This window comes from Tauraco erythrolophus, chromosome 18 (genome assembly GCF_009769465.1).
Source record: "Tauraco erythrolophus isolate bTauEry1 chromosome 18, bTauEry1.pri, whole genome shotgun sequence".
Classification (NCBI taxonomy): domain Eukaryota; kingdom Metazoa; phylum Chordata; class Aves; order Musophagiformes; family Musophagidae; genus Tauraco; species Tauraco erythrolophus.
In genome coordinates, this window is record NC_141482.1 from 1,297,569 (window position 1) to 1,349,809 (window position 52,241).

At 59.8% G+C, this 52,241-nt stretch overlaps 4 protein-coding genes across 4 annotated transcripts in view; 2 read left to right on the plus strand and 2 right to left on the minus strand.

Annotated features, from left to right (window-relative positions):
- Positions 1–10,499, minus strand: part of GGT7 (gamma-glutamyltransferase 7) — a 19,451-nt gene extending 8,952 nt beyond the window's left edge. Inside the window, exons 1-7 of the mRNA XM_086622886.1 lie at positions 10,313–10,499; positions 6,982–7,208; positions 5,130–5,281; positions 4,179–4,293; positions 3,572–3,639; positions 2,827–2,900; positions 2,163–2,356 (exon numbers count right to left, since the gene is read on the minus strand). Of these exons, the coding sequence (XP_086479012.1) occupies positions 2,163–2,356; positions 2,827–2,900; positions 3,572–3,639; positions 4,179–4,293; positions 5,130–5,281; positions 6,982–7,208; positions 10,313–10,499 (1,017 nt within the window). The remainder of the gene's footprint in view (positions 1–2,162; positions 2,357–2,826; positions 2,901–3,571; positions 3,640–4,178; positions 4,294–5,129; positions 5,282–6,981; positions 7,209–10,312) is intronic.
- Positions 10,500–13,962: 3,463 nt separating this feature from the next.
- Positions 13,963–21,121, minus strand: RAB5IF (RAB5 interacting factor). The gene is made up of 4 exons (XM_086622805.1): positions 20,990–21,121; positions 17,959–18,062; positions 16,352–16,481; positions 13,963–15,697 (listed from the first exon to the last, which is right to left on the minus strand). The coding sequence occupies exons 1-4, from the start codon at positions 21,119–21,121 to the stop codon at positions 15,656–15,658; spliced, it is 408 nt and encodes a 135-aa protein (XP_086478931.1). The 3' UTR covers positions 13,963–15,655.
- Positions 21,122–26,417: 5,296 nt separating this feature from the next.
- Positions 26,418–34,912, plus strand: MYL9 (myosin light chain 9). Its single transcript, XM_086622690.1, has 5 exons — positions 26,418–26,450; positions 27,566–27,639; positions 33,206–33,409; positions 34,416–34,577; positions 34,739–34,912. The coding sequence occupies exons 3-5, from the start codon at positions 33,226–33,228 to the stop codon at positions 34,909–34,911; spliced, it is 519 nt and encodes a 172-aa protein (XP_086478816.1). The 5' UTR covers positions 26,418–26,450; positions 27,566–27,639; positions 33,206–33,225; the 3' UTR covers position 34,912.
- A 7,347-nt stretch (positions 34,913–42,259) lies between these two features.
- Positions 42,260–47,664, plus strand: TGIF2 (TGFB induced factor homeobox 2). Its single transcript, XM_086623008.1, has 3 exons — positions 42,260–42,296; positions 43,268–43,506; positions 47,080–47,664. Exons 1-3 carry the CDS (start codon positions 42,260–42,262, stop codon positions 47,662–47,664), a joined length of 861 nt encoding a protein of 286 aa, XP_086479134.1.
- Positions 47,665–52,241: the final 4,577 nt, after the last annotated feature.

Genomic DNA, 52,241 nt, shown 5'->3' on the forward strand with positions numbered 1-52,241 from the left:
TAAAGAATTTCTTCCTTATATCTAATCTAAATATGAAAGAGGGGAGATTTCAATTAGATATAAGGAAGAAATTGTTGACTCTGAGTGTGGTGAGGCCCTGGAACAGGTTGTCCAGAGGAGTTGTGGCTGCCCCATCCCTGGAAGTGTTCAAGACCAGGTTGGATGAGGCTTTGAGCAACCTGGTGTAGTGGAAGGTGTCCCTGCCCATGGCAGGGGGGCTAGAACTAGATGATCTTGAAGGTCCCTTCCAACCCAAACCCTTCTATATTTCTATTCTATGAATTGACATCCTATTTTTAATTATTTCAGGTGACAGTGGGTCTGCTGTACCCTTGGTCTTTCTGTAAGACTCTCCTAGAGGTACAATTTACTGGGCTTGGTAATTTGAATGAACACAGTAAAGATGGATAATTCCCTCCATTGGAGGTCTTCTGTGGTTGAGTCATGATGAACATGAGGTAGGACCATCGTAACTGCACTCAGCTCATCTTAAAATCCCCTGAAGTAGGTAACTCTCTCAGTCAGCGTACAGGTCCTACTGCACTCAAGGGCCAACTCTTTCCTTCCACCCAGGAGAAGCCACACAACCTGGTGAGAGTTTCTACTGGGGTGACTTGCTGCTATGAGTCCTCTGGATTTCCACATTTTTCTTGCCCATCCAAAAACGGGCAAGAACAAATAACCCGTGCCTGCTCTGATTTCTCAACTAGCCAGCTAGCTTGGCAAGAACACCCTCCTCTGGCAGAAATGGATGAATCACTGGAGCAGGAATGCTAATGCGGGGCACGTTGTGGGGGCAGCATGTCAAACCACCCCAAAGCTGCAAAAGATGTATCCCCTACTTGGGATCCCTGCCCCCTTCCCAAAGCAGTCGCGGAGAGCAGGCCGGGCTGCACCCAATGGCTGAGATGAGCAGGCAGGTGCCCGTGCCCGCAGCTGGCTCCCTGGAGCTTGGCAGCGCGGAGCGGGGCCAGGAGCAGCCTGATGGCACAGAAAAGGGAGAAGCCCTGGTCAGCCACACACTGCAGACACCATCTCAAATTCCCCAGACAGCGCTTTTTGGCACCTGTGCCTTCCTGCCACAGGCTGGAAACAAAGGGAAGGGTGTTTTGGAGCTTTACTTGATTTCACCACCGTAATGCCCTCCCTTCGCTGGAACAATAACCGCCGCGGGACGCCAGATCTTTGCTCTGCTCTGCAACCAAAGCTGGAATTGCACACTCGATCCCAGGGCCTGCCAGGGTCTTCAGTGTTGCAACCCTGGGCCTTGCTCCTCCATGGAGAGTTTGGGCTTCCCTGCGGCAGCCCCCGCATCAGGGGAACGGGGTGACAAAGCAGGGTTAGCTGTGGGGATGCACCACGGCCCTGGGACCTGTCCTGTTCCTCGTTCTCCACCTCTGCTGCGGTCCAGGTGAACCACAGGAGAAGATTTCCAAAGACAGAGCTCACAAATGTGTAAGTCTTGAGCCGAGTGAACCCATTCCACATTACTGATGACACGTTGAAGGTGCATCACTTGAACCATGGTGGTAGGGAAAAATGGTGCCACCAAGAGCCCTGCTACCAGCTACACAGATCTAAAAATTGTTTGGGTTTTTTTTTACCTGAATAATTGCTTAGTTTGCTGTTGCCATTTTTTCCACAGCACCTCTAACAACAGGAGATAAACTAGGGCAACCCTAAGCGGGACCCAGACTGCCTGATCCTCTGCTCACAAGGCTCACAGTTTTATTTTTAAACCATCTTTCTGGACTCTGTATCTCACAGTCCCGTTAACAACAAAAATCTGCTTTTCAACAACGGGGCACCTCTCGTGACAGGGAAAAAGGGGTTGTCACTAATACTAACACAGCCCACAGAGGGTCTGGAAATTGAGATTATTTTTTTTCCTTCGGAAAAACAGTCTGTCCTGCTTATAGAGGAAATGGAGGTCTCACTTCTCCAGGCTGTGGAAGCGACCCGTGGGTCACTTACACCACTGCAGTGACAGGGACAGGAAACAAAACGGAGGCTCCACGTGTGTCCCCATCGTTGCACTGACACTTGGCTATGGCTTATCTCCACGTTGTCACCTTAAGCAGGTGACATGGCTGGTGGCACCCCCAGCCCAGGCTGTGCCATGCAATCTGGAGGAGAGACAGGGACTGACAGACATGGCTCACCTCGGAGATTATCTCCTGGGTCAAGTTTCCGCTGTAGAAAGCTGACGGCCCTTCTGCCCCCACCAGCTCCAGGACGGCCGCGAGGTCCAGGCGCCTGACGAACATGCCAGGCAGCAAGGGCTGGCTGTCTGGCAGGAAGATCTCCCGAAATTTGTCAGAGTAGTTCAGGTCCTTCAGTTCACTTACGGCTTTGGCTGCGGGCGAGAAGGAGAAGGACATGGAGAAAAGCCTGGGTGCAGGACCGTGCAGGGGACCTGGAGTCACTGGGTGCCTGACGGGGATGTTGGAGATTTGCTGCTGCCTCTTGCCTTATTGCAAAACTAGAGAGAGGCTGGATCATGCATCCGTTAGAGCTGGGAAGGAAACCTAAAAAAACCCCAGTGCTCTTCCCTGGCTAGCCCTGGGCAGCTGCCCAGCGTGGGCTTCTCTGACCCGTCCCTGACCAGCCCTGGGAAAGGGCTCCAGTTTTGCTGCCACCACGCTCTCCCCTCGCAGACTGAGGCTCATGCATTGCCCAGCTCCCAATACCACCCATCTCCAGGTCCAAAGAGCCTTAATTTCCCCCAAATAACCATCTCCATCCCCAGCTGCCTCACAGCCGAGCAGTGGCCAGTGTGCTGCTCCGTGCTGAGCAGCCCCCCTGGCCTCCCCATCAGGTACTCACCCAAATCGTGGGTGACGTTAAACCCAGCCCGGGCGACACCGGCCGCGAGGCCCAGCAGCTGGGACCACGGGAGTCTGCGAAGGAGAAAGGACAAGGAGAAACGTGCCTTGGAGGGGTGCAGCAGGGCAGGGTGGTGGGGAGCAAGCGAAGGGCTCCGCTCCGCGGTCAGGGGGCTCCTGAAAGACCAGGCTGTGGGGCCAGTGGTGGCCAAAAGGAGCACTGAGCTTCCAGTGGGTTGTTTCTTTTTAGCAGGATGATCTCAATGCTCTACAACGTGCACCAGAGAGGAATGTCCATGCAAGGACAGGGGAAGGGGCATCTCTGGAGCAAAATCTCAAGCCAGGCTCCAGCCCTGAGTAAGGCATTCAGATCCCTCCCTCCCTGTCCCAACTGGGCATCAAGGGCAGCCACGCTTCTTAGGGTCCAGCTAAAGCGAGAATGAAAATCCACAGACATGCACGGAAATGTTCTGTGCCTATTTCTAAGAGAACATTTCTTGTTCATCTTGTTGGCCAAAATTTCGTGACCGAGCTGAGTTCTTTCTTTTGTTCAATGCAGTACCAAAAAACGAACACATATTTCGACACGAGTCTCCAAGTACCCCTTAGCTAATGGTTTTGACTGGTGGCTGAGAACGTGGTCTGACAGTGAGGGCTCATGTGCTCCCCCAGGACCCCCGTGGGGACCCCAGGGCACAGCCTGTGCAGCACGAGGACAGCCCGCCCGTGCCAGCCTCACGTCTTACCTCCCATGCAACTGGTGTGCCTGGTGCATTCCTTGTATCGTGCCTGGCACCCCCACGAGCAAACCTGGCTGTAAAACAGGAAGGACAAAAAGGAAGAGTAGTCTCTTTCCCATGAGGATATGGGACACGGTCCCCAGTTGCAAGTCAAGGAGATGCAAGTCATGTTCACATGGGAAGTGTCTGCATGGTCTTTAGGAGAGGGGAAGAAGTCTGTAGCAACACATTAAATTAGGGAATAAAAGTTTTTGGAAGGAAAGAGGCAAATTCAATCCTGGTCTCAACCCAGTTTGGTCAGGACTAAACTCAGCAGAACGACACAGGATCGTGCTCCTTCCTGGGCCTCTTGTTCTCCTGGCTCCCCACTGCTGGAGGGACATCCCTCTTTACTCCCTGGGCCCTGCAGCTACCAGATGTTTTGGGGCTGCCACAGAAGTATTTTCCCTAGACTTCCCACGTCTGTAGGGCCCGGGATCTCCCATGGTGGGAGAGACCTCCTGTTGCTTCCCCGGGCTTCTGCCCCTCGGCCCGAGACTTGTGGGGAGAGGAGAGCTGGAGACATCAGCCAGCTACAGCCCGGGAGGGGTTGGCATGGGACACCAGTCCTCACCTTGGTGTCCTTCTGCAGGTCCTCCTCCAGTGGGATGCCCAGGGGAGCCACCTCGCCGAAGTCGATCACCCAGCTCCTGTTCTTCCGGATGTCGTGGACCAGCATCACCCCACCCCTGCAGCGAGACGGGGGTCACAGCACGGCACCGGCTGTCCCTGCAACAGCCGCTGCCCTACAGCCAAAACGGAGAGCGCGGGTGCCACTGGGGCTGGGACCAGTCCCGGCATGAGGGGGCCACTGTAGCTGGTCACCAGCCTCAGCAGTGACCCAGAGCAGTTCAGGACAAGGACGCAGGCAGCCCTTGTGCTGAGCCTGCAGCGAGGCTGGATCAGCCCCTGCCAGCCTGGCCAGAGGGCCACTGGCTCTACTTCACTGCCAGGCTGGGACTATCTGGGATTTTCTTTCTAATCCGAGCAGTTTTGCAACAAAACAGGGTTTTTCCTTACAACAGCAATCCGTGGCACAGCCTGCAGAAGCTATCAGGTGGCGGAGGTTTATGCAACGCTCCCAAGACCTCCTGCAGAGCCGAGAGTGCCCGGCTCACGTGGATGCCACCCTGGGGATGAGGTCTGGGAGGAGGGAAACAATCTCCAAAAGCTTTGGGACTGAGCCCAGGGTGCTGTGAGCTCCTGGCATGCTTACAGAGGGGCTGGGCAGCCTGTGGTCACTTTTTCAACCCTCTCGAGCCTGAGACTTGTACCTTCCTGGCAGCCACTATGGCAGAAGCAGCTTGTCCCTCCTTGGGGTTCTCCGCCCCTCACTGTCAGCTTGGTGCAGAGGAAGAGTCCTCGTCCCTGTGCAGACGCGGACACGTCCACTGCTTGATGTCAGAGACCCAGTACCACACTCTGGGACTCAGGCTGCCATGAAACCACGTCTCAGCTGGTGGGGAAACCACCCGCTTGAGGACAACTGCAGATGACAGCCCAGGGGTGAGCGACCAACACTCACCCGCCGATGCCCGACGTGTGGGGGTTGACGATTCCCGCGCAGAGGGCCGAGGCGATGGCCGCGTCTACCGAGGAGCCCTGCTTGTTGAGCACCTCTATGCCCAGCGCCGTGCAGCGGGCAGCGTCCGTGACCACGGCGCCGCGGTGAAAGATCTGCCGGAAGAAGAGAGCAGTTGTGCCCAGGGTGGGGTGCTGGAGCCACCCAGATCTTCGCCCAGCTCCATGGGACCTGAAGCCTGAGGCCAGCGCCAAGGCTGTGGCCAATTTGCATTTTCAGGTGCTTCCAAATGCCGGTGGGAGAGGTATGGCCCTTGGCATGTCCCTGCACCAGGGCAGCTGTGGCTGCTCTGCATGTAGCTGCGGCCATCAGCTCTGCTGGCTGTCAACAGTAGACATGCTAAGCTGGTGGGCCACGTCTCACCCTGTCCTCCACAAACCCAGAGTAGGGTCAGACTAATCCTCAAGAGCGATGGGTGATGGTGTGCTGTCACCACGCTGCCGCAATGCGGTCACTGGAAATGGGAATACAGCTGCAAAGAATGCAGCATCCCCCCAGTACCACGGCTTGTGTCACAGAATCATGGAATAGTTTGAGTTGGAAGGGACCTCAAAGATCATCCAGTTCCAACCCCCTTGCCATGGGCAGGGATACCTCTACACCAGGTTGCCCAAAGCCCCATCCAACCTGGCCTTGAACACTGCCAGGGATGGGGCAGCCACAGCTTCTCTGGGCAACCTGTGCCAGTGCCTCACCACCCTCACAGTGAATATTTTCTTTCTTATATCCAATCGAAATCTCCCCTCTTTCAGGTTAAAGCCATTGTCCCTTGTCCTGCCACTACACGCCCTTGTCCAAAGTCCCTCTCCAGCTTTCTTGTAGCCCCTTTAGGTACTGGAAGGCACCAGCACCAGTGCCAGCGCAGTCACAGGAAGTTTTAAAAGGTTCATTTTAACCCTGTGGTACAAATTGCAGCACCTCAGCATGAGCCAGGGTGGCCTTGGGAAGTGCGAAGACAGAAGGGGCACGGCAGGCTGGTGGGCAGGACTGACCCTTGTCGCGTCGCTCCGGCGCTGCGCCCCAGCCAGCCGCGGGGCCGAGCCGCTCCGCTCCCAACGGCAGCGATTTGCACGCCAGTGAGAGAGCAATATATTTAAAAAAAGCAAATCTCTTTCACATGGGCTTGCAGGCAGCTCTGTCCTGCTGGGCAGCATCTCGAGAAGATGACGATGACTACCGGCTGCCCCTCGGTCCTGCTCAGGCTGCAGCACTTGGCAGGAGATGTTCTGCAGGAAGGTATGACCCCACGGCCATGCTGCCTTTGCTCTGCAATTTCACACTGGTCTGTGGGACAGAGGAGCAGGAGGCTCAGCTCTGTTTTCAGCTACTCCCCTGCTTGGTCCTGGATGGATCCTTCCAGAGGTGAGCCTGGGCATACAGATCCATAAAACTCTCTCCAAGTGGAGATGTACAAAAGATGCCTACTGCTTAAGGAAGGATTGCTCTCTGAAAGCATTCACCCCTGGCTCAAACCACACCTGGAGACACAGCAGCGGGGCTGCCCGTCTCCCCCTGGCAGCACCCCCAAACCCACCAGGCACAGCAACCCATGCCTCCGCCACGGGGCGGGCACCAAGAGCCCAGCTCACCTCTCCGAGCACAACCCTCAGCCACAGGAAAATGCTTTCGAGACAAATTTGGGGTGGAATCACAGAGAGAGACTCAGCACCCAGGGTCTCACTGGCTGGGACTCACCAGCACCTACCCTGCTGAACTGCTGGCAAGGAGGAAAGTTGGGGAGCTTCTCCTGTTCTCGGAGCCAAAGCCTGACTGCAAAGCCACTGTTTTGTCTTACCTGAGGGTCCCCAAAATAGATCTGCATGATGAGGGCCACCGTGACCCCCGTGGCGAAGGTCAGGCAGGCGGTGATGATGACAGTCAGCCCATCCTGCCGGCAGCTGCAGTCTCCAGAAAAAGGGTCCTTGCTGGTCTCCTGGAGAGGGGACGCGTCCTGGCTTCCCATCTCCGATGAGGACGAGGGCAGGCGCTGGAGACGCGCCGACTTCAGGAAGGAGTCTGGGTCTTTGTGGGCAGCAGGGAGAAAACAGGTGTTAGTTATTGAGCAACGCGGGGCTCTTATTGCAGTGTTTACCCAGCGCTAACGTTACACCTGCCCCTTCCAGCAAGGCTATTACCTTCCCGATTGATCCCAGCTCTCAAGAGACCTTCTGGCTCAGACACTGCCTTAGGTCATTTTACTGATCCCTGCCTTTAGCTCTAGATATTCCAAACTGACTTCCTTGGAGATTAAGAGGAGCAGAAAAACCTGAATTTTGCTCCATTTCAGTCACTTCATCAGCCTTCAGCGATGGGCCCACAGCTACTGCGCCGTTTGGAGGGGGTCCTAACACAGCACCGACTCGCAAACGGGTCTCTGAAATGCAGCAGGACTGAAGAAGAGGAAATTAAGATCTAGAAAAGAAAAATCCAGCAGGCGTATTTGGAGCTACGCTTGAGCTAAAGCACCTGAGCGAAACAGAGGTGAAGCAAAACGCGTGGCGTGGGCCCAGGAAACAGCTCTACGGAAGCATGGCAAAGCCAGGGCAGAGAGCAGCAAACCTGCAAACCGGAGGGCCTCGGGGTGTCCACCTGCTCTGACGGCAGGAAAGGCTCCACTTTAATTTCTTGCTTCTTAATTTCGGCTCCCTCCGACACTGGCCACCGTGAAGTCAAGCCGCTCGCCGAACGCCCGGCTCCGAGATGGCAAATGCAACGGGGCAGGGTTTAGCCGGGCAAACAACGCTCAGCAGGATGAAAAAGTCTCTTTCGCTCTGAAAGATGCCTTGAGTGTCTGCCTGCTGCAGGGCAGACGCCAGCGGAGCGTGCCCAGCCTGTGCCTGGGCGCTGCTGGTGCAGCCGTGGGGATGTGCCCATCCCTGCTGGGCACCGGATGGGACCACGCGGCTCAGGGCATCATCCACGGCTCCTGGATGAATTTTTTTCGGGGGCTGCCGAGAGCCCGCAGGGGCTGGAGTGCCCTGTGCATCTGTGGTGGGAAGAAGAGGAGCACCAAGTGGAAAAGACACGGTGAGCAGCTTGTCCCTCCGCACAGGGGATGTTTGCCAGGTTTGGGGTAAGGGAGAAGGGAGCGAGCAGGAAATCCTGCATCCCCCATCACCCCGCCATGCCCCTCTGCCTGCTGTGGCAGGCAGCATCTCCCTGGGACTGCCACCTCTGTCCTCCTCATGACATTAAAAAGCCCCCCGGGGTGCAGCTCTCCTGGGGCCGGGCAGGGAGTTGGCTTTAATTTCAGTGATGTTGCAACCAGGAGTAACCCCCTGCAGCCAGGGAATCCCCTTCGGGTGAACATCTCATTCATACTGCGGTGATTTCGGAGCACGACTGGGAAAGGCCCAGCTCTCCCAGCCTGCGCCTCTGAGCACGCGCAGAGCCCCTCACCAGTGCGTCCAGGCTGAGGGAGCCAGGCCTGCTGCCCGCGGGCAGAGGGGCACGCCTGGCTGGGGGGCCATGGGCTGGGGTGCCTCCAGTAGTGCCACGACTGGCCTGGCAGGGGATGCCATTGGGGAGGGATGTCACATACAGCCCCTGGCACCAGTCCCACCAGTGGGGAAATGGTGAGGAGGGCGCTGGGCTCCTCTGCCCAACCCCTCCACGCTGCTGTCCCTCTGCTCTGCTCCTGTGGTGCTGGTGACAGGCCAGCCCAGCACGAGGGGACATGAGCATCCAGGGAGCAACCACGGGAGAGGACAGGCCATGGCCCTCCAGAGTGGCCTCTCGCACCCACGCAGAAGTCCCTTCATTCTCCGTCACAGACATCCCACACGGCCTTGGGCACGTCACTTAGTCTCTGTGACACTGGTGCTGCATGGGGACAGCAGGGCCCTGGTTTGGGGATGGGAGCAGCTGGAAAAGGGGTCAGTTGAGGGCACAGGGAGCAAGGAGCAGCCTGTGAGGCCATCACACAGGTGCCAGTCCCACCACCAATGTCCTTGCTTGAAAGAGAAGCCACCAAACCCTACTTGGCTTCCATGGGGGCCATGAAGGAGACGTGGCTTCACGGGGGAACCAGTGCTTTGGGGACCCAGGGCCACCTCGGCTCTGGAGCTGCTGCAGAGGTGACAGCAGAGGCTGGAGCTGCTCATGGGCTCCGGCAGGTGCTGCAACATGGGACCGTTCAGTCCTTTGGGGGGGTCTCTCCCCAGCACCGACACCACAACAGGAGCTTCTCCTTTTCGTGAGATCTTCTGGGCAGTACAAACCAAAGGCCTGCGTTCCTTCCCTCCCTGCCAGTCCGGCACACGTGGCATGGAGAAGCACAGTTGGCTTTTGCAACACGAACGCACCGTTGGATGAGAGCAACCTTCCACGTGGCAGGAGAGCAGCAGCTCCTCCAGCCACCCCATGCGCGGGCACCTGGGCACACCGCGATCCCGCGCCTGGCACAGACCCAGCACAGCCAAAACCGCCCCAAACTCCGCTCGTGCTCCATGCGTGATGAGGGGCCTCGTGCTTTGGGAAGACCTCTTTCCGCAAACCTGCGCACGGCAGCGTCGCCCCGATAGCGCAGGATGGCGCGGGATGAGAACGGGTAATGGGAACTTCACCCGGCGGTCGCAGCGGGACAGGGCGGAGGACGAGGGGCACGTGGGGCTGCTCAAATATGGGTTTCGGCGTCCATGGGGCAGACCTGCCCGCGGGATATGAAGCAGCCCCTGGGGTGAAGGGCATTTCTTGGAGAAACATGGCATGGGGCAGAAAAAACGTTCCTCTGAACTACTGAGAAGCAATCAATCAAAACCAGGCGAAGGGTTTGCTTAAGGATCAAGGACCACCTGACTTTATTTCAGCCGCGCCCTCGGCAGGAGGGATCGCCAGCATCCCTGGGCCAAACCCCTGGCATCTCTGGCTGCCTTCCGTGCCCGCGCCTCCCGGCACGGCCCCGCACGGCAACCGAGGGGCCGCGGAACCGTGGGAGCCCGGCGAGCCCCTGCTCCCTGCGCGGGGGCCGGGGAGAAGGAGCCCCTCGGCGCGGCCCGGGGCGGGCGGGCGGGGGCTGCGCTCGGAGCCCGGGGGCCGCGGGCGGAGCCGGGGCCCGGGTGGCGCTGGGGGTCGGCGGGGGCCGGGGGCACGCGGGGCCGCGGGCGGGCTCGGCCGCCGCCCCTCACCCGTGTCCTGCTCGCCCAGGAACGCGTCCTCCTCCTTCCGGGCGCGGAGGCCGCCCTCGGCCGCGCCGCCCGCCTCCTCCTCGGGCAGCCGCGGGAAGCTGGTGATGCTCATGTAGTCCACGGGCGAGCCGGCGGCCAGGGCCCGCTGCCGGCCGCCCCCCGCCTCCGCCGGCACCGGCACCGCCATCGCCGCCGCCGCCGGAAGGGGCCGGGCCCGCCGGGGCGGCCTCGCGGCTCCGCCCCGCGGAGGGGGAGCGGTCGGGGGGGCCGTGGCGGGGCCCGGCGGAGCGCGGCGGCGGGGGGGGGAGGCGGGCCGGGTCAGAGCTGGGCGGGGGGCTCAGCCCGGCCCCCTCCCACCAGCGGCGTCTGCTTTGCGGGCCGTGGCCCCGGGGCGGCTGGACCGGGGATTTCGTCCTTCCCGGAGCCTGGAAGAGTTTTCCAAGGGACGTGCCTGTGCTCCGCGTCGCCGCTTGCTCCAGCCAACCCCCAGCAGGGCGGCTCGCGCGCCGCCGTTCATCCGTTACCATGGCAGCACGGGGGGTCCAGCACCCGGCGGGACACCATCAGCGAGAGACACCGTGATACTGGGCAGAGCAGCCCGGCGTGTTCTCCCACAGCCTTCCGGCGTGGACCGCCCGGGCGCGGCTGGATGGAGATGAGCTGAAGATCGTGGTCCTTCCCGCAGCGCGACAGGCTTCCGCTGGCGTTTGCAGGTGCAGCTGGCCAGGCTCAGCCCTGGCACCAGCAGCACCTGCACCTGTGCCAGGACGGGCTGAGGGTGCCAGACTGGGCTGAGGGTGCCAGGCAGCACAGCCGGCCAGCACGGAGCCCGGTGGGTGCGGGCAGAGCCCGATCAGGGGCCACAGAACCAGCCGTGCCTGGAGCAAACCTGAGCTACGGTTACCAACAGCTCCCGTTTGGCAGAGAGGTTTGATTGAACCGTTCCAGCCAGTTTGATTTCAGAAATGTCCGTGCACACTCAGCCTCTCCCACTGCAGGTATTTCATTTTTTCCCCCCCTGTGCTTCCTTCAGAGGTTGAGCTAAACACCACCAGTAAAATAACTGGAAGATGGAAGAGGTTGTCTCATGCTAGGCTAAACAAAACGCTTCAGGTTTGTGCAAAATACTTCCTCCCACAACAACACCGGCTTCTCCCTCTCAGCTTGGCACACACGCTTGGCTGTTCAGCTGCCAGATCTGAAAAATGCATCCCCTGCCCTGATCTATCCTGGACATCTGTTGTGTCAGGAGACAGAGCGTGTTGAGCGCTGGCCTCTTTGGCTCTGGGGAAGTCACCCGAGAGGTTCGTGTCCTACTTTCTCATCCTCCAACGAGCCAGCTGATGTCCCTGGCTCTTCCCTGCGCGGGCAGCTCCACTAGCTCACTCGCTGCTTCTTAACTCGGGGAGATGGCCACCTTCCTCTGTTGTGGCAGGGGCAAGTTTCACTAGTGCCCTCCAGCAGCCTGAAGGCTTAATGGGCACTGCCAGTTATTACCTAAATACTCGTGGCAGGATAGTTCAGCTTTTGCAAGCCAGTCTCAGCCCGCTCCATTTTCAGACATCTCTCCAGCTTTCCCATCCCCAGCAGTTGGAGGTGGTCCCTTCCCCACCACGGCGGCTCCTCCAAGGCCGGGAGCTTTGTGCGTGCTGCATCCTCCTCCACCCGTTTGCCCGGCAGAGTATTAACAGACATCCTTGAAACGAAACACCTTGGGAAGTGTCGGCAGGGACGCTGCTGTCCCAGGAGGTCTCAGCAAACGCCATCCCCAGTGTCAGATAGACGTGTGACTTCACAGTGCTTGAAGACAAGGCTCTGCTTCCCACTCCTAGGGGTTTTTGAGATGCTGCTTGCCCTAGACCAACCCAGCCCGTTGCCTGCGGGCAGCTCAATCCCAGCAAGCCTGAGCGCGGCCTTTGCAAGCTTGGAAATCAAGCTGGGGAAACGCTGAGATGATGACACCTCCACAGAGGGGACAGAGGCTCCTCAGTGGTGGTCTCCCAGCCCCAACAGGCACTCCTCACTTGAAGGACATCCCAAACACTGTTAAAGTGACGTCAGCAACATTCCCTTGCTGGACCGAAAGCACAGGTAGCAAATTTACACCATGCTGCGTGCTCAGCCGCAGAGCTACGCTGCGGCGGGCAGCCAGCTGCTGTTGATGAGGCCTGAGATGCCCAGCCACCTCTCAGCACATCTTTGCACCCGCGCTGTTCTTCCCTTTAACACCAAAAATCACTTGCAAGTTTTAACAGACAGTATGCTTAAAGCCCAAGAAAGACGGCAAGAAATTTCTCTGCCAGTTCCACACCAGAACGCACTTGCTCCTCTCCTCACAACAAGGTTAGGTCAGGGAATATCTCCCTCTCCTTCCTGTCAGGGACTGGCTTCTTTTTGCTGAAAGCCAAAGTCAGGTTCCTGCAGGTCTGCAGCTGGCAGTGAGCTTCACAGAGCCTCTTCTCTGCACCACCCTGTAGACCCCACAAGGATGCAGTCTCCTGGTGGAACCGTATGACAACAGCTGTGGCTCCCACAGCTCAGCTCTCCAGTACAGGAAAGACCTTTTTCTCCCCAAGTCACTGCTCCACAGTAGCACAGACCCCCACCAGCCGTTGGCTCAGTCCCCTGCCCTTCATGGAGAGGAGGGCGCAGAGCAAGCATGCTTGTCGTGCCAATACCAAAACTGCTGAGGACAGAGGTGCCACCCAAGTCCCTGTTCCTCCACTGCAGTCCCTACTTCTGTCAGCTCCTGCTCTTCCGTCCTCCTAGCACTCAACTTCATGCTCTCTGCTAGACCATCCCTGTGGTTTCTCTCTCAAGTTCCTGCAAAACCCCCTTGTTTTTACAGCACTCATCATTGTAAAACGCTCAGCTCCATTCTACAGGCTGCCACATGCCCTTGAGCTTCTCAAAATTAACTTTGTTTCTTCAGGGGCAGATACCACAGCTTTAGTTCTCTTGGTGATCAGCACTGGGCACACCTGCTTCTAGCCAATGAGGCACCCCTTAAAACAGAAACCTTGAGAGATTAAAAGCTTGCAGCTGAGCAACTGCAATCACTAACTTATTTACCAGGAGCCTTCAGGAGATTCAGAGACCAATGTCTCTTCCAGCATGGTCATGATCCTCCTCAACAGAGGATCTTCCTCAACTCACATTCTGCCTCAGCTTCCAGCCACTAGAACTGCGAAGACCAAGAAACTCAGCTGGTGGGACTGCAGGCAAGCAAGGAATAAAGCAAAGGGGCAGGGACGCAGCTCTCCAGCTCTGCACGTCTCACAGCAGTGCTTGAAGTCCTGCTCTGGACCAGACTTGGGCACTCTGCTCCACAGCAGTGGCCCTGCCATGATCGCATGTCACGGGGCAGGAGCAGCTGCTGAAGGAGCAGAACAGCTTACGCAGAGGCAACGCTTGGCTTAACCTGCTTAATCACCCACTAAAGCCTGGATCTAAGCATTAGCTACTACTTCCACTACAAATGCTTTTGGCCCCTTCTAGATGTGCAGGACTCAGGCCTGCAGCACAAGAGACCTGAGAATCCCAAAGATATTTACCAAAAAGCCAAACTCTTAAAGGAATCCCACACTCCCACTGTTTTACAAAACTTCAAAAAACAAAGGACACAGAAGCTGCACAGTGGATTACCCAGGTGACATTTATTAGAGCATTTCAAACATACAATGATTTTACTGATGGCTGTGAGCAGCTAAGATGGAAACAGATGCCAGTAGGAAAGGGTGACCTAGAACTAGCAGGCTATGCAATTCTTGTGGGAAATTAATGCTTTCAGCTGAAAGAAGAGGAAAAGAAAGTATCAGACTAAAAGATTGAGCAAGGTTGGGGTTGGGGAGGAGAAAATATAGAAGTTTTTATTTGAGATCACTTACTTAAATTGGCAACTCACAAGTAGCAGAAGCTGTCTGCTATTGCACTCTTCCCTTGGCATCCCAAGGATCTAAAATAGCCTGGTGTGTTTTTTCCACCAAGAACAGACAGCATTTTCCCTGGTAAGAATGGAGGCCTGCACCGGTGGGCAATTCCGGAGCCCTAGCTCAGCACTTAGAGATTTAGATCCCTGGCTTTGCATACTCCACGTGTGAGAACCAGGCTGTGGGACTTCCATCGGCGAGGAAGCAATGCAGACTTTCAGCAAGAGCACACTAAAACTATCAGCTCCTCACTGTAAGGCAGCGTTAGGTCAGGACTCTTTTTGGGTGCCTGAGCTGTTGTTTAGAAAAGCAAGGACCACATGGCAACAAGACTGCAAGGTCCTCTGACAATAACGAGGACTGTGCGTGTTTCCCAAGAACTATTTCTGAAAGACACGTCTTTAAAAATACCTTAAAGCAGCGACTCCCCCATTGATGCACAAAAAGAGCATGACTAGGGAGGAACTGAGCTAAAAGTGACCAACTCATAAAAAGCACCTCACAAACCAGAGGCTGTGTACTTTGCCTGATTTGCAAGTTAGTATTCTGCATTTAAGATAATAGCTGCCTCAATTGTGTCTTAGTCTCCTGCGATTATTAACAACAAGCAGAGCTTAAAAAAAAAAAAATTAAATGCTTAACACTTAAAAGAGTATCTCCAGAATGACTGTCCTTCAAGACTACTAAGCTCTGAGGTATGCAATGGCAACTTAGTAGTCAGGCTAGCAGAATGCAGCAGAGTTTCTAAGCCTCCTGAATACACCTTCGTTAACCAAATGAACCGCAATTCTTTTTAGCAAAATTGCTTAAAAATTTGTCTTCAGCAAAGACCATTTAAAAATTCTGGTCAACAACTGATTTGCAAGTAAACCAAAAAAATATTAGAAATGGTAATAACACAGTCTGTTTAATCAAATCAGATCTGATTACTACAAAAACATGCTAAGGACAGCCACTCCACTCACGTCCTGCACTTCCTCCCACGTACCCCACAGCTGCTTTTTAAAAACTGTTTGTCTAAAGGACAACAATGGAAGACAAGTCGGGACTTAACGACGGATTTCAAACAGAAGGGCAGACATACATTAAATTAACGGATTCAACCTTCAGCACACAGGAGTTTGATAGAGTTACTGGCTAGAGTCACAGAAAGTTCCAAATTTGAACAGTCTTGAACCGCTTCCAAAAATTCCAATGGCTTTTTAATAGTTCCAACAATTAACGGGTGTATAAAATGGAGACGGACTTCTCCAGCAGAAGAGTTGGGGCTCTTCCAGACTCATCAGACCACTGGTACAGAAGGGAGTTGATGTGACTTCTCCCACCTTCCCACCAGTCCACTAAAGACTGCGAGTTACTAAAACCGTCCGGATTTACCGACGACTGATTTAACAGGCAAAAGCTGCAGACTGTGTCAATCATAGTGGATGGCAGTATAGAAGATTATCCAGACAACCTGCGGAGAGGAAAGGAAGTGAAGGTTATTTTGGTACCTCCGGAGAGGGTTCAGACTCAGAAGACAAGCCTCACGCCTTGCTCTCAGTAGAGGACTGGGGACTGAGTTCCAGCTTGGAGATGGTGTCGGAGAGATGTCAGGACCACCACACGCCATAGACAGTGGCACTCAACTCGCTTGCCTTCTGGGGCAACCAGCCTCTCCACATCAAAATCTCACCACACTCCCTCTGGTGACTTAGAAACACCATCAAATCAAGTGCTGAGCGTATTGAGAGACTTGGGGGAAGGGAGTAAGAGGAAAAACTGGGACACTCAGAACTCCAGTTTGGGTGTAACTGGATGAAACTCTACTAGGATATCTGGGACAGGGCATGGGAAGACATAAAAGTGGTAGATGCAGTATAGCTGCCTGTTCCTACAGAGAAATCCCAGGCATTAATACTGTATTTCATAGCCAGCAGCCATCAGATTTTGGGATTTTTCTTTCCCAGTCAACTCTACTTATTAGATGATGGTAACACATCTCTCTTTTATTAGTGCACCACCTCACCTGCCTTTCTTCCAGGTGTTTTCCCTCAGAAAGTGCACCAACACTATCACTGTTGTGACAGTGTAATTCACTAATCAACTTACAGAAAGCAAGAGGCATTACCAGAAACAGTGCAAAAGATGTCATGAATCCTTCCTTTGTTAGCTCCCACGTCCCGCCATACTCCTCCTCATCTATCTGCTGGAAGCTACTGAAGTAGAGGTACAGAACACCAGCATTGATCAGGCAGAATCTGGAAGAGATCAGGAACCGTCATTTTGGTGCTAGGAGGTGGGTGCAGGTATCCAACATGCCGTACAGTAACCGAGCAGCAACTTAGGGCTGGGGCAACGTAGGAAGTGACAGGTACACGTCCTGGAAGGAAGGCTGGGTAGGAAGGGCAATACGGGAAGACATACACACAAGTTCAGTGACTGGCAGCACGCTGTGAGCAGCTGTGAGACCGCCCACCACAGTGAGACCACCCACACAGTTCTAGAAGCTTCCAGTTTCTCCGCTGTACACCAAATCACTTGTGTTTCTTACTATCACTTAGCACAGGAATTGGCTTCGGTGCTTGAAGGTGCCTTGTGAGTTAATGGATGACTAAGTAAGAACAATGCTTCCCAGATACTCCTCCTCCGTTACTGGGAGCACTTCAGATTTAACTGTTTGCCTGTAGCTATGAAGTTCCTGTCAAAGTATCACTGCTTTACAGCCCCTTTTCCCTAAATTTCAGCTTTATTTTTTTTTCTTAGAGACACTTGCTGCTACTCCCTCCACTTTCTTGCCGAAGCCAGGACATTCAGGAGGAGGGACAAGAGGACAAGTCAATTTTGCCTAAGAAAAGCGGTGAAGTTGTGAGCTTGACTAGGAGACCTTGACTAGGCAGAGACATTTGCAAACAGAGACTCTCCAGAGCAGACACAGCATCTTCCCACACCCAGAGTTCAAAGAGCAGGGCTGTGTTTCCCATCTCTGGTGGCCCTCCAGAGGCTTTCAGGCATGTGCCTGAAAATTTTCATTTCATAAGTGCTCACTGCAGCCTTTGGACACCTGCTGGGAGGTGACCTGAATCCCATGTCTCAGTGGGGATCCGATGCATACGTACCCTTCTGGGCACTGTCCTTCCCCCACACCATGGCTGAAAGACCAACTTGAGCAAGGTGGGAGCACTGCAGGAGCACTGCCAGCAGTGCCACTTCGCCTGCTTGTTACCTGTGGTCTTTGGTGTTTTGAAGAAACCTTTTCTTTTCCAAAGAGAAGCTGCCCCTCTTGTCTACTAACAGAACCTCCTCTCTGAGGAGGGCACCTGACTCAAAGAGAAGGACTACCACACCTTCCCGTCTATGGCCCTTAATTCTTCGGTGGCCACGCTAGGCATATACCCCTGGCACCTGTTCATACATGCAGGAACAGGCCACTTCACAAGACAATAGAACCTCTTGTTCCCTTCTTCTACCTCCCTTTAATAATAATAAAATAAATAATAATTTTAAAAAGCATTCATCGGGTCGAGGAGAGGGAAAGACTGCTGAAGACATGTTTTGATTTGTATGAATTTCCTGACAAATAACAGCCTGGAATGCAACGCTGGCCGTAAGACGTGTGGCAGACAGAAGACGGCGTTCAGCCAGCCCATTGTTATGAACAACACAGCTTTACACCAGACACCAAGACAAGTCCAAATCTGGGAAAGCACACGAGACAGAAAAGGAAATAAACCTTACACTGCTATTCCCACGAATCCCTTCAGCGGAACTACTCCCCAGATGATTCCCAAAATAACTGCAATGATCTGCCGGAACCAGTAGATCACATCTAAAAACTCGTCCTGAGGAGATAAAGCACAAGAAAGATTTTAACATTTACTGAGTTTCCTTTTTTTCACGTATCATACAATGAACAGGTGAAAGTTTAACAGAACATGGCATCGCGCACCCTGGACTCCTCTGCTTCCAAACCGAACACACGGCTTTGCCCTCCAAGGGGCTGGCTGCAGAGGCCAACAAGTATCTAGTCCCTGTGTTTACTGAAGATGCAACTCTATAAAAATTCACTGGGATAAAAGTTTAAAGAACCATTTATGCTTTAAGACTGTACTAGCCACTCCCAGTGCCCTCCCCTCCCCAGAAACAACGGGCTGCCAGCAGCCAGTGCTCATGCCAACTCCAAACATCTCGCACAAACACTGCAAGCACCTCTGCATTCTTCCAGACCAGCAGTGAAGTGGTCATTCTGGTTTGTCTGGAGGGCTGACACAACTCTAAGTGTTGCAGCTGGACAATGCTGACTCACACTTCAAATAAAATTCTCTTCTGCTCACACCTTTTTTTCCTAGTCTCCCCAAGGATGAGATTGCCCCAGCATACTCCCGAACACCAACGGCCTTCGTGATTTTACTGTAGGACGTGCAAAGTTGTTTGGCTCCATGTGGAAGACTAGAATCCCTGTTGGACACAGCCGTTTCTCTCAGTCACTACATTTCTTAGTCCCTTGAGCCTTCAGTCCACATCCTACGACACCAAAACATTGGCACAGCTTGTCATTGTTCCTCGCTAACTCCGAAATTCCCACCCAATTTGTCAGAGGGGGACGAGGTTGAGCACAGGAGAGCTCCACCAGTTCTGTGAGCAACAGCAAGTGATAAGCAAAAAGCGACACAGGTTGATGTCGGTGTTCATGTGGGACCCTGTGTGCATGAGGGTTGGGGCAATCCCAAGCACAAGTACAGGCTGGGCGGAGAATGGATTAAGAGCAGCACGGAGAAGGACTTGGGGGTGTTGGTGGATGAGAAGCTCACCAGGAGCCAGCAATGTGCGCTGGCAGCCCAGAAAGCCAACCGTGTCCTGGGCTGTATCCAGAGCAGCGTGGGCAGCAGGTCCAGGGAGGGGATTCTGCCCCTCTGCTCTGCTCTCGTGAGACCCCCCTGCAGTGCTGCCTTCAGCTCTGGGGTCCCCAACATCAGAAGGACATGGAGCTGTTGGAGCGGGGCCAGAGGAGGCCACGAAGATGATCCAAGGGCTGGAGCACCTCTGCTCTGGAGACAGGCTGAGAGAGTTGGGGCTGTTCAGCCTGGAGAAGAGAAGGCTCCGGGGAGACCTTCCAGTACCTAAAGGGGCTACAAGAAAGCTGGAGAGGGGCTTTGGACAAGGACGTGTAGTGACAGGACACGGGGTAATGGCTTTGAACTGAAAGAGGGGAGATTTAGATTAGATCTAAGAGAGAAATTCTTCCCTCAGAGGGTGGTGGGGCACTGGACCAGGTTGCCCAGAGAAGCTGTGGCTGCCCCATCCCTGGAAGTGTTCAAGGCCAGGTTGGATGGGGCTTTGGGCAACCTGGTGTAGTGGAAGGTGTCCCTGCCCATGGCAGGGGGGTTGGAACTAGATGATCTTTGAGGTCCCTTCCAACCCAAACCATTCTGTGATTCTATGTCTGTCCCCCACGGAAAAGCAAGGCAGAGCCCACATCTTCTCCGCGCTGAAAGGCCAAGCCAGCAAACCAGGGAGCAGACGTCCTGCTCCACCCGGGCATCCATGTGCCCAGGCTGTGTGAGAGATCTGGCAGGAGCTGGGATGCTGCAGGAGCTCAGAGCACCTTGTGGGTGTGCTGCTGGGGGGCAGCAGCAGGAAGAGGCACTGAGCAGGAGCGTTACAGCACGCAGGAGACATGCCCAGGAAAAAAGGCTTCACTGGCGCTGAAAACACTGGGAATCATAGAATCACAGAATGGTTTGGGTTGGAAAGGACCTCAGAGATCATCCAGCTCCAACCCCCCTGCTACCAGGTTGCTCAAAGCCCCATCCAGCCTGGCCTTGAACACTGCCAGGGATGGGGCAGCCACAGCTCCTCCGGGCCAATGCTGTTACTCCATGTGAGAGCACACCCGCGCCGTGCCGCTGCACGAGAAACTCCCACAAACCCGCTCCTGCTGCTGCCCTTTCCCTTCAGACCCGACAGGCCAGCTGGGTTTGCAGAGATTTCCCCCCCCAACTTCTCGAACTAGCCTATATTTCTAGTCTTCTTTTAATTACACAAAGTACCCTTTTATTTAATCCTGGAAGAGTTTAATGCAGGAGCCAAATTTAACTGAAAGTTCTTAGTTTAAAAGCAGCTTGTGTCTTCTTTGGCTTCATGCCCCAGTAGTGGGGAAGAACTGGGTCTGCTGCAGGCTCCAGTACAGCAAATGTGTCACATCTGTCTCCAGTACTGAGAGGGCAAGTTCCGTGGGCAGGAAGGGGCACAAAACCACCGCCCACTGCGCACCTCACAGCTGCGGGCGAGGGTCCACCCGGGGGGTCCGCAGCCACTCCCGGCCTCACCGACGGAGCCGGGAGCCGCCGGGCAGCCACTCGGCGACACCCCGCTGGCCCAGAAACCAGCCCCCGCTGTGCGGGACAGGCCGCGGCGACCCACCGGCCCGTCCTGCGGGAGGCGTTTAAACCATCTCGAGCGACGCCTGTCCGGCACCCACCGTGAGGCGCTTCCGCCGCCTTCCCGCGGCCCTTCGAGCGCCGCCGCGGCTCTGCACGCACCCGGGCGGGCCGGGAGCCGCCGCGCCGCGCCCGCCGCTCTCCCCGCGGCGAGGCCGCTTCCGTCCCCTACCGGCGGAGCCCTCCCCGCCGCAAAGCCCGGGGCCGGCGCGGGGCCGGACGCGCCGGTGGCGGCACGTACCGCCAGGCGAGAGCGCCCGCCCCGCTCCCGCCGGCCCGCCCCTCCCGGGAGGCCCCCCCCGGCCCCGCGCCCCCCGCCGCGGCCGCACCTTGTCGTGCCAGGCGGAGTCGCTGCGCAGCGCTTTGCCCCACACGGAGCCGCGCCCGCTCGCGCCGCCGTTGGCCACCGCGTGCTGCTGCGCGTGCGGCGGCGGCTCCTCTCTGCGCCGCGCGCTGCTCATCCTCCTGCCCGCCGGCCCCGGCCCCGGCCCCGCTCCCGGAAGCGGCCGCCGCGCACCGCCCCCCGCCCGCGCCGCCGCTCCGCCAATGGCAGCGGGCTCCCGCTGCGCACGTGACAAAGGCGGGCGCCGCTCCCCCTACGGCGGCGGAGAGGGGTCAGGCGGAGGCGCGGCGCGCGTTGGCGGGGGGGCGGGGCCTGCGCTCGGGGCGCGCCCCCGCGGGCGCCGCCTGCCGCCGCCGCCGCCGTGCGGGGCCCCGCGGCCGCACGGAACGGGGGTCCCCGGCCGGGGCGGCCCAAGGAGGGGCCTCCCCGCGGGGCGCGGGGCGGGCTCGCTCCGCCAGGCTGCCGGCAGCGCGGCGCTGGGGCCGGTCGGGGCCGTGCCCGGCGTGCGGGCAGCGCTTGGCTGGCAGCGGCGACGGTGCCGCCCCCCCCCGGGGACGCGGCGGGGAGCGGGGAGGCCCGGCGGGGCCGCTCGGCAGCGGAAAGGCGGGAGAACGCAGCGGAGCATCGCGCCGTGGCGGCACAGCCGCCGTGCGGAGCGCCGGCGATTCGCCGGGCACCGCGTCCCCTCCGTGCTGCGCCTTTCGGCTGCACGTCGCCATCGTGCTCCGCTGTCGGACCGAAATCCACGGCCCGGCTGCTGCGGGTGTCCGTCGTTCCTTCCCGGGGGCGGGCTGCGGCGTTGGAGCGGGATGAGACAACGCAGGGCCGTGCGGGTGCTGCAGCGCGTTATCCCCGTTTGTCCGAGCGGGCATTGCAGCGCCAGACAGGGGCCGTCTGCAGAAACGGTGCTCGTGGCAGTGTATGCAAACAAAATAATCGGGAAGTCCTAAAAATTTGGCTATTTTTTAATGTTCTTGCCTTCCTGTTGTTGCTCTTGCAATGGTATTCAACTTAAAAGCAGTTGCATTCCTCGTGAAAATACGTGTTGGGAATTAGTTCTTCAGCGTGGGGTGGGCAGCGTGTTTGGTCAGGATGGAGTCACCAGGGCCTGGGTTTGTGGCAATAAATGATTGAATTGCCCGTTTGTGCGTGGGTGCGGGTCTGCACCCTCAGCACGTTTGCAGATGACACCAAGCTGTGTGGTGTGGTGGACACGCTGGAAGGGAGGGATGCCATCCAGAGGGACCTTGACAGGCTGGAGAGGTGGGCCTGTAGAAACCTCATGAAGTTCAACAAGGCCAAGTGCAAGGTCCTGCACATGGGTCGGGGCAATCCCAAGCACAAGCACAGGCTGGGCAGAGCATGGATTGAGAGCAGCCCTGAGGAGAAGGACTTGGGGTGCTGGTTGATGAGAAGCTCACCATGAGCTGGCAACGTGTGCTGGCAGCCCAGAAAGCCAACCGTGTCCTGGGCTGCATCCAAAGCAGCGTGGGCAGCAGGTCAGGGAGGGGATTCTGCCCCTCTGCTCTGCTCTCATGAGACCCCACCTGGAATACTGCATTCACCTCTGGGTTCCCCAACGCAAGAAGGACATGGAGCTGTTGGAGCGGGGCCAGAGGAGGCCACGAAGATGATCCGAGGGCTGGAGCACCTCTGCTATGGAGACAGGCTGAGAGAGTTGGGGCTGTTCAGCCTGGAGAAGAGAAGGCTCCAGGGTGATCTTATAGCAGCCTTCCAGTACTTAAAGGGGGCTACAGGAAAGCTGGAGAGGGGCTTTTTACAAGGGCGTGTAGTGACAGGACACGGGGCAATGGCTTTAAACTGAAGGAGGGGAGATTTCGATTAGATCTAAGGAAGAAATTTTTCACTCAGAGGGTGGTGAGGCACTGGCACAGGTTGCCCAGAGAAGTTGTAGATGCCCCATCCCTGGCAGTGTTCAAGGCCAGGTTGGATGAGGCTTTGGGCAACCTGGTGTAGTGGAAGGTGTCCCTGCCCATGGCAGGGGGGTTGGAACTAGCTGATCTTTGAGGTCCCTTCCAACCCAAACCATTCCATGATTCTATGATTCTGTGGATACCTCCTGGTGGGCACCCCCATATGCAGCTCAGCTCAGCGCTGCTGGGGCCACTCAAGGCATGGCTGAAAGACCTCAGTCCTGCAGTGGACCTTGCTGGTGCTGGTGAGGCCCGAGTCCTGCGCAGATGCCTTGTATGGAGCCATCCCTTCCTCGCCCGTGCACGTGCCCACTGGCGCTGCTGTGCGATGAGGTTCGCTGTTTCGTTTCCCCCGTTAACAAATCCCAGGCCCAAGGTCCTGCGAGCGTTTCTGTTGCGCAAACTGGCAAACGCGTGACGTGCTGGGCGTCTCCAGGGCCTGACTGCTCTGTCTGCAGCACTGGATTTGATGCTTCGGCAGCGGCCACGGTGCCGCTGATTTCAGCAGGACCTGGGAACCTTCAGGGGTAGACTGGACCCCCCCGAGCTGTGTGTGATTATCGCAGAGAGCAGCAGGCAGTTCAGTCCTGGTCCCAGACCTCCAATCGCTTCCAGCTGAGGACGTGTAATTTAAATTTAAATATAGATTATGCAAGATACTCTTGGACTTCAAAAGTATCTTGCCCTGCTCCAGCTGTCAGGCCCCTGAGCCCATGTCCAACCCCTTGGGCATTTGCCACAAGCCAAAGGCTGGTCCAAGTCAACGGACCCGTGTTGTGTTAGCATGAAGGGGACACGCAGTGGGGGGTCACCGCTCTGTCTCCAGCAGGATTTTGCCTCTGACACCCCCCCCATGACAGGGCCCTTCACAGAGGGGCCAGGTCTCACGTGCCACAGACCCAGCCTCGCTCCCGGGGTGCTCCTCAGGTTCTCGGGGCATGGCAGCCACTCCTGCTCTGCGCCCTCCATGCTGCGATGGACACGGTCACTGAGCACAGGGAGAGGCAGCAGCTGCGGGACCCCAGCGCCGATCCCTCCCAGGACTTCAGGCTGTGCCCTGGGCAGGCAGGTGAGGGGTCTCACTGACCCCAGCTCCATGCTGCTGCCTCAGGCCCCTTTGCAGGGGTGGAAGTGTTTGCAGGGTGATGGGACACCTGGATCAGGGAACTGGTCTAAAATTCATGTGCTAAAAAAAAAACCTGGCATGTTTTACTCTACCTTCGTTGCCTGATCCACTGCCCAGAGAAAAAAAGCAAATTAAATTGAGGCTTGAAAGAACAAGGAGGAGGCAGGAGAGGTGCCAGGGGATGCCATGGGGGTGCAAACAGGCCCCCGGTAAGGGGTGCATGTTGGCAGGCACGTGGAAGTAGGGGAGAAGGATGACATGGAGAGCCCTGGGCACAGGCAGGGGAAGGTGGGAAGGGTCAGATGGGGCTCAAGGGAGAGCCCGAGGGGCCACGCGAGGTGGCCTGGCCACAGCTCCTTATGCCCACGCAGCTTCAGAGGCTGCAGAGCGTGCGAGGAGCTGCCATGTCCACACTGCCCCTCTCCACCAGTTCCCCACCCCGGGGCCCAGCCTGACCCCTGCCTCATGGCAAGGAACAGGGGCTCGGTGAGGGACAGCGGCCACCCCAGAGGGGCTGGAGGGGTGTCCTGCCATGCTCCCGGAGACCACCGGGACCCGGCTGAGGCCAGGCCTTTCCCCCAGCACAGAAAAACCTAGGACCAGCCCCAAGGTGGCAGCTCTTTTTTCTCTTTCCTTATATTTTTATTAAAAAGGCAAACCTTCTTGGGACTCCTGTCCAGATCACGGGCATGGCAAAGGCTCTGCGCTCTCCCTGGCTCACCTCTGCTCTGGCACAGCACTCGGCGGTGTTTCCAACCCCATCTCTGCTCCTGATTCCTCCCCCAGCACAGCCCGTCCTTTGGAGGGGCCGCAGGCAGGACCCCTGCCTCCAACGAACACTGAATGACCTCCCTGGCTGCTCCGCTCCCCGGAGGAGGCAATGCCCTGGCAGATTTCATCCAAGCAGCACCGGGGCATGGGTAAGATGTCCCCGAGTCTGGCAGGCGGTTGGCAGAGCAGCTCACTGGTCTTCTGAGCCAGCAGGAACAAAAATCTGTGCCCTGGGCAGGGGCTGGCCGGGCTGCTGGAGGGCATGGCCGTTGCTTTTGTGACGATGATGAAATAGGTTTTTGGGCTTTTTAGTTGTTTGTAGTGATGCCCTGCAGGAGGATGGCAGCTGGGGAGTAACTTGTGTCACTGCTCATTTCTCCTCTTCACCTGCGTTGCTGCGAGTGCAGCCCAGGTGCTCCACGCTGTCCCCTCGGCATGGCTCTGCCACGCTAGAAAGTGCCCAGGGGTGATGGCAGGGTATGGTCCTTGTCCTCAAGCTCCCCCCTCTCCATGGGCAGTGACGGAGCCGCTAGCAGTGCCTGGGCAGAGCTCCCTGCTCCAGCTGCCTGCTCCAGGGTTGGCTGAATCCTTCTCAGAAACACTCCTGGTATCTCCCTCTCCCACGTGCCTGCTTCTCTGCAGGCAGAATTCTGGCCCCAGTGTCACAGGTTCCTGCAAACCAAAGTTAATTCCCCCCCTGGGATGATGTCTGGGTGGTCATCACCCTCCCGAGGGGAGCCCACAGGACCAGGAGCTCCTCTGGGTGACCGCAGGACTGGGCTGCAGCTCAGGGTTGCTGATGGAAAGGAAGCGTGAGCAGGATGTGCTGCTCTGGAGAGGTGTCCCAGACTGGTGCGTGTCCTGCCTTGGTTAGTTGCTCCCCATCCCTGTGCCTCTGGGCTCTAGACCGCAGCCTGGGACTGGGGCAGGTCCCTCGCTGTTCTCCACTCCAGGCCACTTTTTCGAGGACCTTCGAGGGGCTGTTTTACCACGTCCTTCTAGGGGCTCACAGCGTTGACTGGCTGGTCCTTCTGGCCACTGTTCCCTTCGCAGCGTGGTCGCACTGGACCATTAACAGCGGCTTCCAGCCAGCCTCGGTGCAGCCTTCGAACGTCCCCAAGGACCCCACGGAACCCGAACGGGCGGCTGGTCCACGGGCAGCCCCACAGCTGCCGGCAGGGACCTGCCAGAGCTGCCTCAGCAAGCCCATGGGTCCCCGCCCGGTGTCACCCGTGGGTGCCCGAGCACGGCGTCCCCCTGCGTTACCAGGCTGGGCGGCGCGGGGACGCCCAGGGGGACACGGGGACGCGCCGGTTCCCAGCCCCCCGGGCGCCGCCCCGAGCCGCGCATCTCCCCGCGGGGCAGCGGGCACGCGTGGGCCTCTCCCGCCGCCCTTTCGTCTATATAAGGCCGGGAGCGCCGGCCCCGCCGCCCCGGCCCCGCCGCCCCGGCCCCGCCGCATTCTTCTGCCTTGTATGGGCCGAGCCGGGACGGGCGGGCCGGGGCGGGCGGCACCGCCCCGGGCCCCCGCTGCCCGCCCGCCCCTAGGGCTGCACCGCGGGCCGGGCCCCGGCAGAGCAGCGCCGGCCGCCCCGCAGCTCCCCGCTCCGGTCCAGGTGAGGCGGCTCCGCCGGCGGCCCGGCCCCGCCGCTCCCCCGCTCCGCCGGACGGGACGGGACGGGACGGGAGCGGAGCGGCCGGCACGGAGGGAGCGGGGCAGCCCCGGTGGGGCGGGGGGGGACCGGGCGGGATGGAGCCGGAGCAGCCCCGATGGGGTGGGTTGGAGCCGGGGGCAGCCCCGACGGTGTGGGATGGAATGGATGGAGCCGGAGCAGCCCCTATGGGGTGGGATGGAGCTAGGGGCAGCCCCGATGGGGTGGGATGGGTGGAGCCGGGGGCAGCCCCAATGGGGTGACATGGAGCCGGGGGCAGCTCGGAGAGGAGGCGGTAGGACGGGAGGGGATGGCTGCCCCGGGGAGAGCGGGAGGGAGTAGCTCATGGCCACCCCACCGCTGCTGCGGTGCTGGAGCTGGTGCTGGGCTCAGCCCTGGCAAGGGGAGACGCAGCGGTAGGAGAGGTCCCAGTGTGTCCCTGCCAGGCACTGCTCTGCCCGGGCAGGTGGGTAGAGCTGCTCTCCGGGCCTGGCAGGAATGTCCCAGCCAGGGCAGGCAAGGATCAGTCTTGAGCAAAGCTTTCCATAAGTGCCTGCAATGACTTGGAGCTGGGACATCCTGGCAAGAGCAGATCCTGCCGCCATGGCTTCACCCACCTCCTGGTTTGTGAGCACTGTTCTTGCCTGGAACATCTGCTTTTCCCCCAAGTTCTTTTGCTGATGGCCAGAGCTGGGGTCCAGATGCATGTGTGATGCTCCAGACATCTCCCCGGTGACCTGTGAGCAACTTCAGGCAATAAACTGTTGTAAGGCAGAAAAGCTTTATTTAGCTCATTTCCCTCAGTCTTAAACACAGAGGAACGTTGTGTTTTGTTTAGCCTTGCCTATGAAAACTTGAGGTCCTCTTTGCTTCCCTCCCTGTGTGCCCTTTTGGTACAAAATGTTACGACTGTGATGAAAGCCAGGGAGGCTCAAAAACATGGATATGTAGGAGAAGGCAGCGGCTGAAGCAGCGTTCTTTGGAGCGGAACATCCCCAAGTGTCAACAACCACGGCTGCTGACCAAAGATGGTTGGGTTTCTGCAGTCATTTGAGTTTTTTTCCTCTCGTTGCTGGCAGGCTCTGTGCGGCTGTAGGAGGAGTTTGCGGTCACTTCCCCCTCTGAGACGCTGCGGCCAGATTCCCCCGCCGAGGTGAGCCCCTTAATTCTCCTGGGAAAATATCAAGATTAGTCCAGGACACATTACGCTGGTGGCCTGAAGCCATGAAGACCCTCTGCCCTATGGTCCTGTTCACCAGCCTCCCCGGGCATCAGAAGGGTGCTGGGTGCTGGGTCTTTTGCATGGTGATGGCATCTGTGCATAGTCTTCTCGCGGTGGCCCTAGAAGTTGCGCTTTGGAGGGTTTGCGGTGCCACATGGGCATGGTGAGGTCCATGTCCCCTAATCTTGCTGGCAAGAAGCTAGACCAGAAACCATCTGCTGAACTTGCTGCTGCATGGGCCTGGCCGGGTCCCTGGCGTGCGGCGGGAGCTGAGGGGGTCCGGGATGGACTCTCCCTCCTGGGGAACACTGCACACAGCTCTGGCTTCCTGATGCCACCCTGCTCCTTCCCATCCACACATGGAACCTGCTCACCAGTGTCAGAGCTGGTGGCTGTGGCTGGTCTGGGACACAGACTGGGGCTTGAGTTCTGCTTTCCCCTCTCCTCCAAACTCCCTTTCCCACATCCATCTCTAATAAGGCCAAAAAAGGAGCAGGACAGCAGCCTGCCTCTGTTCCCACAGTGCCGAGTGGGACAGGGGGCTCATCCCACGGCTCCCAATGCCTCTGACTGGTAATGCAGCTCCCCTGGCACCAGCAACCCTTGGCACCCCTCAGCAGCGGGGACGGAGCTGAGCAATGCCACATCCCAAGGGCATCCTGAGCAGGGCTGTGGTGGGAGAAAGAGATGGTTTAACAACAAATTAGGTGGGGAAGATGAGCCCCTCCCTGCTCACTCCTCCAGCGTACAACAACCTGGTCCAGAGGTGGAATGTCCGCTCCTGGGCAGTCCTGGTGCTGGGAGAGGTGCCTGGCAGACGGCAAAACTTTACGGGTGGAAGGATGCCCTGGGTGCAGCGCTGCCCTGCAGCTCCTGTGGCTCGCTGGTACTAGCAACTAATGTTGGGAAGAGGCATTGGGCAGAGATTTAACCACAGTCCCTCCAAGGGGCCATTGCGCCCCCTGCACACGTGTCCTCCAGGACAGCCCAGGTTGCTGGAATTGCTTTTTCCCACCCTGACCAAAAGCACCCAGCAGGTTCACATCATGCATCTTGCTGCTGGGGTCTCGTGGCGGAGAGGAGCTTGGTGCCAGCAGGAGATGATGTCCCTCTCCAGCTGTGCAGGGCAGCCCCACGCGGTGCTGGAGCCTCATCAGCACTTTTAGAGGTGGCTCCTGCAGCTCCAAAGCATGGCCAGCTTTGGAGGAGCCACCCTTGGGAAAACTTTCACAGCATATCCCGGGTGATTGCAGCTTTTGGACACCCCCGGGCATGGGGACAGGCTGCTGCCACCGCAAGGGGAGGTGCCCCGTCCCCTCTCTGCCTGGGCACCCCTCTTTGGTGCCAGCCAGACATGCCACAGTTCTGCTCGGCCCCCTGGCCCAGCAGCAGCTCCCCGCTGTTTTATTTTGCAGCTGGGATAGTGAGCTGGAGCAGCACAGGAGAAGATGCGGGGTGGGGAAGGGTGGAAGCGGGCAGGAGGGAACAGGACGGGGCCGGGACCCGCCTGCCCTGGCAGTGCCACGGGGTCCCTTTGGCTTATCCCACCCTCCCCAGCACGGTCAAGAAGCAGCACCAGGATGGAGTCGCTCATTTGGTTTTTACCAAGGAGGAAACGCCTGGTGGTTACTTTTTCAGATAACTGCGGGTTTTTCCTCTTTGTCTTTAAAATTAAACTATTTTCTTTACTAACTTAGCAGCGTTTCAGGCCAGCCCCACAGCCCCTTGGGTCTGACTCCCAGCTGGGGAAGGCACAAGCCCGGTGGTGCAGGAGGCAGGGAGGTCATCTTGGCAGAAGGATGAGGGAATAAGGGCAGCCGGTGCCAGGGCGAGTGTGGTGATCAGATGGGCACGTGGCTTTCGTGCCTGGCTGGCCGGGGTCTCATCCCTGCGCTGCCCTTCTCGGCTCTGCTGCCTGGGATCTGCAGCTCCTGGGATGGGGCTTTCAGCGGTGGGGTGGCAGGAGCAGGACCAGTCTCTGTGGGTTTCCTTCGTGCCGAGGTGGGAGCTGGAGGTTGGTGGCTGCACCGTTGGCTCAGCCGAGTCCAGCCCAGCGTGCAGGGCACCATGGCCGGGCGTTCCTTGGAACGGCCTGGGCATCGGGATTTTGGCAATCCCAGCAAACATGGGCTTGAGGAGCAGGGGAGCGCGGCCGTCGAGCCCTCGTGCAGAATCACTTCTGTCTCATGCAAGAGGCTCCTTTCCTGCACTGACCCAAAAAGCCTCTTCCCGAGTCCCAGCCAGCCCAGGGATCTGCGAACAGCAGAAATGGAACGATTAGGAGATGACCAGGCGGAGCTGGACCTTGGGTCCCAGAATCTCTCCAGGGTGTATTTTGGATCAAACAGCAAAACCGTGTGCCATCAAAATCGCACGTAATGCCCCTAACGAGGACCGGCTCTGGAGAAGGTGCCAAGCCACGTGTCTGCTGCTGGGTGCAGCGGGGGCAGGACAAATATTTGGATAATATTAATACATGTGGTGAAAGCGAAACTCCTGCTTATTTCTCTAGTCTTCTGCTAATAATTCTGCTAATAATTGGGCGTGGTTTGAAAGCAGAGCTTCTATTGCCGGCTCCAGCCCGGAGCCAGCATTGTTGTGTTCAGCTGAGCTTCCCCACGCCGCTGCCTGGGGGACGGGGACGGGCTGGCAGCGCACGCCGGTGCCAGGCGGGACACACGGAAAGAGGTGATCCTGTTGCAAAGAGCTTTGTGGTGCCGCGGTGCTGGAGGAAGCAGTGGGGAGAGACCCCGTGGGCACGGCTGGGCACTCCCATCCTGCTGCCTGGTGACAAACGTCTCTTTCCTGGTGGGCGCTGGGAAAGGACGGAGCGTTTGGGGATGGCGGGGTGATTTGGTGACTGCTGTGAGGTGCTGGGTGCCATCCAGGGCAGCTCGGGGCAGTGCAAGGGAGGGATGTGCGGGGTCCGTCCCAGTGCCTGCAGCCACTGGGGCTCATGGGGGACAAGGAGGGGACTGTCTGCCGGGGGATATGGAGTGTGTTCCCTGCAGAGGAAGGGCCCAGCTTGGGTTTGGCAGGTGCTGCAAGGCTCCCACAGTGGGATGGGAGTGGGTGTCAGGGTAGGGGGGAGAGTCCCCAGCCCGCTCTGTGCTTGGCTGGGTGCCACGGTGCCAGGCAGCCCTGCTGGCACTGGCACCATAGCTGGGATTTGTCATTTACTGTGCTCAGGATGTGCTTCTGGTACAGCCTGGCTAGAGGAGCCTGGGGACCACAGCAGGGTGGGGGCCATGCTGGTGGCTGCTCCAGCCCCCACCTCTGCAGCCCCTTGAAAGAGCGATAACAGGAGGGGAGGGAAAGATACCCTTTGGACAAGGGCGTGGAGTGACAGGACACGGGGCAATGGCTTTAAACTGAAAGAGGGGAGATTTAGATTAGATCTAAGGAAGAAATTCTTCCCTGTGAGGGTGGTGAGACACTGGCACAGGTTGCCCAGAGAAGCTGTGGCTGCCCCATCCCTGGAAGTGTTCAAGGCCAGGTTGGATGGGGCTTTGGGCAACCTGGTGTAGTGGAGGGTGTCCCTGCCCATGGCAGGGGGGTTGGAAGTGGATGATCTTGAAGGTCCCTTCCAACCCAAACCATTCCATGACTCTATGAAAGAGCTGGAAAGCAGGTACGGTCTGGGCCGGGGTGGCGGGAGCTGTGCGGGTGCAGAAGGCTGATTGCTCTGCCCTGGTCCATGCCAGCACTGGGGTTCCGCTGGGAGGGATGTTCCCCAAGGCCCGGCGGTCCCCCGAGCACGTTGGCATCAAGGACTCAGCTGGGAAGCAGATCCTGGAGCAGCACACCCAGGGTGGCCAGACCAGCCGGGCATGGTTCCTGGCATGCTGCTCACTGGGGGTGTTGCTTTGTGCTGCTTCATGCAGCACGATGTGGCTCCTTAACTGCTCCGTGTCCCCTGCCAGAGAAGGCAGGGTCGCCGGCAGCCCTGCTGCCCACCATGGCACGGGGCACACAGCAGAGCAGAGCCATAATACCCTGCTCTTCCCCCATGGTATTCATTCATAATCCATTAATTTAACATTGCGCCCTCCCCAGACACTGACCCACATGGGGAAACTGAGGCACAGGGCTGAGTGTGAGGGAGAAATGGCTGTGGGAGAAACGTGAGGGCTCTGGGCAGCGTCTCTCCCTTGGGCTGACCTTGCCCCAGACTTTCTCCCAGTGCCGTCCCTCTGCCAGGCTGGTCTTTGCTGGCATCTTGCTGAGTACGCTTGGCAGGATTTGACCGGGAGAGATCTGAGCATCCTCCTCTCGGGCAACATGGATGGTTGCTGGGGGTGCTTAGCACCCCATACGGGTCCTGTTTGGGTCCGCAGCACCCATGGCACAGGGTGCCTTAAATACTGACTGCATCCCTCAGCCTGGCAGGATGGGGGAACATCACCAAACTCCTGCTCGGACGCTCCGAAAGGGCTCTGGGTACCATCTGGGCATGGGAACGGGCTCTCTGCTCCAGCCCAGCTCTGCTGGGTGCTCACCAGCATGGGCTGGGAGCAGGATCCCCACTTTGAAAGATCAGATTTTCCTGCCGTGTCCAGCCTCGGTGGTGTTTGGGGTCTGCGGGGTCCCTTTGCCATTCCTCATGGGGCAGCTGTGTCCCCAAAGGTCTGTCCATGCCACCGCTGCCCCCCTTTTTGCCCCTCCGGGCTGTTCCCTTCTCCTGACATTCATCACCTGTAACAACAGCACCAGTCCTCAGCGCCCCGCCGTCCCGGCCATTGCTTGGCCGCTCTCCCCCTGCCCCGCAGGGACTCTGCAGCCCCCCAGAAGCCCACTACCCCTCTCTCCCCTCCGCTTCGGGGCCCTGCCCGTGGGCTCCCCGGGCAGAGCGAGGGGCAGCGGGGCAGGGAGGGAGGCGGCGAGCGGCCTTTGGCCGGGGCTGGGTGGCGGGAGGTGGGATGGATGGAGGGGGAAGGGAGGTGGTGGAATGTAAGGAATGTGGCCGGAGCAGATAACCTCTTCCCGCTGGGTGCTGTGCCCAGCCCACCTCCTGCGGTGAGATGGAGGATGCCAGGGAGAGCTGTCAGCCCAGGAGCTGGGGGGGGCATGGCTGAGCTCTGCCCAAATCGCTGAGGCACCCACCCCATGGTGCCCCCGGGACTGGCAGCAGTGGGGGGTGCTGGGTGCTGGGCTTGGCGTCTCTCCCTGAGCCTGGGATGCAAAGGGGAGAGGTGGGTTCGGGGGTTTGGAGGCTGAGGGGGCAGGCAGGGAGCCCGTGGGGACAGCCCGGGGAAGGGGTGCCGGTGAGTGCCACCTGCTCGTGCGACTTCCCAGGGCACTCGTTAGAGCCCGAGTCTTGCCCGTCCCCATGTCTGACCCTGGGACCGCCTGATCTCACTGCTGCCAAACTGCCTGACAGCCAGGGAAACTGAGGCACGGGCCTGGAGGTGCCGGGAGCTGCGTGTCCCTGCCTCTGCTCCGGCCCCCCGGGCTCTGCCTGTCCCCACCCGCCCTGACGCTCCTTCCTTGCCCCCAGGTACCCCCCCAGCCACCAAGATGTCCAGCAAACGTGCCAAAGCCAAGACCACCAAGAAGCGCCCGCAGCGCGCCACCTCCAACGTCTTCGCCATGTTCGACCAGTCACAGATCCAGGAGTTCAAGGAAGCCTTCAACATGATCGACCAGAACCGCGATGGCTTCATTGACAAGGAGGACCTGCACGACATGCTGGCCTCCCTCGGTGAGGAGACCCTTCCCTCGAGCCTCCACGTGTCCCTCAGCCCCCCTGCCCTCCACAGCTCCTCGGCGAGCAGGGAGAGCTGCTGGGTGACCTCGTGCCTCATGTTCCCCGTTGCAGACCAGCTTTGGTGGGAGATGCCGTTGAGGCACAGCCCTCCCGCTGGCTGCAAAATCTGGGGGGGGAATTTCTCTGCTGACACCAGTTGACCGTAGAAGGTGCGTTTGTGGAGGCATTCGAGGCTCGTGCTCTTACAGCTGTCCTCGCTAGAAGGGAACAGACCCTTGGGCTTGGAGAAGCTCTGCCCTAGGAGCCACCACTGGCTGCAGCCATTGAGTGTCTGAGTAGTCTCACCCCAGAGTATCCCCTGATGGACAAACCCCCCCCGTTGTTCTCAGCTTGGGTGATGGAAGAGGCCGGTCCCTGCGCCAGCGTGATACCTCGGCCGGTTGAGACTTGCAGGTCTGGCTGGGCTCCCCACCCAGAGCCCGTTCTCCTTCGCTGCAGGCCACAGCTCCCACCTCCTGCTCCCTGTGGTGCCTCCACGGCACGTTGGGAGGTCTGTCAATGATTGACCTGGCAGCCAAACCTGTTCTGGAGGTCCTGCCTGGCCATGGGAGGGACCTCCCTCCCTCCTCCTGGGGAGCTGATGCTGTGGGACCAGAGCGGGGCTGGGCGTTGGGGCACGCGGACCTCAGCAGAGGAGGTTCAACCATCCCTGGTGCATCCGTGGCGGGAGTTGTGCTGGGGACATTCCTACATCTCCCTTGAGGCTGAGCCTGGCAGAGCTTGGTTCCATTCCAGGTGGCCTCTGGCGCAGATTAAAGCCTGGGGCGAGATGGGGGGCGGGAGCACTGGGCACTGCAGAAACCCCATTCCCTTCTTGGTGAGGTGGGTGAACGTGTGCCAGCCAATTCATTTGCAATGAAAAAAGACCACGGGCTGGCCCTGGAGATGGGTGCTGGGGGGGACAGGGCTCTGCACCCACACCCCTGCCTGTGTCCTGCAGGGAAGAACCCGACCGACGAGTACCTGGAGGGTATGATGAGCGAAGCGCCGGGGCCCATCAACTTCACCATGTTCCTCACCATGTTTGGGGAGAAGCTGAACGGCACCGACCCAGAGGACGTCATCCGCAATGCCTTCGCCTGCTTTGACGAGGAGGCGTCAGGTACGGGCACCGCCGCGCGGCCCCGCGCTGCCCGTCTGGGCGCTCGGAGTCCTTGGGGACAGTCCCCAAGCGGCCCCAGAGCTGGGCAGGGGTGTCTCTGGGAGAGGTGGGTCCTGCAGCTCAGCATCCCCCGCTCACGCCAGCCCCTGCCCTCCTTGCAGGCTTCATTCATGAGGACCACCTGCGCGAGCTGCTGACCACCATGGGAGACAGGTTCACCGACGAGGAGGTGGACGAGATGTACCGGGAGGCGCCCATCGACAAGAAGGGCAACTTCAACTACGTGGAGTTCACCCGCATCCTGAAGCACGGGGCCAAGGACAAGGACGATTAGAGCCCTGCTCGCCCCCGCCACCCCTTCCCGTGCACCCCCCCTGCCCTTGGCCCCCCCTTTGCTGCCCCACAGCCAGCTCCCCCTGGGACCAGCACCCTGCGGCGGGTCACACTTTTGGGGGAAGTACTCCTGTCACTGCACCGCTGCCCGGCCATCAGCCCCACACCTCCCCTCCCATCACCTCTGCTACCTTCAGACTCGTCCTGCTGTGCCCCCCAGCCTGGCTGGGACCAACCCGCCCCCCCCAAGCAGCCATTGTCGCCCTTGAAGCCACCGTGGCGCGGGTCCTGGGGCCAGGGTGAGCATCCCTCGTGAAGCCGTGCCGTGCCGTGCCGTGCCATGCCGTGCCGTGCCGTGCTGTGCCATGCCGTGCCGTACCGCACTGCCTGCCGGATTTGGTGGGGTAAATTTGGGCGCCACATCTCCCCACCTCACTGCCGTTGCCCGCCGGGGCCCTTTCCGGCAGGGCAGCCTGTTTTCGAAGTCAACTCGTTCCCAACTCATGTAAAAACGGCTTGAGCATCGTTTTCCGCCTTTGCCGGTGGGACGAGGGTTGCCGTGCTCGGCCCCGCGTTGGGGCGGGCAGACGGGTGGGCTGAGGTACGCTTGGCACAGTGCCAGCCACACTCCCCCCCCTTAGCTGGTTCGGGGTCCCAGGGGCTCAGCACCCTGACGGGTAAGAGACAGGGAGGGTGAGAAAAGGGGGGGGGAGGTTGTCCCCTTGGTTTGGTTGTTTACCACCACCCAGACAAGGGGGTGGGAGCACAAGGGGGTCCCACCTTGCAAAGCTGCCCGTGTCCGTGCCCTGGAAGGATGAGTTTCCTGCATTTCTTTAAAATGGAGGAGAACATGACAAACCCACAGAACCTGGCGAGGGCACAGTACATGCTGGAGATGCTCCCAGCGCACTGGGAGAGCTCAGATGGGGTCTGCGGGAGCTCTGGGTGCTGCTGGGATCAGAGGAGTCTGCAGCCCCATCCGTGCTCAGGGATCTACCAGGCCCTGGGCGATGCTCCCATGTGGGAGATGACCCCCAGCTGAAAAGCTTCTCCTTGGCTCTCGGTGCTTCTATTTCCCAGGAACCACCAACAGAACGAAAGATGAACTAAATTGTCAGGGACATAAGGTGTGAAAGGTTGAACACGTGTTCTCCCAGGGACCCCCCCAGGGTCACGGCTCGTGCTCTGCAGCAATGGCCCCAAACCAGCCCACCTCCGGGCTCGCAGATGCCAAGCTCCTTCCCTAATTCCCTGCTGTACCAGGGAGAAACCTACAGTTCTCCCACTTTGGAGCAAAGTCCCAGGCCTGAAGGCTGCTGGAGGGCAGGATGCTTTTTCAAAAGTCCCCTTCACTGGGACGCACACCCAAGTGAGCATCTCGCAGATGTCACTTTGGGGCAGATGGCTGATGCTGGAGATAAACTGAGTGGCGTGGGAAAGGGCCTCCAGCTTCTGCAAGGTCTCGGCCTCGCTGCGGGCAAACTGTCTTCTGGAGGCAGCTTCAGCCAGGAGTGATGGTCAGCCCTGCTGACCCCAAGGGATCAGCTTGTGTGAGCAGCCAGGGTTCTCCCAATGTTGGAAGTGCGATGGACTTGGATGGACCACCAGCTGCGGGAAGCGCTGCCACCAGCAGAGACCTGCCAGAGGCTCCAGAGTGGGGCTTTCAGAAATGCTGTCTCGAGCAGCTACTAAAGCTGCTGTGTCCGAGCTGCCCTCTTCACCACCATGGCCGTGGTTACACCACAGGACTCTCGGAAGATGGCGTCCTTCAACCCTGACACCAGCAAAGCAGAGGAACTTTGTTAGTGGACGCTAGGGTACCTATAGGAAGAGTAAAGATGGCCCTTGCAGAAGGGTGTCCTGTCCCCCCACCTCCTGGGGCTCTTTGCAGGTGGATGGAGATGGTGGTAACAATGATGGGGCTGACCTCCAGGACTTCAGAGGCTGAGTGAAAAGCACCGAAACGCAGGTGCAGTCATAGATGGAAAGTGAAGCACATGGAGAAGATCAGCCCTGACTTCATGGGTGAGACAACAGGCTCCAAGTGCCCCGAGACAGCCCCAAGGAAAGGTCAGAGCTCAGCGGCTGTCAAAATCAAGAAAAAAAAAGGAGAAAGAAAATCACATGCTAGGAATTACCAGGAAAAGAAAGGAGATTAAAAGAGCAAGCACTGCTCGGCCATTGCCTGGGTCCTTGACTATAAGACCTATTGCCAAGGTCCTTGACTATAACACCTTGACTATAAGAAAGAGATAGAGCAAAGTGGAAGGGTCCCGAGAGGGGCACCTGGGCGGGTTTGGCAGCACAGACCAGCCTCTGTCCTGGCTTGGCAAGGAGACGTGGTTGCAGGGTGGCAGCGTGGGGATGGTGATGCTTCCCACCCCTCCTCGGGCTGCGCGTGGGCATTGCCGGGGCCATGTCTGGCTCAGGGTGCCTGTGGGCAGGAGCATCTCTCCCACGGGCTCTGTTCTCACCCACTTTCAGCACCTGCTTCCAGCCACGATGGGAGACAGGTCGGCAGGAGCCACGCCAGTGTGCCCAGTGATGCTCAGAGCCCTTTCTACGCTTCGTTATTTTTTCTCAGCCCTGGTACTAACTGAGCCTCTTCCCCGGCTTTTGCTCAGCTCTTGGCTTCCCGGCTTTTCCAGCCAAGCGGAGGCCAGAGAGCAGCTTTTCCAATCACATGGGCTCATATCATCCATGTGCTGATGCTCTTGGGAGGCCCCTGGTGCCACCAGCACAAGCAGATGGGGCAGTTCTCCTGTGCTGTCAGCTGTGCCTTCCCCAGAAGTGCTTCATCCACTTCGGTCAACCAGTTCATCCAAAAGCAGAGAAACATCAGCAAACTCCCGAACTGTTTGGGCCCACGTGAACCTCCTGAAGTTCAACCAGGCCAAGTGCCAGGTCCTGCCCCTGGGTTGGGGCAGTCCCCAGTACCAGCACAGACTGGGGGTGGATGGGTTGGGAGCAGCCCCATGAGAAGGACCTGGGGACACTGGTGGGTGACAAATTGGATGTGAGCCGGCAACGTGCGCTCGCAGCCCAGGAAGCCAAGTGTATCCTGGGCTGCATCAGAAGAGCCATGGCCAGCAGGTTGACCTGACCTCACTCACTCATTTCAAAGGTATTAAATAGCACCAAAATAAAACTAGACATTTAATTTCGTAAGTGTTTGCTCAGGACAGGGGGGCACCAAGTTAAGAAAATAACTGTCCTTTCTCACAAATCTTTTTCCCTGATGCTCAGAGGGATCCTCCTGTGTGCCAGTTTGTGCCCACGGCCTCTGGTCCTGTCCCTGGGCACCACTGAGAAAAGCCCGGCTCCAGCCTCTCCGCACCCTCCCTCCAAGTATGTAGACATGCCAAGGAGACCCCCCCAGGGGTGGCCTTTGGTGCTGAGCAGAGGGGAAGGGTTCCCCCCCTCCACCTGCCGTGACAATCCTCCTGACGCAGCCCAGGACACCGTTCGCCGCCTTTGCCGCAGGGGCACGTTGCCAGCTCGTGGTCCATGGTGTGCACCGGGACCCCGGGGCCTTTCCTGCCGAGCTTCAGCTTTCCAGCCGGGCAGCCCCCGGCACATCCTAGTGCCTGGGGTTGTTCCTCCCCAGGAGCAGGGCTTTGCACTTCTCGCTGAGCTTCATGAGGTTCCTGTTGGCCCATTTCTTCAGCTCTTGCTCCTGCTCTTACAGCCCGGCCAGGGGCCCAGGGACAGCCCTGGGTGCTCCAGGTGGCAGCTCCTGTTGGCTCAGCTCTGCCCATGGGCATTATTCTCTCCTTTAGCCTGAACAAGAGCAGTCTATGCAGCCCAAGGAGGCTTCATCCAAACCCTGACCCGAGAGTGTTGTTCTCCAGTGCTCTGAGCTCCATCCTAATGTCCCCAGAGCACCATGGCTCCTCTTCCCATGTCCAACGATGCAGGTTATGGGAGTATCAAAGAGGCAAAGGATATGGCAATACCCACTGAGAGAGGCTCTGCCCTGCCCCGTGGTCTCCAGGAAGGGCAATGGGAAGGGCAGAGGGGCAGGAGGAGATGGAGGGACCATGGTGCCCGAGCGTGGGGCTCCGGTGCTGCAGCCAGGCAGAGCTCCGCGGCACTGGAGGTGGTGAAGCAGCCGGTGCTCCGGCGGACTTGGGCTGAACTCTGCACCGTGGGGCTGCGGCACGGACAGTCGGACACAGGGAGTTTTCACCGTACCGCTTGTTCCGGGTGGGTGCCCAGCTGGCACGCACCAGCCCTTACCGGCACTCTAACACGACTGTGGGTCCCCTGGCCGAGCAGGTGACCATCGCTTTTAGACCTTTAGACCTGCTTTAAAGCTCTGCCGGGGGTGGGTGATGGAGCACCCCAGCCCGAGGCTCCCACTCCATCCCTGCACAGGCGAAGGACGCACCCAGCCATCGCTTCCCTCCTAATGAACACCGCCACGACTCCGGGCAGCCAAGCAAAGGCAGGCTGCAAGGCAGTAAAAGAGCGCTGGAACACCGCTCCCGGGACCAGTCCTACTGGGCGACCCCCAGCCTGGGGGGGGCTGGAATCAGGGAGCAGGACCCCCACTGCTGCAGAGCCAGAGCCGGGCCCCAACAGCTGCCAGAGCCGACCACAAAGGCACTTTTCCTTGTCAAAAATCCAGATACAATATCAGAGGGTGGGCAGAGGGTGGAGGGAGCCCTGCCAGGTCAGTGCCCTGGGGGCTGCCTGGAGTTTCCAGCATGCCCCCTTGGGGCTCTCGCTGCCTGATTGATTGTTTTTCAAATTGCTGAAGTTTAATGGTATTATCATGTCAATGGGCCCGGCCAGACTGTGCCCCGGGGTGGGGGCACACACTCAGCCTGGACAAGCCCTTTGCCAGAGCGGGCAGGGAGATGCCCCATAGCCCCTGTCGCAGCCCCTGGCCCCCCAAGGCTCCTAATTCCCCATCAGCTGGGACACCATTCCCCCACCCCCCACCCCACTCCTGCCCCAGGCTGGGGCTGCCCGGAGCTTGGGGCTGCCCAGATGCTGCACTCGGGCACCCAGCGGGATTTTTCCAAAGCTGGTTCCACGCTGTATGTGCAGCCCGGGTCATGGCGCAGCCCCGGGCAGGCATCTGCACCCAGGGACCGTTTCCCCGACGTTTAAGTTTGGCACAAAAATTAATACAGCCTTTTTCAAAGGGCTGGAGCAAAAGTGGGCTGCGGGGGAGGAGAGCCCTGCCCGGGCATGGCGGCTGACACAGAGCCCGGGGCGGGGGGCGGCCGCGGGTGGCAGCGGTGTCACCCACCGGGAAGAGGCTGGATGCCCGGGCAGGGTGGGCAGGGTGGACGCACCCGCCTGGAAACAGCCCTGGTGCACGGGCAGGAGCTGGCCCAGTGCGATGCGGGTGGCTGGGGCAGGGGGTGCACCCTGCACTGGTGCAAACTGGTAGCAGGTGGGATTTGCACCCGGGGCTGGCCCCGCACCCCGCCTGTGCCTCCCCAGCCCATCCTGTGTTTGCATTAACAGAGCAATTAGCAATTTGGGGGTACAGCTTCGCTCAGGGCACTGAAGGTGTAGCAGCAGGAGGGAAGCTGCAGCACAGCCTGCGAAGGTGGTGGGCTGGGGAGGGGAGAGCTGCCCCAAGGCCGGCTCCTGCGCCAGGGTGCCATCAAGCACCTGCTGCAGCCAGGATTTGCGTGGAGAAGGACGGAGCAGGAGCTGGTGACCTTCAGGGCCACCGTGCCCCACGAGCACCCAAGTCCCTGCGGGATGCACGTGTGTGCTATGCTTGGCTTGGCAAGGATGAGCATGGACATCCCTGAGAGGGAGGATGGACATCCCCAAGAGGACATCCCTGAGAGGGGGGTCTTGCTGCTGGCACCCCTCTGGGCTGGCCACTGGATAAGGTCATCTTGGCTTCCTGTGGCAGCACCTTCTCCATCGTAGGAGCTGGGAGGGATCAGTCTGCGTTTCTCACCATGTCGTCCGTACAGCCCAGAAGGTGCCTGTGATGGGCACACATGGGATGTGACACCGCTGCTCAGAGCAGCTCTTCTCTCTGTGGTTTCCACCGATGGAGGGTACCACCCCAAGGTGGACATGGTGAACATGTCCTCTTCCGGGCTTGGCACTGCTCACCTGCCTGTTCCTGAGTATCTGGCAGAGGGTGAAGGTGAGACCCGGCCCCACATCACAGAAGGACGTGGAGCACATGGTGAGGAAGTCCTGCGGGAGCCACATCTCGGACCAGCAACATCTGGAGATTTGGTCTCCAAAGCTCAAAAGGTCACCTTGGGCTCTGCGGTCGCAGTGGAGAGGCGCAGGGAGAGCAGTGGCCACCCAGTAAGACCTCCAAAGACCTCACTGGGCCTGTTGGCAATGGACACGGCAAAAGTCCCACCTGGTGCCTCCTTGATACCACCCTTGCTTTGAAACACCTTCTCCTTTCACGGGAGCGGAGACGTGCTGAGCTTCTGGTTTCCCATTTAGTAGGGAAAAAAATTAGGGTTTCCCATTTAGTCAAAAAGCCACGAAACGAAGCACCGGTGGTGCCTCAGGGTGGTCCGAGGTCCCTGGGGCTGTCACCCACACTCGCCCCAGGAGCTCCTGTCCCCTGCACCCAGTGCCTGCCTGTTCCCTGCCCACAGACACTGGTAACCCCTCGGTGCTCAGTTATAGGGTTTGGCCTTTATGTGGCCGGGGAGAAGGAGCTTGTGCGGTGCCGTGTACAAGTGCCCCTGGGTGGGTGACCCTGCGAGGGTGTCCCTGGGTGGGTCCCTGGGTGGGTGCCCTGTGCAGATGTCCCTGGGCAGATGTCCCTGGGTGGGTGCCTGGGTGGGTGCCCCTGTTTGGATGTCCCTAAGCAGATGTCCCTGAGTGGGTCCCTGGGTGGGTGCCCCTGTTCAGATGTCCCTGGGCAGATGTCCCTGGGTGGGTGCCCCTGTTGGGTGCCCCTGTTGGGGTGCCAGGGTGCAGCTCCGTGCAGGGGGGGGGTTACCGCGGTGTTTCTGCAGCCCGCGGGGCTGAGCGGGTGCGGGGGCTCCCTCCCGCCGGGCACCGTGTCCCGGAGCGGGGGCAGAGCACCATCGGGCGGGGGTGCCGCCACCGCCAGGTACCGGCCCGGGGCTCGGCGGGGCGGGGGCTCGGGTGCCCGCTGCCCGGTGCCGCGGCGGTGACAGCCGGGGGCGGGCGGGCCGGGGCCGGGGGCGGGGGGCCCGGCCGAGTTCCTGCCTCCTCGGGAACAAAGGGAACTCTGTCTCGGCATCTGTCACCGCCGCCCACCCAAAACTTTTCGCTGCGCCTCGGCCGCCCGCCCTGCGGCCGCGGGAGGGTCCCGCCGCACCCCCGCCACCGGCACCGGCACCGGAGCAGGCGGCGCGACCCCGGCGCGGCCCATGCAAGGGCCGAGGCGGCGGCGGCGGCGGCCCGGGGGTAAGAGCGCAGCCGGGGCGGGCGGCAAACATGGAGTCCCGGCCGGGCCGGGGGAGCGCGGGGCGGCGCGGAGCGGAGCGCGGCCCCGCCGCCTTTGTGCGGGCCGGGCCGGGCCGGGCCGGGAGCCGCCCCCGACGTGAAAAGTTTGTGGGAGTCGCGGGTGGGCGCGCTCGGGTGGGTTTTGTTCCCTTTCCGCGTCGTTTCGAACTTGGCCGGTGTTGTTGGTTCGGTCGGGGCTGCGTTGGGGCCGGTTCGTGCCGTTCGCGGGGGTGCGGGGCCGGGGGCCGCGGGCGAGTTTCCAGCTTCTCTTTCTTTCTGCTTCGCCACCCCGGGCGGCGGCGGGGGGGGGGGCGGGTCGGGGCTCGCCGCTTCCCCCGGCTTTGTGTCCGCGGCGGGCAGGGGCCCCCGCGCCGCGCTACCTGTTGCGGCCGGAGGGGCGGCGGGGGGCGGCGGGGCCCGGCCCGGTCCGCACCGTCGAGTCCCCGGCCCGCCCGGCCCGTGACAGCAGCGCGGGGAAGCCGCCCCCGCCGCCCCCCGCCTCCATCCCCGCCGCACAATGACCCCGCGTGGCTCCTTCTCCCGGAGCAACTCCGACTTTCCAGCCTCGGCCTTTCTCTCCTGCTGAGATTTTTTTTTTTTAATTATTTTAAATTTTTTTCCCCCCCCGAAAAAAAAATGCTCGGTCTTTTTTCCTGCCCGCTGCGAGGGGCTCCCCCCGAACCGCGCTCGCCTGCGCCGGGCGCACGCCTGTGCAGGCTCCGCAGACCTCCAGGGGCTCTGTTTGGGCAAACCTGTAGCTTCTCCTTCCCCCGGGGGGCCCTTGGATCATCCTCTCCCCCCACCCCGGCCGGGGGAGGAGGGGGTGAGCCGCTCTCCACCCCCGAGGCAGTGGGGAGGGTTCCTGTGCCTGCGTGCCCCCCACGCTCCCCTGCCCGGCACAGCGGCTGACTCTTTGGTTTCCCCCTTGGCAGGCTTTAACCAGGAGAGATCTGCGGGCAGCTCCACCATGTCGGATAGTGACCTGGGGGAGGACGACAGTGCCACATCCCCGGACCCCTCGCAGTCCAACAAGAGGAAGAGAAGGGGTAATCTCCCCAAGGAGTCCGTGAAGATCCTCCGGGACTGGCTGTACGAGCACCGCTTCAATGCCTACCCCTCGGAGCAGGAGAAACTCAGCCTCTCGGGGCAGACCAGCCTCTCTGTGCTGCAGGTAGGAACCAGTCCCCCCACATGCTGGGGATGCTGCTGGGTCCTCTGCCACGGTGCTGGGGCTGGGCCGGACCTGGAGAACCCTGAAGATCCCAAAGGACTTGATGTGCTGGAACCACTTGTCTCTGAAGGGCAGCGAGGGAGGGAATGGCAGGGAAGTGAAGCCACCTGCACGTGGGCAGCCTCTTCTTGGCAGAGGGCTGAGCCCCAGGGACCAGCTTTATGGCAGTGCTGGAGCGGAGCTTCTTGGCCAGCCAGAGGATGGAGGGACTGGGATGGGGCAAACCGAGCAACACCCTGTTAGTAAAAGCTGCCTCAGGCTGGGGGGGGTTCGGGGGGTGCTGCTTTATCCTGTTCCCCGGGGCCAGGGCTGCCACCTGCCTGCACGCGGGGCTGGGCAGGGGACAGCCAGCCCAGGAGAGGGGCTGGGCTGTGACCCCAGGGGGACATTTAGCAGCAGCACTGGCTGGCCCACCTGGCCCCCGTTACACCAGTTGCGTTAAGGGGAGCTCAGCTCAGCTGAGGGCTCCTGGGCAGGAGCTCCCCTGCCCCGCTCCTGGTTGTGGGCTGATGTTCTCCTCGTGGTGTTGCGATGGGTGCCCACTGCCAGCAGCGGGGGTGAGCAGTGCTTTTCCTTCCAGCTGTGGCATTTGCCCTGCCCGCTGTTAGGGCGGTGGGGAGAACCTGCCTGCACTGCCTGTCCTTTTCATCCACGCAAAGGCCACCAGCCTCCAGGCAGGGGACCGCTGTGTGCCCAGGGCCACATCCCCCCCTCTCCCAGCCCGGCAGGGTGGGAGGTGAACAGGGGCTTCGCTCTGTTCTCTGGTTCTGGGGGCACAGCGGGGTGGGAAACAGCTCTTGTGCGCAGGGGAGCCGGCAAGGGCCAGCGGGTTTGCAGCGGAGCTCTGCTCCTTGGGGCTTCCTCTGCACCTCTGGCTCCTTTCCCTGCGGCTCAGCGTGGTCCTGGCCAGCTGTCCCGGCCACGGCGCAGACACCGGGGTGTGGGCAGTGTCTGGCTGGTTTCCCCCTTCCTGGCCAGCAAGGCAAACTTTCTTTTCAATGTATTTCTTAAATTCCGGCCGTGCAACAGATTTGTGTCTGGGCAGCTGCTCCGAGGGGAGACCAGTGGTGCTGGGAAGGCTTGGGTCAGTGCGGTGAGGGAGCAGCAATGGATTCGGGGCTGTGGGAGCCTGCGCTTGTCCTGGACTGGGTTGGCACGGTGATGCCTGGCACGTGGGGGTTTACCCTAGGGCTTGCGGCGGTGGGAGCGGCAGGTGCCCGGTTGTCCGTGCCCTGAGCTCTTTGGGACCAGGGAGGGTGTCGGCAGCACATGGGCTCGTGTCGAGGTGTGGCCTTGCTGTGCGCCAGCTGTTGTCTGTGCCATGGGACCCGCTGCAGCCCGCGTGTGCTGGGCAAGAAGGCTGCCTCTGTACCCCCAGGGAGAGGGTCTCAGCCCAGTGGCATTTCCCAGGGCCAGCTGAGGGCTGCCACCAGGATTTTGTCAGTCTGAGGTGACGCAGCAGGATGCCATCTCTGCCTGATGAGAAGCCTGCTGGGGTGGAGGTGTGGGACACCCTATGGCAAGGCTGGAGCAGCTGCGGGGTTTGATCCGTCAGTGCTGATCCGACCCCTCCAGGAGCCTCTCGAGTGCTGGGCACTGCTGCAGCCACCAGCCGAACACCCCCGGGTTGTTTATTTGTGCATCCTCCTGCCCAGTCCCGCAGCCTGGGGAGCTGGAGCCGAGTGCCGGGGAGCAGGGAGCAACCCCGGGTCCCCAGGGAGAGTGGGAAGCCGTGTGTCCCTCTTGCAGAAAGTCGGGAAGTAAGAAAGTGGTGCCTGGTCCTGGCGAGGCTTCCCGGACAACGGCAGGTTTCCAAGCCCGTGCCCTCCTGCACGGGTGGGCTTCTCCTCCCTGCAGAGGGGACGCTGCTCTTGTGGTGGCAGTGGGGACAGACGCAGCCCGAAGTGACGGTCCCGTGTGCGCTGGTGGCGGGGCCAAGTGATGGCCACATTTAAAATAAGCTGCTTGCTTCAAAGCTGAGGTGTAGCCCAGCTGCCCGGGCAGGTGATGCTGTGCGGTGTCACCGGTGGGTGTGTGTGCCTGTCGCCGTGCCGGGTTCTCCAGAGGGAGTGCAACGCTGGAAGGAGCGTTAGTGGGGGGACCGGCAGGATTTTGGAGGGGGCTTCTCAGTGCTGTGAAGTTGTTTGGGCTTTTTGTTGGGAGCCCATCCCTCTGCTTGGGGATGTACAGCGGCTGGTGGCCATGGGATCGCAACATCACGTCAAGGGGACGCGGCTAAGGCTTGCAAAGGAGGGTGTTTGGAAGGGAAAAGGGGATGAGACGGGTGTATTTGAGGGTGTTAAATGCCAAATATTGTCTTAAAGACAAAAAAAGGACAACTGAGATCTTGCCACGGTCGAAGTTGTGTTCAGTTCTCTCTCCCTGGGAGAAATATTTTATGTAGCTGTTGATTTGGGAAAGATCAGTAATTTTCTTTTTTTTTCCCCCCCTGATTTATTCTCTTCTAATTATTTTCTCGGAATAAGACAGTTATTTTAATGTAGCATTTTATATAAAGATGCTGAAACAACAAATGGCCGGGACTGTGTGCGTGGCCGCCGTGTTTCGAAGGACGTGTGGAGGGGCAGCTGCAGAGCTCTGCCCCTTGGGCGCGTTTGGAAGAGCCTCGAAACTTCAGTGTAACCTTGTTCGTTGGCAGGAGGGACGGGAAGGTGTCGATGTACTGGGGGCTGATGGTTTTTAGGGTTTTCCATCCGTCCTGCTGTCTGTCTGCTCCGGGCAGCCTCAGTGCTCCTGTCCAGAGTGGCGGCGTGTTGGCACCGGCGGCAGCGTGCGAAGCGTGACTGGGCACGCCGACCTCTGGAGCGGGTCGCCCAGAGAAGGAAAACTGTCCCCAGACCAGGGACATGCTGGAGGCCGTTGGGCTCTGAGCTGGCTCTGTGCAACACCACAGCCTCTGCGGGGATGGCAGGAGCCCTGGGAAGGTGCTGGGAGCTGCACCCCGCTTTGTCTTCACGTGGCTGGGCACAGTCAGTTGCTGGGACTTTGGGGCTGCGGTGGGGGAACAGCACTGAGCCCATCCTTCCCTGGGGAGCAGGTGGCTTGGCCCCAAAGCTGCCCGGGTTCTGTTTGTTCACTGTGCTGCTGTGGTGAGCTGGTGCCCGCGGTGCCATGGGGGGCTGGCACCCCAGCACAGTCGCTGGCAGGGCTGAGCGGGAGCGTTGCACTGTGGGCAGTGGGACAGGGGTGCAGGGAGGAAGGGGCTGCCCCAGGCAGGCGGTGCCAGGCAGGAAGCAGCTGGCGTTGGGGTTTCCGTGGGTGGTGGCTGGGCAGCCCTTGCCAGGAGCAGCTCTGCCTCTCCGGAGCCCCACGGGAGGGGGGTGTGGGGCTGGGGGCGGGGGGGCCCTCTGGTAGCTGGGGTGTGTGGGAGCTGCTTGCTGGGTCCAGGCAGGGGGCTGCTGCTGGCTTGGCTTTGGGCTGCCAACCCCCAGGGTGGCACTGTGGGTGCGGGGAGCCCCGGGCTGACAGCGCTGCGCCCCTCTCTCCTCCCAGATCTGCAACTGGTTCATCAACGCCCGGAGACGGCTGCTCCCCGACATGCTGCGCAAGGACGGCAAGGACCCCAACCAGTTCACCATCTCCCGCCGCGGGGGCAAAGCCGGTGAGGTGGCCCTGCCGCGGGGGGCTGCCACCGGCTCCGGGGTGCTGGTGGTACCTCCCGTGACGGCGGCAGGGGCCTCCAAGGTGCTGTCGATGTCCGTGTGCCCGCAGGTACTGTGCCACCCCGCCCAGGCGCTGGGCAGCAACCTGACGGTGGTGAGCGCCCGCAGCCCTGAGCGGGAGAAGCCCCCCGGTCTGCAGCGAGCGGAGCCAGACCCTGCCCCTAAAGCGCTGTCGGGTGCCACCGGCAGCACCGTGACCTTGCTGGCCCGCGCCGAGGCAGCCAGCCCCACCAGTGGACTCTTCAACACGCCGCCCCCCACGCCCCCCGAGCTCTTCGGTGACGACTTCAGCAGCTTCCAGCTGCTGGTGGAGGTGGCACTGCAGAAGGCAGCTGAGCTGGAGTCGCAGCGGCAGGGCGGGCAGCTGCCCCTCTCCCCCCAGACTGAGCCCCTGGGAGCCTCCGTCTCCAAATAACCCCTCGGGCCAGGTCCCGCAGGGTGCCCTTCCTTGGGGGGTGCCCGACCCTCCCAGCCTTGTGCCACCCATCTGCCCGCACCCCCTGACCAGCTCATCTTGGAAGCGGACTCCTGCCTCCCCCGGGGCTCTGGTCCCTGTTAGCCAAGGGGGGAGAGGAAGGACTGTCCCATCCCACTGTCCTCTCGCTGGGCAGGTGCCCCCACCTGCTGCCCTCGCCACCGAGGTGCCCCGGGCACGGGAGGACGCGGCCGCTGCAGTCCGGCCGTTGTGAAAAGACCTTTGCAGCTTTCCTGACCTCTCCCTGCCGCGACCGACGGTCCCTGCGGAGCTGCCCTTGGAAAACCTGCTGACTTCTTTTTCTCTCTCCTGTAAACAAGGGTCCAGCCAACACCGTTTCTTCAGGGAGGGAAAGAGAGAATTTATTTTTTTTGAAAGTTGGTGTCTGTTTTAAGGACTATGGATGAAAAGCTTTTTTTTTCCAAATCTCTGATCTCCATTCCCCCTGCCCCTTCTCCCTTTTTTTTCCCCTTTTATTTGTGGAGGGTCTTTCTGGTCCCTCGTGCTGGCCAGGAGCCCTGCCTTGCCCAGGGAAGGGCGAAGGACGGATGAACTGGAAACCCGAAGTCTGTGGCATTTTTTTGCATGGAAAACGTGGGACCCTCCTCTGCTGCCGTAGGGTGTTACGGATGCTGTCAGTAGAAATCTCTATGGTGCTGTTTAGCAATTTTTTTGTTGAAACATTTTCCCTTTAATTGTGATTTATTATATGATTTTTTTTTTTTCCCCCCTTCTGTAAGCATTTCCACAACTTCCCCGTGTTTCTCTTGAGTTCCTGCTGAATTCGTGCCCGTTGTGTCCCGGAACAGAGACAGACACTGACAGTGGGCTGCTGCCGGGAGCGGACGCAGAGCTGAGACTGGGAAGTTTTGTATCCAACTTCTTTATTTTCTACTTTAAAAAAAAAAAAAAAAAAAAACAACAAACAACAACAAAAAACCACAAAACACCACATTTGGAAGGGGGGTGTGTTGCAGGCACGGGCATGTGTGTTCTTCTGCAAGTGCAGCGCTCCCGGTTCCTGGAAAGCAGAGTCGTCTCTGCCAAGTGCTGATGAGGTGCCCTGGGATGAAGGCTGAGCGTGGCCCTGCGGTGCTGGTGACCTCTAGTGACACGCTGGTCCGTGCTGGGAGCTGGCTGGGCCCCCCCAGCTTGGCCTGGTGATGGTTTTGGGCCCTGAGCAGTTCCCAGCTGGGCATCGCTGGTGCCCATTGCTGGTGCTGGGACGGAGGTGTTGCTGTCCCACTGTACGGTAGCGATGCGTGCGCACCTGTGCTGGCTATCCTGAGAAACACTAATTAGAGAAATTAGCCTGATTGCATGACGAGGGATGCAACATCCACAGGGTCTGGTGCTCTGCAGCGGCTGGAGCCCGCGGTGCTGAGGAGCAGGGTGCTGCGGGGTGCTGGGGTCTGGAAGGGAAAAGTGTTGATTTGGGGAACTGGTGTTTTTCCCCCGCCTCGCCCCAGCCCTTGCCTTCTTCAGAGAGAAGGTGATGGTGGAGAGGAGCTCCTGGGGGCTGTGGGAAGGCTTGGCTGTGGTGTGGCGCGCTGGCCAGGTGCCCCTGTGCAGCACCGGGATGGCTCCAGCTCCGGCGGTGCCCGGCTGGGCAGGGGGCACCACTTCAGGGGGATGCTCGTCCTGTGGCTGTGACCATCCCCTTCCTCACCTCCTCCGGCTCCATTTTATGTCCAGCCTTTGCCCTCTGCCTCCTTTCTGGGAAAAGCCCTGGATTTTAGGACTCCCTCCCTTATTTCTAGGTAGCCCTTCCCCTGTCTTCCCCCCTGCAGTTCTGTTCCTCCCCATATTTTGCCCCACTCAAACCAAAGTGGTTTCCTGCCCCAGGGCAGCAGTGCCCGGGCTGTGGACCGGTGTTGCTCCCCTGGGCATGGACCAGAAAGCATGGGGAGGGCAGGGCCTATTGGAGTGAAATTTACGGAGCAAAAAAACTACTGTAAATATCTTTTTGTTTGTTCTTCTGTTGTCAAATAAAAGTGTTTTTTAGTTTTGGTTGTTTGTGTTGTTTGGTTTTTTTTTTTTTTTTTCCAACATGAACCGCTCACTCGCTCCTCCCTCACCACCAGCCCCCACCTCACTCCTGACAGCCAAAGCAGCTTAAGAGGTCCAAGGAGCAGTGCTGGGTGTGGAAAAAACGGGGCCAGTGCCTGGCACGGGGCTGCACCTACCCCACCACCGTGTGGGCTGGCAGCCGTTGTGCCCCTGCTTCCTGCAGCGGCTGGGAGCCAGCAAACGCTGGGCAGCAGCAGAGGGCTGAGGCGCTTGTGTCTTCCCTTCTCCTGGCCAGCGCTGGAAAAGTGAGTCGGCAGCACTGCTGGTCCCTTGGCAAAGGGAAAAAGCAACAATCTCAGTGGGGCCCCAGTGCACGCGGTGTCCGGGGTCGAGGTGAGGTGGGTGGGGGTCTTGTAGAGCCGCTCCTGAAGCAGCGGAGAGTCAAATCATAGAATGGGTTGGGTTGGGAGGGACCTCGAAGTCCCAACCCCCCTGCCATGGGCAGGGACACCCTCCACTACACCAGGTTGCCCAAAGCCCCATCCAACCTGGCCTTGAACGCTGCCAGGGATGGGGCAGCCACAGCTTCTCTGGGCAACCTGTGCCAGTGCCTCACCACCCTCAGAGGGAAGAATTTCTTCCTTAGATCTAATTGAAATCTCCCCTCTTTCAGTTCAAAGCCATTGCCCCGTGTCCTGTCACTACACACCCATGTCCAAAGCCCCTCTCCAGCTTTCCTGTAGCCCCTTTAGGCACTGGGAGGTGCTGGAAGGTCTCCCCGGAGCCTTCTCTTCTCCAGGCAGCCCCAGCCAGCCTTGCTCTGCCACAGAGGGCAGGGGCATGGCTGCTGGCAGTGCTGGCTGGCAATGCAGTAGGGGTGGGCTCCAGGCTGCTGTGCCCGCTCCTGTGCTGCCCCAGGGGCTCGGCCAGCCTGTTCACGCACTAAAAGCGCGCGCTGATATTGCATCTGCTGGTGTCTCTGCACGTGCCAGCGCAGGGCTGCAGTCCCTGTGCCAGCTTGATGCCCTGTCTCCCTTGAGACGGCTACCTGCCTTCTTCCATAGCAGCAGCTGGCACCAGTCCGAGCCCCTCACAGCCTTCTCGCCCCAGCTCCCTGTGCTGTGGGGTGACCCCAGGGGCTCTTCACCCCACCCCTGGCACTGGGGCATCCCCGCCCTCTGGCACAGTGCTGAGCGTTGTGATGCAGGGGGGGTCCTACAGCCCTGCAGCGCCCCCAGCCCTATGCCTTGCCCTGGCCATGCTCAGACATGGCACCGAGCGCAGAAAAGCCTCGTCAACATGATGCTTTCGTGCTTCTCATGCCACAGCCAACACTGCCCTGAAAATGCCCACATGGCAGATATGGCGTCAGGAGCCCCTCAGCCCCCTTCGCTGGGGCCGGGTGGCGGTGCGGGGGTCCCACAGACGGTGCCCTGACGCACACGGTACCCGCAGGAAAATTGGCACCGCAGAGCCGGCGACTCTTCCCAGAGAAGCTGGTGGGCAGCCTGGCTGGCACGGCAGCGGCTCTCCCGCAGCCGGGGAGCCCCCGTCCGCTGCAGTGCTCGGGCCGGGATGTGAAACTGGTACCCAGCGTGGGCACCAGGGCCCTGCCTGCCCCGGCGATGCCCAGGCGTGGGGCTGGCTAAGCCCGCCGTGGCAGCTACTGGGGCCTGAGGAGACCCACTGGGGCCAGGGGCGCGCAGCACGGGCAGCCCTGACCCCTGGCACGGGCTGGCACTGAGGAGCAGCTCAGCCTGGGCACTGCTCTGCCCCTGCCCTGCCCCTGCACTGCCTGTGCCCCCGCCCCTTCCCGTGCCCTGCCCGTGCCCTGCCCCTGCACTGCCTTGTCCGTGCCCCTGCCCCTGCCCTGCCCTGCCCTGCTCTGCCCCTGCCCCTGCCCTGCCTTGTCCGTGCCCCTGCCCCTGCCCCTTCCCCTGCCCTTGCCCTTGCCCCCGCCCCTTCCCGTGCCCTGCCCCTGCCCTTGCCCTTGCCCCTGCCCTGCCCTGCCCCTTCCTCTGTCCGTGCCCCTCCCCTCCCCCCGCCCCCCCCCCGCCCCCCCCCCCCGCCCCGCCCTCCCAGCTCGGCGCTCCCGCCCCACCCTCACACCGCCCGCGCGCTGCGGGGCGGCACCGCCCGCCGCCCCGCCCCCTCCCTGCTGCCATTCGCCGCAGCAGCCACACGCTCTGCTGTGATTGGCCGGCAGGACCAGCCGCCCCGCCTCCTGTGTTACCCGGAAGAACCCCGGACACGGAAGGCCCACCCTCCAGCTACACAGGGGGCCGCCATTTTGTTTCATCCGCCATTTGATGGCAGGAAGCAGCCATTTTGTTAAACGTCACACAGCGCTGTGATTGGCTGAGAGCCGTTTCTTGACACCATCACACCCACGTGCTCTCAGGCAGCCCTGTGATTGGCTGCCGGAAGTGCTCAGGTATCAAACCCCGCACGTTCACACACATATTTACATCAAGGTGCGTGTAAATAGGTATAAATACGTATTTTGC

What these genes read in the sequence shown, in the direction of transcription:
- MYL9 (XM_086622690.1), top strand. Translation starts at nt 33,226, where the DNA reads ATGTCCAGCAAACGTGCCAAAGCCAAGACCACCAAGAAGCGCCCGCAG. An exon ending in CGACATGCTGGCCTCCCTCG is followed by an intron (nt 33,410 to 34,415) that starts GTGAGGAGACCC and finishes TGTGTCCTGCAG; the next exon opens with GGAAGAACCCGACCGACGAG. An exon ending in CTTTGACGAGGAGGCGTCAG is followed by an intron (nt 34,578 to 34,738) that starts GTACGGGCACCG and finishes CCCTCCTTGCAG; the next exon opens with GCTTCATTCATGAGGACCAC.
- RAB5IF (XM_086622805.1), bottom strand. Translation starts at nt 21,121, where the DNA reads ATGAGCAGCGCGCGGCGCAGAGAGGAGCCGCCGCCGCACGCGCAGCAG. An exon ending in GGATTCGTGGGAATAGCAGT is followed by an intron (nt 16,482 to 17,958) that starts GTAAGGTTTATT and finishes GATCTCTTCCAG; the next exon opens with ATTCTGCCTGATCAATGCTG. An exon ending in CATCTTTTGCACTGTTTCTG is followed by an intron (nt 15,698 to 16,351) that starts GTAATGCCTCTT and finishes TCCTCTCCGCAG; the next exon opens with GTTGTCTGGATAATCTTCTA.
- TGIF2 (XM_086623008.1), top strand. Translation starts at nt 42,260, where the DNA reads ATGCAAGGGCCGAGGCGGCGGCGGCGGCGGCCCGGGG. An exon ending in GCGGCGGCGGCGGCCCGGGG is followed by an intron (nt 42,297 to 43,267) that starts GTAAGAGCGCAG and finishes CCCCCTTGGCAG; the next exon opens with GCTTTAACCAGGAGAGATCT. An exon ending in CCAGCCTCTCTGTGCTGCAG is followed by an intron (nt 43,507 to 47,079) that starts GTAGGAACCAGT and finishes CTCTCCTCCCAG; the next exon opens with ATCTGCAACTGGTTCATCAA.